General features: G+C 46.3%; 3 protein-coding genes and 1 long non-coding RNA gene across 5 annotated transcripts in view; 2 read left to right on the top strand and 2 right to left on the bottom strand.

Annotated features, from left to right (window-relative positions):
- Positions 1 to 5551, bottom strand: part of LOC141051938 (delta(3,5)-Delta(2,4)-dienoyl-CoA isomerase, mitochondrial-like) — a 131591-nt gene extending 126040 nt beyond the window's left edge. The window contains exon 1 of the mRNA XM_073549083.1: positions 5519 to 5551. The gene's annotated coding sequence lies outside the window, so the exon portion shown is untranslated. The remainder of the gene's footprint in view (positions 1 to 5518) is intronic.
- Positions 5552 to 17139: 11588 nt separating this feature from the next.
- LOC141051934 (endogenous retrovirus group PABLB member 1 Env polyprotein-like) lies at positions 17140 to 22150 on the top strand. The gene is made up of 2 exons (XM_073549074.1): positions 17140 to 19482; positions 20091 to 22150. The coding sequence occupies exon 2, from the start codon at positions 20433 to 20435 to the stop codon at positions 21543 to 21545; it is 1113 nt and encodes a 370-aa protein (XP_073405175.1). The 5' UTR covers positions 17140 to 19482; positions 20091 to 20432; the 3' UTR covers positions 21546 to 22150.
- A 1360-nt stretch (positions 22151 to 23510) lies between these two features.
- HNRNPL (heterogeneous nuclear ribonucleoprotein L) lies at positions 23511 to 42002 on the bottom strand. 2 transcript variants are annotated; one of them, XM_073549073.1, is made up of 12 exons: positions 41844 to 42002; positions 39003 to 39121; positions 38204 to 38444; positions 37414 to 37499; positions 35202 to 35298; positions 34179 to 34251; positions 32510 to 32581; positions 25545 to 25825; positions 25339 to 25460; positions 24987 to 25252; positions 24811 to 24906; positions 23511 to 23793 (listed from the first exon to the last, which is right to left on the bottom strand). In XM_073549073.1, exons 1-12 carry the CDS (start codon positions 41955 to 41957, stop codon positions 23735 to 23737), a joined length of 1626 nt encoding a protein of 541 aa, XP_073405174.1. In that variant the 5' UTR covers positions 41958 to 42002; the 3' UTR covers positions 23511 to 23734. The 2 variants fall into 2 exon arrangements, with proteins under 2 accessions (XP_073405174.1, XP_073405173.1); XM_073549072.1 differs by having other exon boundaries at positions 41838 to 41996.
- Positions 42003 to 62196: 20194 nt separating this feature from the next.
- LOC141051692 (uncharacterized) lies at positions 62197 to 63185 on the top strand. Its single transcript, XR_012220677.1, has 3 exons — positions 62197 to 62231; positions 62325 to 62425; positions 62923 to 63185. It is a non-coding gene; the product is annotated as an uncharacterized lncRNA (long non-coding RNA).
- The last annotated feature ends 8448 nt before the right edge of the window (positions 63186 to 71633 follow it).

Here is a 71633-nt window from a genome sequence, read left to right as displayed (position 1 = left end):
ATCCACCTGTTTCATCCTGGAGACAAGGTCTGGCTGTCATCCAAGTAGGTCAGTCTCACGGTACCTTAATATAAACTGGGTCCTCGCTTTATCATTCCCTTCCAGGTTTTAACAGATTAAACCGGTAGAGTACAAGCTCAAACTCCAGGCCTCTTTACGAATCCCCAATACCTTTCATGTGTCTTTCCTCCAGTCTGTAATCCTCAGTCTTGCTTTTTTGAGCGCTGGATCCACCATTGTTTAAATTGATGGATAGGTACCACCTTTTTATTCAGGTTTCCTGTATTTGATGGGCAGATGTCAGGTGATGTTGTAATGGGAGAGTAAAAAGGAGATTTTTGTGTACTCACCGTAAAATCTTTCTCTTAGCCTCTAATTGGGGGACACAGAACCATGGTGTTATGCTGCTGTCCACTAGGAGGCGACACTATGCATAATCTGAAAAAGATTAACTTTGGCTCCTCCTCTGCAGTATACACCCCTGGACGGCGTCAGCCTTCTCCAGTTTTGTGCAAAAGCATTAGGAGGAACGTAACAGAAATAACATAACCATGCCTGTAAGAAGGCTACGGACGAGCTCAAAGAACATTATGAGAACTCAGCGGTAAACAACGGCCCGTAAGGGCAACAGGGTGGGAGCTGTGTCCCCCAATTAGAGGCTAAGAGAAAGAGATTTTACGGTGAATACACAAAAATCTCCTTTACTCTGTTGCCTCATTGTGGGACACAGAACTATGGGACGTCTGTTATGAGTCACCGAGGAGGAAAAACAAAAACAAGCTAAGCCACAGAAAACCAGAGAGGTTGGTAACTCAGCGGATTGCAGACCCCTGATCCTATCCACACAACTAGCAGTAGCCGTGGAGCGTACCTACAGTGATCCTAGACGCCTCATCACAGCTGGAGAACTAAATAAGCCTAAAGCAAGAAAAGGGGAAATCTAAACTGCCCCAGAGCAGACCCCAAAGCAATAGACAGCCCCCAAACATGTATTGACGGTGAGACAAGATGAAAATACAAACACAGATAGAAAAACAGGCTGAGCAAACAATGGGGCCCACACTAACTAGAAAGGACAGGAAAGGAAAGATGCTTTTTGCAATCACACACAAAACCCTGCCAAAAAATGTCCAACACTTTCTGATAACAAAAACCCTGAAGTCGCTAGACTTCAATTCCCTATATCAGCACTCTGGTATATTCTGAAGACAGAGAAAAAAAAGAGACCAATCTGATCAGGGACAAAAAAGCAAACTGGCATAAACACACATAAGAATGGAAATTCAGCACAGCCCCAGCAGGGGCTGGCTGACCACAAAAACTGACTAAACCAGACCAAATCTCATGTGAAAAAGTAGCAGAGCACACTTAGCTTGAGAAGGCAGGAACAGAACTGGAAACCAGAACCTCAGGGCAGGAAAAATCACCAGCACAAAATTAGGGAGTCGGCTGTCTTAAATCCAGTCAGATACTCCTGACGTTCACTCACAGTCCTCCTCAGGTGTCAGGTCTCTACTAGAGTTGAGCGACTTTGGTCGGATCGGGTTTCATGAAACAAAATTTGTTTCAGATGAAACTCGTCCGACTAGGGCAAAAAAAGTCAGAGTTTCGTCCGAAAGCCGACCCCAATGCAAGTCAATGGGAAATAAAAGTCGGCAGTGAGCGGATGACATTCATCCACTCAATGCCGACTTTTAATCCCCATTGACTTGCATTGGGGTCGGGTTTCGGACAAAACTCCGACTTTTTTTGCCCTAGTCGGACGAGTTTCATCTGAAACAAATTTTGTTTCATGAAACCCGATCCGACCAAAGTCGCTCAACTCTAGTCTCTACCATTTAGATCAGCTTCATTACCTACTGACACCACCAGAGGGAGCCCGGATGGAGAACTCACAACTCCTCTGTCAACACAGCCAGCTCCACCACCCTCACCAGAAGTAAACCAGAAAATGAGTTCACAACAGACGTCCCAAAGCAGTCCCTGGGTGGAAAGCAATGGACGAATATTGTGCTAGCAGGTCCCTAAACTTGGGGCACTGCCGCCTGCAGAACCCGTCTACCCAGGCTCGCATCCGCTGAGGACTGGGTATGAACACTGTAGTGTTTCGTAAACGTGTGTAGGCTAGTCCAAGTGGCCGCCTTACATGTTGTGCCGAAGCCTGGTGCCGAATGGCCCAGGACTCTACTGCCCGCGTAGAGTGCGCCGTGATACCAGCCGGAAAAGGAGAATTGTTAAGTCGGTAAGCCTCTTGTATGGTGGACTTGATCCACCTGGCAAGGGTAGCTTTGGAAGCCGGCAGACCCTTGCGAACGCCCTCCGGAAGAAAAAGGGAATCAGACTTCCGGAAGGGTCCAGTCCTAGACACGTATAAGCCGGATTACTTACCGGTAATGCTCTTTTAATGAGTCCACGACAGCACCCACTTGGAGAGTGGGATCCGCCCATAGGAACAGGAAACCTACAGAGATAAAAGAGGGCGGTCCGCCTCTCCCCCTCAGTTGGATTTCAGAGTACCAGGAGGACCGCCAATTATTAGGCCATTATATTATCCAGTATTCAATTTTTATCAATTTTACCACTAGGAAAGGCGTATATACATTATGTTAACTTCTAGGGAGGGTTAGTGAACGGGTGCTGTCGTGGACTCATTAAAAGAGCATTACCGGTAAGTAATCTGGCTTTTTACTCTTCGCCACGACAGCACCCACTTGGAGAGACTTTCAGAGACCTTCACCTGGGAGGGACCACCGTGCCGAGGACCGCTCTACCAAAGGCTAGGTCAGATGAGCATGATAAATCAAGCCTATAGTGGTTATAAAAGGTAGAGGGTGTAGACCAAGTTGCAGCCTTACATATAGACTCGATTGCGACGTCTCCCCTCTCTGCCCAAGAGGAAGCCATAGCTCTGGCGGAATGTGCTCTGATACCCTCCGGAGGATTTTCATTGCTCTCGGAGTATGCCAGCCCAATCGCGTCTCTGATCCACCGAGACAAAGTACCCCTTGTGACTTCATATCCCTTCTTTTGGCCCTGGAAGGAAACAAATAGAGCCCTACTCTTCCTCCAGCTGCTAGACCTTTCGATGTATTGTTATACAGCTCTTCTAACGTCTAGTGTATGGAACTTTTCTTCCTCTGGAGTAGAAGGGTTTCTAAAAAATGAAGGGAGGTGGATCTCTTGTGATCTATGAAACTTCCCTGCTACCTTTGGTAAGTATGAGGGGTCTGGTTTTAATATTAGCTGATCCTGGAATGTCAACAGAAAAGGGGGTTCTATTGAAAGTCCTTGTATGTCGCTAACTCTTCTGGCTGAGGTTAGTGCAACTAGCAGTACTGTTTTGAAGGATAGGTGTTAAAGGGATATTGAATCTAAAGGTTCAAAAGGAGGACGTGTTAGAGCCTCCAGTACCAGGTTTAAGTCCCAAGGAGGAACTCTAGGTATGTGCACCGGCTCGCTCCGCTCACAGGCCGAGATGAATCTGCCTATCCATCTATTGCCTGCCACGTTATAACTATAGAGGGCCTCTAGAGCCGACACCTGGACTTTTAGTGTGTTAACATAAAGCCCTAATTCCTTTCCTTTCTGTAGGAACTCTAGGATCGCTGTAATCGGAATTTCTCCGGAATCAGGGGTTGTGTGGGACTCTAGGAATTTTCTCCATACCCTGGTGTAAATTTTTGTCGTTGCCACTTTTCGACTTTGTAGGAGTGTATTGACTAATCCCTCTGAGAATCCTCTTGATCTCAACATTTCCCTTTCAAGTTCCAAGCCGTCAAGTGGAGATTGTCCACTTGAGGATGGAAGAATGGCCCCTGTGAGAGGAGCCTGGGGGTTGAAGGAAGAACCCACGGGTCTGTCACGGACATTGCTTGCAGGCACGAAAACCATGGCCTCCTGGGCCAGAATGGTGCTATTAAGATTATTCGTGCTTCCTCTGCTCTGATTTTCCTGATCACCTGCGGTAGTAGTATGATTGGTGGAAAAGCATATGCCATGCAGGGGTGGCATTTATGCACATGTAATCTAATTACATGTATCAAAGTACTTCTGGCAGTTATAACATGGATGAATGTGACACGCATCTCTATTCTCTTCATACAGGTAACCAGCTTTTCCAATCTCTGCTCTGAATCCACTCCTGTGTCTCCATTCAATGTCAGCAAGCAGTTAATCCTGAATGCTATCTATGTGTTTTCAACTCTGCAAGCTTATATCTGGTAACCAGCTTTTCCAATCTCTGCTCTGAATCCACTCCTGTGTCTCCATTCAATGTCAGCAAGCAGTTAATCCTGAATGCTATCTATGTGTTTTCAACTCTGCAAGCTTATATCTGGTAACCAGCTTTTCCAATCTCTGCTCTGAATCCACTCCTGTGTCTCCATTCAATGTCAGCAAGCAGTTAATCCTGAATGCTATCTATGTGTTTTCAACTCTGCAAGCTTATATCTGGTAACCAGCTTTTCCAATCTCTGCTCTGAATCCACTCCTGTGTCTCCATTCAATGTCAGCAAGCAGTTAATTCTGAATGCTATCTATGTGTTTTCAACTCTGCAAGCTTATATCTGGTAACCAGCTTTTCCAATCTCTGCTCTGAATCCACTCCTGTGTCTCCATTCAATGTCAGCAAGCAGTTAATCCTGAATGCTATCTATGTGTTTTCAACTCTGCAAGCTTATATCTGGTAACCAGCTTTTCCAATCTCTGCTCTGAATCCACTCCTGTGTCTCCATTCAATGTCAGCAAGCAGTTAATCCTGAATGCTATCTATGTGTTTTCAACTCTGCAAGCTTATATCTGGTAACCAGCTTTTCCAATCTCTGCTCTGAATCCACTCCTGTGTCTCCATTCAATGTCAGCAAGCAGTTAATTCTGAATGCTATCTATGTGTTTTCAACTCTGCAAGCTTATATCTGGTAACCAGCTTTTCCAATCTCTGCTCTGAATCCACTCCTGTGTCTCCATTCAATGTCAGCAAGCAGTTAATTCTGAATGCTATCTATGTGTTTTCAACTCTGCAAGCTTATATCTGGTAACCAGCTTTTCCAATCTCTGCTCTGAATCCACTCCTGTGTCTCCATTCAATGTCAGCAAGCAGTTAATCCTGAATGCTATCTATGTGTTTTCAACTCTGCAAGCTTATATCTGGTAACCAGCTTTTCCAATCTCTGCTCTGAATCCACTCCTGTGTCTCCATTCAATGTCAGCAAGCAGTTAATCCTGAATGCTATCTATGTGTTTTCAACTCTGCAAGCTTATATCTGGTAACCAGCTTTTCCAATCTCTGCTCTGAATCCACTCCTGTGTCTCCATTCAATGTCAGCAAGCAGTTAATCCTGAATGCTATCTATGTGTTTTCAACTCTGCAAGCTTATATCTGGTAACCAGCTTTTCCAATCTCTGCTCTGAATCCACTCCTGTGTCTCCATTCAATGTCAGCAAGCAGTTAATCCTGAATGCTATCTATGTGTTTTCAACTCTGCAAGCTTATATCTGGTATATAGTTATTTCAACTTACTCTGCTTGTCCCCTTATGTTGTGAGGTCAAGAAACTTTTCAAAGTGCTTTATGATCCATGTAGTGCTGGACATGTGTTTATTTGACCACAACATTTTATTGGGTCCTGGTGTCTCAATTTAGTGTGATTGATTAACGAGAAGAGAGAGCCAAAAAATAAAAAATAAAAAAAAAAAAAACTTAGCCTTAACCTCCTATATATTCAGACCTAGCTAGGGGGAGCATTTATGCAGGGGTGGCATTTATGCACATGTAATCTAATTACATGTATCAAAGTACTTCTGGCAGTTATAACATGGCAGTTAGACAGGGCAAGAGACAGGTAAGACATTTATATACATCTACTCCCTGTACATTTGGAGTACAACAAATATATACCATATGCATTTGTGTAATTTATATCCTGGCCGCTGCATTCACACACATCCACCGCCCTGGCATTAACTCTCCACAATCCATCCATATTGGCCCCTCGCTTCTTTCCTCTCCTATGTATAGCACTCATGCTCTTTTTACATTGTTAAATTGCACAGATCCAGCCAGTCCCACCATTCAACACCAGAGACGCTCTCACAAATCACTTAACCATCTGCTCACTCTTTCTATCCTCCTTCTCCTAGTTGCAGGAGACATTGCTCCCAACCCTGGTCCCCCATGTTATAGAAAGTCAAACCCCCCCACTGCTACACTCAGAAACCCCTCTAATCTTATTAATATTCCCTGCATGCCATCTGTCTCTCTTAATTGTGCACTTTGGAATTCTCGCTCAGTGTGTAACAAACTCTCCTTCATTCATGACTTCTTCCTTTCTAATTCTCTTAACCTTCTGGCTCTTACTGAAACCTGGATCCAGCAGTCAGATACTACCGCTGCTGCTGCTCTTTCATACGGGGGGGCTACACTTCTCTCATACCCCAAGATCAGACAATAGAGCTGGTGGAGGCGTTGGTCTGCTCCTATCACCAAAATGTACCTTTCAGGTTATCCCTCAACTACCCTCACTTGTCTTCCCTTCTTTTGAGGTCCATGCCGTCAGACTCTACACCCCCTTCTCCATGCGAGTGGCGGTGGTATATCGTCCTCCCGGCCCCTCCCATCAGTTCCTGGATCATTTTGCCACTTGGCTTCCACATTTTCTCTCCTGTGACATCCCTACCCTCATCATGGGAGATTTCAACATCCCCATTGCTCTTCCCCTCTCCCCATCTGCTACTCACCTTTTATCTCTAACCTCCTCATTTGGCCTTTCGCAGCTTACTAATTCTCCAACGCATGAAGACGGAAACTCCCTCGACTTGGTCTTCTCTCGGCTTTGTGCAGTGGATGATTTTGCAAACTCCCCTCTCCCGCTCTCTGACCACAATCTTCTTTCATTCTCTATAAAGAACTGCCAGGCTGCTCAGGTCACCCCCACTGTCCAGACTTATAGAAACACACAGGCCATTAACACCCAGAAACTTCTGAAGAACTTGCAGTCTTCATTGGCCCCTATCTCCTCCCTCTCATGTCCTGATTCTGCTTTGAAGCATTACAATGAAACACTTCAAATTGCCCTGGATGAATTTGCACCCCCTATAAATAGAACACCACAACGCAGACGGCGACAACCCTGGCACACGGTGCAAACACGTTTCCTGCAGCGGTGCTCCAGGTGCGCCGAACGTCTGTGGAGAAAATCCAATCTACACGAAGATTTCATCCATTTTAAGTTTATGCTTAGAACATACAACACTGCCCTTCACCTCTCCAAACAAACCTATTTCAACACCCTCATCATCTCACTGTCCAATAACCCGAAACGTCTCTTTGACACTTTTCATTCTCTACTCAATCCAAGAGTACAGGCCCCAACCACTGAGCTCCGAGCTGACGATCTGGCCAATTACTTCAAAGAAAAAATTGACCAGATCCGACAGGAAATTATCTCCAAATCCCCTCATACCATGCACTGTCCTCCCTCCCCCACTGCATCTAACTCACTCTCTGATTTTGAACCAGTCACAGAAGAAGAAGTAAGCAGGCTCCTTGCATCTTCTCGCCCAACTACTTGCACCAGTGACCCATTTCCGTCACATCTCCTCCAGTCCCTTTCCCCTGCTGTCACCCCTCACCTAACTAAAATATTTAACCTCTCTCTCTCTTCTGGTATTTTTCCCTCCTCATTTAAGCATGCCATCATACATCCACTACTTAAAAAACCATCCCTCGACCAAAATTGTGCCGCTAACTATAGACCTGTCTCTAATCTTCCCTTCATCTCTAAACTCCTGGAACGCCTGGTCCACTCCCGTCTTATCCGCTATCTCTCAGAAAACTCTGTTCTCGACCCTCTCCAATCCGGTTTCCGCTCTTTACACTCCACTGAAACTGCCCTCACTAAAGTCTCTAATGATCTGCTAACAGCTAAATCAAATAGTCATTACTCCATGCTAATTCTCTTGGATCTCTCTGCAGCATTCGACACTGTGGATCATCAGCTCCTCCTCACTATGCTCCGTTCCATTGGCCTCAAGGACACCGTTCTCTCCTGGTTCTCCTCCTATCTCTCCGACCGCTCCTTTACTGTTTCTTTTGCCGGTTCCTCCTCCTCTCACCTTCCTCTTACTGTTGGGGTTCCTCAAGGATCGGTTCTAGGCCCCCTCCTCTTCTCCTTGTACACTGCCCCTATTGGTCAAACAATCAGTAGATTTGGTTTCCAGTACCATCTCTATGCTGATGACACCCAATTATACGCTTCTTCTCCTGACATCACGCCAGCCTTTCTAGAAAACACTGGCGATTGTCTAAACGCTGTGTCTAATATCATGTCCTCATTATATCTGAAACTGAACCTATCAAAGACTGAACTCCTTGTGTTTCCTCCCGCTACTAATGTACCTACACCCGACATTGCCATTTCCGTCTGTGGTTCCACTATTACTCCCCAGCAACATGCCCGCTGTCTTGGGGTCATACTTGATTCCGAGCTTTCCTTTGCCCCCCACATTCGATCACTGGCTCGCTCTTGTCATCTGCACCTCAAAAACATTTCTAGAATTCGACCTTTTCTTACTTTTGACTCTGCAAAAACTCTTACTGTTTCTCTTATTCATTCTCGTCTGGACTATTGTAACTCTCTTCTAATCGGTCTCCCTCTTACAAAACTCTCCCCTCTCCAATCTGTCTTGAATGCTGCAGCCAGGATCATATTCCTCACCAATCGTTACACCGATGCCTCTACCTTGTGCCAGTCATTACACTGGCTACCCATCCACTCCAGAATTCAGTATAAACTTATTACCCTCACCCACAAAGCCCTCCATGGCTCAGCACCACCCTACATCTCCTCCCTTGTTTCAGTATACCACCCTACCCGCGCCCTCCGTTCTGCTGATGACCTGAGGTTAGTATCCTCAATAGTCAGAACCTCCCACTCCCGTCTCCAAGACTTTACACGTGCCGCGCCAATTCTTTGGAATGCACTTCCCAGGTCAATACGATTAGTCCCCAGTCCCCACAATTTTAAGCGTGTCCTGAAAACGCATTTATTCAGACTGGCCTATCGCCTCAACACATTAACCTAACCTATCCCTGTGTGGCAGAGCCAAAAATTTTACCATAACCAGGTTCCCAGCATCATGTTCCCACATGCTTTATGCATCCATTAGCCCTCTGTGTCTGTACTGTTACACACTTAACATTATGGCTGGTCCATACAATCAGGGCAACTGTTACCACCCACCTTTCATGTCTACCTCTTTCCTCATAGACTGTAAGCTTGCGAGCAGGGCCCTCACTCCTCTTGGTATTTGTTATAATCTACTGTATGTGATTATTGTTATGCTGTAATGTCTATTGTCTGTACAAATCCCCTCTGAAATGTAAAGTGCTGCGGAATATGTCGGCGCTATAAAAATAAAATTTATTATTATTATTATTATATGCCAGTTTGAATCGCCACGGGGCTTGGAGGGCATCCAGAATTTCTGGATTATCTGTCATATTTAGAGAAGCGAACCTTCGCACCTGCGTGTTTTCTCTGGTAGCGAAGAGATCTATTTGGGGAAGACCCCATAGTGACACGATGTGTGTGAATATCCCCCGGCTTAGACACCACTCTCCTTGTCGCAGTGTATGGCGGCTTAGAAAATCTGCCTCCAAATTGTCTCTTCCCCTTATGTGGAGGGCTGAGAGAGACAAAAAAATGTTTTTCGGCTAGGGATAAAATCCTTCTTGCGGAAGACATTAAGGTGACTGATCAAGTTCCACCTTGTCTGTTCAGATATGCGACTACTGTGGTGTTGTCCGAAAGGATTCTCACGTTTTCCCCTTGTAACTGTGGAAGAAAATGACATAATGCATGATAGACTGCCTTTAGTTCTTTTAAATTTGATGAATCCTTATCTTCGCCTATATCCCATAGGCCTTGGGCAAAAATATTCCCCATATGGGCTCCCCATCCTGTGGGGCTAGCGTCCGTGATAATTATACGGCAGGGGGTTATAACCCAAGGTACTCCTCCCGCTAGGTTATCATCCCTTAGCCACCATGCGAGGGAGGTTAGGACCTCCTGGGATAGCGTGATTTTCTTTGTCAGATTCCCCCCGGTCACGGGATTCCTCTAAGAGAATTTGGTGTTGTAGCTCCCTTGTGTGGAACTGGGCCCACCGAACTGCTGGGATGCAGGCAGTAAGGGATCCCAGGAGGGACATTGCTTCCCTTAAAGATATGTGTGGCCGATCTATTGCTATCCTAACCTTTTTAATTGCTGAAATTTTTACCTGTGACAGCAGACATTTTTGGTATATGGAGTCTAGCTCGAGACCCAGGAAGGACTGAACAGACTGCGGCTCGATTCTGGACTTCTTGAAGTTTATTATCCACCCTAGAGCCTGTAGGGACAAGATTGTATCAGCAACTCGCTCATTACATTGCCGAATTGAATTCCCTACTATTAAAAAATCATCCAGATAGGGTACTATTAGTGTGTCCTTCTGGCGTAAAAAAAAACCATCACTTCCAGCATCACCTTTGTAAATACTCGTGGTGCGATGGAAATGCCGAATGGCATGGCTGTGAACTGGAGATGCTGTATCTTGCCATCGAGGACCGCCACTCTGAGGTATCTCTGATATCTGCAATGGATGGGAATATGATAATAAGCATCCTTCAGATCCAAGCCTGCCATCATACAATTGGGGAAGAGGAGCTTAATCGTGGATCTTATGGATTCCATCTTAAATTTATGATTTATTATAAATGAATTTAATTTCTTCAAGTTGATTATCGTCCAGAATGATCCGTCTGGTTTAGGTATCAGAAAGAGAGGGGAGTAAAATCCTCTCCCTTCCTGTCCTTTAGGCACATGGACCAAAACTTTTTTGTCCTGTAGGTTCCAAATCTCAGCCTCCAGGGCCTGCTGCTGGATTGGTGAGCTGAAAGATGTTATGATTATTGAATTACGGGGTACATGATGGAATTCTATCTTTAACCCTTCTTTAATAATGCCCAGAACCCAAGGGCTAGCCGTAATTTTCTCCCATTCTCGAAAAAAATTTTTTTAGCCTCCCTCCTACTGGAGGGACTGGCTCCTCAGTTCCTGTCCCTGCGGAAGGAGGATCCTCTAAACATGGCACCTTTGCCCTTTCCTTCGTGGCCCAGCGGTTTTGGTTTTCTGCTGGTCTTCCCCGGCCAAATGGTCTTCTCCTAAACGCCCTCCTATAAAATGGAAGAGGAGGGTTAGGGAATCCTTTTTTCCTTTCTTTTGCCTTCGTAAGGATTTCATCTAAGGCTTTCCCAAATAAGAACTCACCCTCGCAAGGAATGGTACAAAGCTTTGCTTTGGATTGGGTGTCATCTCTCCAGCTTTTAAGCCATAGGCTACGTCTGGCGTTATTAGCCAACCCTGCTGTTCTGGCTGCCATGCGTAAGGAATCAGCAGAAGCATCTGCTATATATGCTGCTGCGCCACGGATTAGTGTTATGGTGGCTCGTAGCTTGTCTCTGGAGATCTTCTGGTCTACTTGCTGGTCTAGTTGATCGATCCAGACCAGCATAGAGCGAGCTGTGCATGTACTAGCTGTTGCCGGTTTAAACGTGCCGGTAGCTGCCTCCCATGCCCTCTTTAATGAGGCGTCAGCTTTGCGGTCAAGAGGGTCTTTTAGAACCCGTGTCCTCCACTGGTAAGATAGTTTGCTTTGAGGCGGAGGCCACTGCCGCGTCTACATTCGGGACCTTAACCCATGTCGACAACTCTTCGTCGCTAAAGGGGTACCTTCTCTTTGAGGTTAAGGGAAGATACCCTCTCTGGTCCTGTCTCTCCCATTCCTTCTTAACCAGAGCTTTTATCGCTGGAATAACTGGAAAAACTCTCCTTGTTCTGTCTGTCAGACCTGCAAACATAATTTCTTGTGTCGTTTGCGGCTCCTTTGTGTCTGTGCATCCCATTGTATTCCTCACGGATTTAACTAAATTGTCCATATGATCTAAAGGAAAACAGCAACGGCCCTCCATATCTGAGGAGGATGCTGATGTGGATGCATTGGAACTATCCGAGGCTACTTCGCCCTTATCGGTGTCTACGGCCCCTGCTGGCTTATTAGTTTCGATATTAGTAGGCCTGCTAGACTGGTTTAAGGCCTGTAGTTCTTCCCTAATTATAGCCCTTATATCTGCGGCTGATGTTGATGCCTGTTTTGCCGTTTCGTTAATACATCTTTTGCACAGCCTTTTTGTGTAAGAGTCCGGTAGCGGACGTGTACACAGGGCACATTCTTTATTTTTTGATTTTTCCTTCCTCTTAGTCTGAGATAGAGACCTCATGACGAAGGGGAGAGAGAGACATTTTATCAGCTTGATAGGCAGAGCGTCGTCCACTCACCCAGAGAAGCTGTAGGTACCGGCTCAGGAGGCTGAGAAGGCTTGTTGGCGTGGCCTCTGTGGCTACGATCCGAGGAACCTCGTCTTGCGTGGTCCTTGGCTGCTGCATCGCCTGCCTGGGGATGCGTGTCCTGCCTTGGTGAAGACATGATTGCACGCCATATCCCTGTGCCCCAGGCCTTTTGTAAGCCCCTTCATACCTGGTACCTCCCCCTCCAGGTGCACCTATTTGTAGCTCATTAGTATGCGCTTCAGCGCTGACACTAGCCACCCGCGCTCTGCAGGTTAAATCGCTCGTTTTTTGTTTTTTTTCCTCTTCCCCCTCTGGAGGGGGCAGGGAGCCCCTCTATGCCTGAGGTGCCGCCCAGCCGTGCGCTGAGCCGAGGAACCTCCGGTAACCCGGAAGTTCCTCCTTACCACTTCCTGCTGCGCTGCATGTGCGTCCTCCTGGACACTGAAGCCCTTTAGGAACGCCAGAGGCTGCCGTATTCTCCGTTTCCTGCCCCCCAACATGGACCAGAATGGATCCTCCCGCAATTCCGGTGTCATGTCGTCATCAGAGGAACACCCGGTCGGCACCACCCGGTACCGGTGTTTCTGCCCGGTCTGTCCATACCAGCCGAGGAGGGAGCCGGACTCCAGCACTCCCCCGTCGCTGCCTCTGGACCGGAACCCCTGCCGTTCTCGCAGACACTGCACAGGCGGTTCCTTGGCCCAGGTAAGACTGTAGCGTATCCTGCGGTTACCCTTAGGAACAGGAAACCAACTGAGGGGGTGAGGCGGACCGCCCTCTTTTGTCTCTGTAGGTTTCCTGTTCCTATGGGCGGATCCCTCTCTCCAAGTGGGTGCTGTCGTGGAGAAGAGTAAAATACGCAATGCCCTGACGAGGTCGAGCGTATGCAGAGCCTTCTCCACTCTATGAACCGGAACCGGGCAAAGGGATGGCAGTGAAATTTCTTCATTGAGGTGGAAGGTGGACACAACCTTCGTAAGGATGGTACTGTACGCTAGGAAAGGCCGTCTGCAGGAGAGTGCTGACAATTCAGACACCCTGCGCAGCAAGGTGACTGCCACCAGAAAAACCACTTTCTGTGACAGGATGCAGAGTAGGACTTCCTTAAGGGGTTCGAAAGGTGGTGCTTGTAATGCTGTCAGGACCAGGTTGAGATCCCACGTTTCCAGTGGGCGTCTGTAGGGTGGAACCAATCGGGAAACTCCCTGGAGAAAAGTCCTTACTTGCGGCTTGTTAGCAATACGTCTTTGGAAAAGCACTGAAAGCGCTGACACCTGGCTCTTAAGCGAGCCTAGGGATAGCCCGGGGTCCAGGCCCGATTGAAGAAAACCCAGCACCTTCGGGAGGGAATAAGGGAGTGGGACCTATCCATGGGATTCACACCAGGTAATGAAAGCTCTCCAGGTACGATAAATCTTGGAGGTTGGCTTTCTTGATCTGATCATGGTTGTGATGACGTCTGGCGAGAACCCTGCTTGGGTTAGAACCAAGGTTTCAAGGGCCACGCCATCAAATTGAGAGCCCGAGTTCAGATGGTAGAACGGACCTTGTGACAGAAGGTCGTAACGGTTGGGGAGACGCCAGGGGGCGTCTGCTGTAAGTTGCACGACGTTGGCGTACCATGTACGTCTGGGCAAGTCCGGCGCGATCAGGATGGCTGGAACTCACGACTCTGGAGATCAGGGGGATGGGTGGAAAAATGTACAGCTGGAACTGGGTCCAGTCCTGCACCAGGGCATCCGCTCCAAGCAACCGCGGGTCCTGGCCATGAAATTTGAGACCTTAGCATTGAAATGGGATGCCATTAGGTCCATGTCCAGGGTCCCCCAGCGATGGCAGATCTGGTAAAAAATTTCGGGATGGAGAGACCACTCCCCAGCGTCCATTCCTTGTCTGCTGAGGAAGTCGGCTTCCCAGTTGTCCACACCCGGAATGTGGACCGCTGAGAGTACCGACCTAGTCTCTTCCACCCAGTGGAGGATATGTGCCACTTCTCATTGCCTGGGCACTGCGGGTCCCACTTTGGTGATTCACATGCCACCGCCGTGGCATTGTCCGACTGTATCCTTATGTGAGAGGCTGCCAGCAAGTGATGAAAGGCTCAGTGCCAGGAAGATGGCCCAAATTTCCAGAATATTGATGGGCAAAGTAATTTCCGCTGGTGACAACTTGCCTTTGTCAAGGTGAAAATATATTTTCTTATATAACTTTTATATTTTTATACTGTGAAACAATAAGTTTTTCCTAATTGCTTGCTAATGCAAATGTAACTGTATTAAAGATGGCTGCCAGTGTTCACTTTCACTTAAATTCAGTGTCTAAAGAGTTAAGTTTCATTTCTCCTAAAAAAGATAACTCAGGAATGTGAAGAAGGAGTAACCATCGGGAGACGTTTTGACGAATCAGAGAGAGACTGGACACTAGATGTATACTGCATAAACCCCGCCTAATGCACGCCTTCCCCTAACACTCAATATAGTATTGTGTATTTGTAAATAAAAGCCAGTTGTTGTTGTACTGCTCCTGACAGGTGTGGATGCAGGACATTAGCTAAGACTGAATCAGCTGCGTGTCTGAGTCATTCTTAATCGGTACCAGATGTTTTGCGCTCGCACAATGATTTGGAATGACTGGTGAATGAGGATTCATTGTCGTTTACGACCCCGACAATTTGGAGCCCAACGGGGGGCGTGGACAGTGATCCGAGGCTCCTCTGGACCCATGCCTGGATGTCTGTGGATGATACCTGTAGTGGCTGACCTCGAGGACTGATCACCCTCCAAAACACGGTAAGTGAGATCATATACACTGTATGTGTCACACTTGCTAGTGTCTCAGCCGTTATTGGTTTGTCTGTGGTCTCCTTGGGTCTGAGGGGTGACCGGTCGAGTGGTGAGACTGAGTGCGATCCTGTGCCATGCTCTGAACCAGCAACTGAGAGACGTCGCATTCTGCGCGTCCTCGTGTACACCACACCTCCTCCACCGGTCATTGTACTCCATTCAACCACCCTACCCGTGACTATTGTCTAGTAGTGAAGTGGAGTGATAAATTGAGCTAGTTGCAGATTGTGGGGCAACCTAGAGGAAGGGATAGGAGACGCAGCCTCTGTGATATTGTACCAGCTAGGTAATTAAGACGTCCCGAGAAGGGACCACCTGTATTTCTGTGGAGGGCTCTCACTAGGAGACCGCCTCCCGACTGTTGGAATATCGTGGCAGGATAATCTGTTAATCACTGCTGTTCAAGGTTAGGGAAAGGAAATATTGAGCGCGAGGCTCTTTTCCTAGTACGTCGAACGTGAGGCTCCGTACTGTGGAACATCAGTGTTGATATCGCTACCAGTGGTTTTTCTGCAGAGAACCATAGTATTCTGTAAGAGTCATGCTGCGTATCTTAAAGCAGAAGAAGTCTGTGCCCCACAAGTTAGATGAGGATGCTGTGGAGGTCAAGGCAATAGTAGCGTCACGGGAAGGCAAGAAGGCAGTCAAGAATGTTGAGAGATTGTATAAGCATGTAGGATTGCCCTCGTCAGGGAGATTACAGCCGGCTATGTGGCATAATCTCATAGAGAACAAACGAGGCATGTTGAAAGATAAAGGATTGTTAGAACAAGCACAAGCTCATCTGCGAGTTGCGCGAGGCTTGAAGAATGAAGGATGGAAAGAGATTGATGGGGAACAGTCAGGGAAAGATACCTGAAGAAGGAGACCGGTTATGTGATATAATTGAGGATAGATATGGAAGTAGTGCAGCAAAGAACCTGGAAAAAGTATTAATCAAATCCAAAGTGCAAGATAGGCAGGCTGTGTGAATCCTTGTATATATGTCTATGAGAACCTCTGAATAAGATGAGAGATGAGTAAAAAAAAAAAAAAAAAAAAAAATCAGTGAATGAGCACGTATGAATGAATCATCACACATCGTTTTTGTGTCAAGAGATTTGTGACCTTTCTAGTTGTGGTGGAATCCCGGACAGATGCGTTATAGATATTTCAAATCTACATCTGAGACTGAATGAATTGAGTAATGATATAGTTCGTGTTATATGTGGCATTACATTGTAAAGTTTCCTGAATGCATTTGGCCAGAAAAAGGGCAAGGCATGGTTAATCTCATTATACAGTTATCTGCTCTTACAGTGAAATCCCGTGATTTTGAGTTTCTTTGTAGAAATTGATTTTGATAAGTCTAAAGAACTACAGAATTCTGTGAAGGACGACGCTGCATTCTGACGGGAGGGGTGAAGGATGGCGCTGCGTAGTTTTTCTTCTCCCTTCGCTCTTATCTCTGCTGAGTGTGAGCTGTGCTCAAAATTCTCTGTAATTCTATCCGTAAGGTACAAGCTGAAAGATTTGTGCATTTTAAAGCAACAGTACTTAATTGAAGATTGGAAGTTAAAAGTAAGATATGGTGCCTAATTTAGAAGGGAATTGTAAGTGATTGCTTGGTCATTAATGTGTTTGAACCTGCTTCTAGTTGTGTGATTGATTTGTATAGCAAATTGTGTCAAATTACAAGAGACAGAGAAGGAAGGAAGCAGTAAAACAAGTGGGACAAATATTGAAAAAGGCAAAAATACCAGAGTGTGAATGTTTGGATGTACAAAAAGGCACAGACAAGGGAAGAAAATAGCAAGTGAATAAATGATGCTTGAGAATGTGCAGCAGTGTGGAAGGTGTATTATGAATGTTTGATTGACAAAGTGTAACCAGAGACCCAGACAAAACAGATGGACTTGTAAACACTGTGGTCAGACTCAGACAAATCCAGACTGAATAGCTACTTGTGTGACCTGTGCTACTGACCTAAGAGAATTGCACTAAATCCTATCCAGACAAGATCATAAGAAGCTGACATAATAGTGTGGATAGTGGGTAGTGGGGACATTGGCCCTTGAGGAGTAAGCTGACAGTAGACATCAGACGGCCAACCCCATCAGGACCTAGAAGTGTGACTAGAATAAGAAAGATACAGGTGTATTATCCCTGGAGCCCCTCTGACCAGCTAGCTTTGCTGAAGCAGCTGCCTGCCCCTGAAGACCAACCATTCCCGTTTTACAGACACATAAAGGAAGTACAGCAGACATATAAGTGTACCTGGGCAGACCTAGAGAGGTTGGTGAGTTTAAAGGCAGGTGACGCACTAGATCATATAATTAAGACACACAGATGTGACAAAGAATCAGGCTTGGGGCATGGATGATAAATCTGCACGATCTGGGGAGACGTACTGTGAGTCACTAAGACAATGGGCTGCAGTGGAACAATCAGAGCAGTCTGTACTCCTGACTAATGTGACACAGCAAAGAGGAGAGAGAGTAGAGATTTACCTTGGACGGTTACAGCTGAAATGGGCAGACATGGGGTACATTTGCATAAACCCACTTGATGTTAGAATACCGGTGGATGCATTCATTGACGGTATGAACAAAGACTTACGGGACGCAGTACAGACAGCCAGACCTGAATGGAGACATGTAGATCCGAAAGACCTCCTTAAGGTAGCTAAAGAAATTGAGCAAACAAGGACAATAAAACGACCTGTCATGTATGCTGGAGCACAAGGAAAAAAGTGGAGACGTAATAGGAAAGGCATGTGAGATGACACTGACGTTTCTTTTGACAATCTATTCCCCACATGACATCCATGCCATACTCCTACAAGTTCAACCAAAACATCTGTCTATGGCCAGACAGCACCGACTTGAGTGTGCTCTACTAATTCCTGAGTATGTCACTCCTCAAAAGATGTAACGTTCTGAATCCAGCCACCCTCCTGCCTGTGGATTCAGAAAAGGGGGAATTGGTGACCGTATTGGCAAGTGAGGAAGGATACTTTGACATGACGCATGAACATGTCTGCATAGGACTGATGAGTCAGGAGACAGTTGGGTTTGCACACATTCATGAAAAACCTGTTCCTAATGCAGACTTTGAGTTTCTTTTTTGTAGATGGCCCCAGATACCACCAGGATGGACGATTCTACACTGGATATGCAGTAGTATCCTCACATGAGGTAATCCGAGCGGAACCACTCTCTCCTCACATGTCGGCGCAGGAGGCAGAGTTGAAGGCACTCACTGAGGCGTGTAGAGCCGCTGCAGGTAAAGTCGCTAATATTTTCACAGATTCGAAGCCCATTAAAAATGCAGAGCTGGTGAAACAATTGATGGAGGCATTGATGTTACCAGTCCAGGTTGGCATTGTCAAGGTAAAAGCACACACAAAGGTGACTCCGTGGAGGTAGAGGGCAATAGAAGGGCGAACGAGGCTGCTAAAATAGCACAAGGCGGCCTAGAGAGAGCAGTGGACGGTGGCGGGGAGTCAGCGTATTCCAGCCACATTGGGTCTAGATGTCCTGAAATCCCTCCAGCAAAAGGCTGCCCAAACAGAGAAGGTACACCGAGGGAGACTGGGAGCTGAGCTGAACTCAAATGGAGTATGGGAGAATAAGGATAAAATGTGCCCACCAAAGTCCCTGTTCCCAATCATGGCGCAAGCAGCACATGGCCCCAATCACACCTCAAAAAGTCACATGTGTGCCATGGTAGATGCCTTCTGGATCGCTCCTGGCTTCAGTTGCGCAGCCGCGAAACTTGTACAATCATGCCTCATCTGTGCACAGCACAACCCAGGTAAAACAGTAAAAGTCCCTAAGAAAGCGACACCTAGGCCTCTCTACCCGTTTCAGAGACGGCAGATTGACGACATACAGCTACCAAGGTAGGAGTGTATGCAAATATCCTAGTATGTGTAGATCTCTTCTCTGGATGGCCAGAGGCCTACCCGGTGAAAACGGCTACAGCTCGAGCTACTGCAAAGAAACTGGTGATGGAACTAGTACCACGATTCGGTGTCCCTGAAACAATTGAATCAGACAGAGATCCAGATAGTGTGGAAGGAACTCACTGTCTACAACCTGGTGATTACGTATATGTCAAGAAACACTCCAGAAAGACCCTTGAACCCCGATATCAAGGACCTTACCAAGTACTCCTGACAACGCCTACTGCTGTTAAGTTGGAAGGACGACCAACCTGGATCCACGCATCGCATTGCAAACTAGCCACAGGAATTAACAAAGCATAAGAGTGCATAATGTTTTGGTTTGGTTTTGTTGCATTATCTGTAATAATGGTAGCTGCGTGGGACAATCTAAATTCTCCAATGTCCTTGAATAATAAGTTTATACAACATCATGAAAAATTACTAAATGATTGGTCAAAAGACACTCAGTCTCCAGCAGATTGCTGGATCTGCACACATTCACCAATATCGGCCACTAGTATTCCGTTCCTTGTTATTCCTGTGCCACCCGAGGAATTATTTGCCTGGACCAGTTGTTCTGATACACTCGCTAATAATGCCACAAATAATGTGAAGTTATGGAACACAACTGTTGGAATACCTATTGTGGGATGGGTAGGATACCCTTGGTGGCAGGGTAATCTTTCAGGAAGTAACACATACCTTCAATATCTGGCATATAAAGGGGGGGCTTGGGTACCCAGGAATAGAACTCGGTTAACCTACCTGGGGCAAATTCCAATGTATGGCCTACAAGTTAGTTTTAATGTAACTTCCCACTCTACTGATGCCTTCAAACCAATACTGCTAGAAAGAAGGTTGCATAACACGTCCTGGAAGTATTCCAATTTATTTCCCCAGGGCAATAATGAAACTTGTTTTAATATTTCAGGTAATATACCTTGCAACGAGTCATCTGGATATGAGAAAGGAACTCCCACCTGTAGAAATCCCGATGTAGGGTATTGTAGCCCTTTAGGACAACTTCCAAATTGGTGTATGCTTCAGAATGTATCTGCGTTCATAGATTTAGTTCATAGACTGGTATTACAACATTCAGCCCTATGGGACCTACCTAGTGACATGTTCTGGGTATGTGGAGACAATGCATATAAATGGTTGCCAGTAGGGGTAAAAGGTGCTTGTACTCTGGGTCGTTTGACTCCAGCTACCTTTGTTATTCCGAATGACCAGTTGAATACTCAGAGCATACCTAAACACCACTGCCTGTGTCATGAATTTGTTGAAAGGTTTGAAGCCCACTGATTGCCCAGATTACGTCCCACTAATTCATAAGGAACCCAAACTAAAGGTCCCAGGAGAAGTAACTGTATTAGCTGACAATTACACCTGCTATAATTCCCACGACACCACAGGTACACCAGTAGGGATCTTCGAGACAGGTTTCTGCAAAGAGAATAGTTCTCTAGATACTGACTTGTTAATCAAACATACACAATATATGTATGACATTTATTGGTTATGTGGAGATGGTAAGCTCCGTCCTAGGTTGCCAAATGCCTGGACAGGCCAATGCACCCTTGTTAAACTAGCTATGCAGTTCAAGATTCTACCCTGGGATCCAAAGATACCTGATGAACCTACCAGGAAAAGGAGAAGCCTCGATCAGCTCCATATGAGTTATGAAGAAGATCCACTAGTATATATTGATGCTATTGGAGTGCCAAGGGGGGTGCCTGACCAATTTAAAGCCCAGAACCAGATCTATGCTGGCTTTGCTTCTATAATCCCACAGGTGCAGATTAATAAAAATGTTGAATGGATCAATTACATATATTACAGTGAACAAAGGTTTGTCAATTTCAGCCAAGATGCCTTCCAAGGTATAGTTGAAGAATTGGGCCCTAACACTAGAATGACACTCCAAAATCGACTAGCCCTTGATATGATATTAGCTGAGAAAGGAGGAGTTTGTGGGATGGTGGGAGAGGAGTGTTGTACCTATATCCCTCAGAACTCTGGAGTGAATGGAAAAACCATGATAGCCCTTAAAAAGATAACTGGGTTAGCAGCAGAATTGAAAACTAATGCTGGAGTAGACACATCTTTCTTTTCCGGCTGGTTGGGTGGACTCAAGGGATTCCTTCAACAAGCTTGTATAGTACTGATTGCCCTCCTTGTAATTGGATCAATAACTCTTTGTTGTGTTATTCCCTTGTATAAAAAGGTTATTGCCAAAGCAACTCCGACTGGCACCTTCCTCAATCAAGAAGTAGACCCACCAGAGTACGATGGTACTGATCTAGGGAAGATCCCTAAGTATATTCCCCTCAAGAGAGTAGACAAAACCCCCCATTCTCAGATGATGTTAAGAGACTTAGTTTAGGGACAGCGGGAGAACTCCATGTGAGGTTAGTGAAGGGTTCAGCTGCCTGGAGGCCTCTCGCTAGGGGAGAGCTTCTGAGGTGTCTGGATGAAGAAATCCACCTCCCCTTTTCCCATCACATGGACAGTCTCGAAGGATCTTTCATTAAGGGAAAAACTTAGTGTTTAGGGGGGGATTGTCAAGGTGAAAATATATTTTCTTATATAACTTTTATATTTTTATACTGTGAAACAATAAGTTTTTCCTAATTGCTTGCTAATGCAAACGTAACTGTATTAAAGATGGCTGCCAGTGTTCACTTTCACTTAAATTCAGTGTCTAAAGAGTTAAGTTTCATTTCTCCTAAAAAAGATAACTCAGGAATGTGAAGAAGGAGTAACCATCGGGAGACGTTTTGACGAATCAGAGAGAGACTGGACACTAGATGTATACTGCATAAACCCCGCCTAATGCACGCCTTCCCCTAACACTCAATATAGTATTGTGTATTTGTAAATAAAAGCCACTTGTTGTTGTACTGCTCCTGACAGGTGTGGATGCAGGACATTAGCTAAGACTGAATCAGCTGCGTGTCTGAGTCATTCTTAATCGGTACCAGATGTTTTGCGCTCGCACAATGATTTGGAATGACTGGTGAATGAGGATTCATTGTCGTTTACGACCCCGACACCTTGTGCCCTGTAATGTAGGTGCACCGCACCCCAACCTGTCAGGCTTGCATCAGTGGTCAGGACCTTCCAGTGACCTGAGAGATTTTCCTCTGGCAAAGTTGGCTTGAGCCACCAGTGTAGGGACCTCCTGGTTGACGATGTCAACCGGAATTCCCTCTCAAGGGAGAAATGATAAATCCAAAGGGAGTTCGTAGCTATATTCCGCGCTGCAGCTTTAGACAAATTCCAGGAGAATGCTGTATGATCGCAGTGGTTTTATTCTATGCGTTTCAGGGGTCTCATGCCCCCTTCATCAGGAAATACCCCTGAAACGCGTAGAATAAAACCACTGCAATCATACAGCATTCTCCTGGAATTTGTCTAAAGCGGCAGCGCGGAATATAGCTACGAACTCCCTTTGGATTTATCATTTCTTCTGCTGCAGATCCACAGGTCTTCAGTGACCTACCTACACGCTCTTATCTCATCCTAACCAGGTGAGCATATTTCAAGATATACTGTCCTTTGTAACGTGGATAAGACCCTATTGCGCTTTTGTCTCCCCACTTTTTTTTGCAACTGTCAAGGGAGAAGGGATTCCTGTCCCAAGACTTGAGGATGGCAAGTTGAAGAGGCCTGAGGTGAAACTGGGCAAATGGTACCACCTCTATTTCTGCTGCCATCCTGCCGGGGACTCTCATGGCAAACCGGAGGGATCGAGGATTGCGGAGGAGTATGCGAACTCCCAGATGGAGAGCCAGTGTCTTGTCCCTGGGTAGGAGCACCAGACCCCTGGAAGTGTTGAATAGCATCACCAGGAAGGTCAGGGCCTGACTCGGGGTAGTCGAAGACTTTTGTAGGTTGACTAACCAGCCCAGGCGACTCCGTGTCAATTGTGATTGAGACACTGTCCTCGCAGTCCTTGAAGGTGGAAGCCTTGATGAGAAGGTCATCCAGGTATGGAACAACTGCAATACCTCTGGAGCGTAGAACATCCATGGTAGCTGCCATGACCTTGGTAAACGTTCTTGGAGCCGTGGCAAGCCCGAACAGGAGAGCCTCCTAGTGGACAGCAGCATAACACCATGGTTCTGTGTCCCCCAATGAGGCGACAGAGTAAAAATACATCTGTCAACCAAAGCGAGCAACGAAGCAGTGGTCACAAACATGGGACTTGGAGCCGCTACTTATCCTGAAGTAGGGTCTCCATTCATTTGGCCTACCCTGCAAGTAAATTACAGATTAGAGAAACATGCATTTAGTAAAATCTAAGTGTTCAGATCTCCTAAATACAGAAGTAGTCAGACACGAGCAGTTACCAATGAAAGTGTCAGGCTTTATTAAACATGGGAAAGACTAGCAAACGCTCATTCACAGACGCAACACAAGTATCTCCCCAAACAGTTTATTAACATGTGCTAAACACTGGCACAACCATACAAAAAATTAAGAAAAATTATATAATAAACCAGAAATAAAAACTGGCTCAAGGAGCCCAGCGGCGGGGAATAAAGTAGCGATGGGATCGTGTCCTGGAGGTTATGACGCATGCTGGGCGGTGGAGAAGCACAGCTTCAAGGTGTACGGGTATGGGCCATCTGCAAGAAGAGGATTGCAATGAATGATCAGATTATACACAGTAAACCTGGCACAGCCAAAAACAACCTATGTTAGAGGAGTTAACCTTATTATAATTCTGTATTTTAGGAATTTCGCTTCAGGCACAAATTAAGCTATTATACTATGGGAGAGTGCCTGTGTTGTTTTTAGGCATTTTATACATTGTGGTTTACTTTACTGAAAGTGAAAATAACCTTTAATAGGGTGGTCCAGCACAAAAAAAAACAAAACACATCTAAATAAAAGAGGTATCAAGTTGTTGATGAGGCACTTTTCACTGCTGAAAAGAGCTGCAGTTCAAGTGAGCAAAATTCAGCCCCAAGAGAATGGAGCAGTAATCGGCATCTGATCTGCTGCTGTAATGGTGATGTAAATTGCTTGCTCCACGAACTGTTGTGGTTCCCAGAAGCCAAACCCCTAAAGATTAACTACAGGATAAGTTGCTAATTTGTAATACTTGTCTGTAGACTCAGCATTTCTATATTCATTAATAAAGGGGTTGTCTATTAGTTTTAATGTAGAAAGAAAAAAAAAAAAAAAAAAAAAAAAAAACACCCTCTGTAAAATGGAATGAGGGGGATTACTTGCCAACTGCTGCCAATGTCCAACCCCCACTGTTCCAAGATGCCGCTGCAGACCACTTATCAGTGGATCAAAAGCTACAGCCATCAGCACTGACTTCACTGGAATCCAGGACTGTCTCCATATTATGCAGGTCTTATATATTAAGTGGCAAACAGTGACAGATTCCCTTTAAACACATTGTGAAATCCCAGGTTGAGGTACAGTACGATGCTAGTGAATGACGCCTAAAAATCCCCATTCACTCGCATCATACAACATACGCTGCAGATTGTAGACATGCGCTACAGACTACCACATGTGCTTTGCTGCAAGTTTCGGTCAAATGTCCAGTGACTGAATCATACATCTAAATTCTGCATGTTTCACATAATTTAGTTTATATGTAAACATTCACATATACAAGAACTCACTGGGATTCTTCATCTGGTAATGATTCAGAAGACCAAGTGTTTCCAGGGCATCACTCTTAGACTCCCACTCCAACAGCCCTGAAGAGCTCCGCTCACCTAAAGAGAGAAAAAAAAAAAAGTTATGGGAGATGAAGCCCACCTCTGAAATTATAGGTAAAACAGGCAAGGGTCCGTACTTTTACTTTTTCCAGAAAACACTTTGATAGATGTTGGTTTCTTCACACCCAGCTCATCATTGATCTCAAAGAAGTTTTGCTCAGTTACATCTGGTGGGGCATTGAAGAAATGTAGCACATTGCTTGGCTGCTGGATCCGGTTCTTTGCTGCCTGCTCGGGGGAGGTGAAGCGATTGTTTCTGGAGCCGCTGAACACCTTGAAGCTGCATGAACCATCCTCCAGGCCGTACGACTGACCGGGCACAATTGACTGCTGCTTAGATACACTGGAAAAGTAGAAAAGTAGCTAGAGAACTACCAGAGAAAAAAGGAAAGTTTTGCAACTCTGTCCCATACTGACAAGTGAACTCACCAGACACTGAGCTTCTGCCCAAACATGAAGTTATTGTTCAGATGTGTCACTGCTCGGTCCACAGCATACCCATCAGCCATCTCCACCATGGCAGCACCAGGCTTGCTCTTCATAAATTTCACCTAATAGTCAAAGTTGGAGAAGATCAGCGCAGTCCAATATAGCAAGCACTAATAGTGAGATGCCATGGGTTCAGGTCGCCTTACCTTCTCCACATTGCCATACAGACAGAAGATATTGAACACCCGATCGCAATTCATCTTGTTTGGATCAAGTCCGTACACCATGAGCACCGGGCTGTCAGCATGGGGGCCGTATTCTGGGGGCGGGGGTGGTGGGTGACCATACTGAGGACCATAACGATTTGGTCCCCTGCGTGGGGCTCCAACGGGAGGTGGTCCCATCCTACGACTTTCATAGTGTGGGGGTGGGGGGCCGTAACCCTCGTCGTGATAGGGGCCATGGTATCCACCATGTGGGCCTCCACCTGTCGGGAGAAAAAAAAAAAAAAAAAAAAAAAAAAAAAAATGTATGAAGGTGGGGAGGATTCACACTAAGGTGCTCATACACTGGTACATAGAGGGCAAGTACACTTCTGCAAGAAATTCTAAGTATTTTTTTGCTCTTTATTTTCATTTCAGAGGGAGCCTGGAATTCAAGACCCACACCCCTGCATCAATCACTCAAAAGCCAAGTGAATTACAGTGAATCTGTTAGCAGACTTACGCCCAGTAAATTACATGCATTGTCATACTGATTAAAATTATACCGGGGTGAAAAAATCCATCTTGTGGAAAGACCTGCCCACAGGCAACGCTGAAGCACAAACATGTTCAACAGAGTGCTTCGGTGAGATCATTCCTTGGTTTCAATAGCTTCGAGCAGGAAGATAAGACTACCTACAGTCCCGCCCCAGAGCACAAGCGTATCAGTAACTGAAAACGTCTAAACGTGGATTTCTTCACCCCAGGTGTCATTTTAATCAGTTTAACATTGCCAACCTGACAATGCCTGTAGTTTACATAGCAAAATCCTGCTGACAGGTTTGCTTTAAGGGGAATTTGTCAGCAGTTAATTCAAGAGCAGGATGAAGTAATGGCAGAGACTCAGATCCAGCAATGTATCATTTACCAGACTGAGTTTTATGGTTCAATAAAAGTGTCTTCTCAACAGATTACCACTACAGGCAGTGCTGTGGAGTTGGTATAAAATGGACAGACTCACTCCTAAAATACAATTTTTCATGCTACAGAAGTGTTTCATCATGAAAGTAGGGCACATAAGTAGAAGCAGCAATGTAGATTTCCTCATCTCAAACATTTATTAAAACTGAAGCCAAGAATGGTGGGTATAGACCCCTAAAAAGGTCTCAACTTCTCATGTACAGTGGCATTGCAGCCATTTTGTAAATTCAAAAAAGTTTCTCATTAATGTACACAGCATCCAATCTTGACTGATAACAAATGTAGAAATCATTGCAACTTATAAAAGAAAAACTGAAATATCACATGGTCATAAATATTCAGACCCTTTGCACAGACACTCCTATTTAAGTCGCATGCTGTCCATTTCCTTGTGATACTCCTTGAGATGGTTCTACTCCTTCATTGGAGTCCAGTTGTGTTTAATTAAACTTAGGACTTGATTTATAAAGGCACACACCTGTCTATGCAAGACCTCACAGCTCACAGTGCATGTCACACCAAATGAGAATCATGAGGTCAAAGAACTGGCCAAGGAGCTCAGACAGAATTGTGGCAAGGCACAGATCTGGCCAAGGATACAAAAGAATTTCTGCAGTACTCAAGGTTTTTAAGAGCACAGTGGCCTCCATAATCGTTAAATGGGAGAAGATTGGGACCACCAGAAGTCTTTATAGACCTGACCGTTCAGTCAAACTGAGCAATTGTGGGATTAGAGCCTTGAAGAGAGGTAAAGGAGAACCCAAAGATCACGGTGGCTCAGTGCCACAGATGCAGTAGGGAGAAAGTTCCACTAGTCAGGCCTTTATGGCAGAGTGGCCAGACAGAAGCCTCTCCTCAGTGTCAGACATATGAAAGCCTGCATAGTTTGCCAAATTTAAAAAAAAAAAAAAACACCCACCAAGGACTCCCAGACTGATAAGATTCTCTGATCTGATAAGACAAACATAGAACTTTTGGTGATAATTCTCTAAGCGGTATGTGTGGAGAAAACCAGGCACTGCTCATCACCTGCCCGATACAATCCCAACAGTGAAACATGGTGGTGGCATCATGCTATGGGGGCGTTTTTCAGCTGCAGGGACAGGACTTGTTGCAATTGGAAGGAAACATGAATGCGGTCAAGTACAGAGATATCCTGGATGAAAACCTATTCCAGAGTGCTCTGGACCTCAGACATGGCCAAAAGTTCACACAGCTAAATCAAAGGAGTGGCTTCAGAACAACTCTGACCATTCTTAAAGGGGTTGTCTGGGCTTTTCACATAATCTCAGTACATATCTGGGCTGCAGAATTATGACAATAAGTAATTTACTGTGTCACTAGTTTGCACGGTTTTCTAGATATTCTGAACAGAACGTTCAAGGGGGAGGGGGGGGGTGTTATGGCATTGAAGTGAGAACTAGTCGTAACACTTCACACTGTTACAGCTGCTGATTGGACAGGCTGCTCCCATCAGTATTTGTGTCATTAGAGACACAGTGCTCACACATACACTGCACCAAATCTGCTGCTGTGTGAAGACATCAGTGACACAGAGCTGTCTCATTCACACAGCAGAGGCTTTGTCACACAACAGATTACATCAGTGACTGCCATCCCCTGTGCACATTAGAAGCTGCAGACCCCCCCCATCACTGGCCATCACACAGTCTGTCCTCACTGCTGCCAGCAGCCTGGGACAGTGAGGGAAGGAATTACTGATAATGAGTTATGTATTGTAATCATGGAGTGGCCCAGAATACAGGATGATTTTCACTCCTCACTAAGTTTCACTTCCCATAGAAAACTGTTCAGCGTGTGTCTGGGGGAGGAGCAGCTCTCTGCACGGAGGCTGCTGGAGGGGAAGAATTCATTACTGTGTGATGATGGCTGCTTCATGTGGACAGGGAGGGCCTGTAGCTATGGAGGGCGGGGTTGTTGCTATAGAGGGCATGTTTGGAGTAGAGTAGGAGGTTATGACTAGTTCTCATTTCAATGCCATAACACCCCCCCCCCCGTTGGACGTTCTGTTCAGAATATCTAGAAAACCGTGCAAACTAGTGACAGAAAGTAAATTACTTATTGTCATAATTCTGCAGCCCAGATATGTACTGAGATTATGTGAAAAGCCCGAACAACCCCTTTAACTGGCCCAGCCAGAGCCCCGACCTAAAACAAATTGAGCATCTCTGGAGAGACCTGAAAAATGGCTGTCCACCAATGTTCACCATCCAGTCTGAAGGAACTGGAGAGGAACTGCAAGAAGAATGGCAGAGGATTCCCAAATCCAGCTGTGAAAAACTTGTTGCATCATTCCCAAGAAGCCTCATGGCTGTACTAGCTCAAAAGGATGCTTCTACTCAATACTGAGCAAAGGGTCTGAATACTTGTGACCATGTGATATTGCAGTCTCTAACAAATTTGCAAAAATTTTGCACATTTCTGTTTTTCTTTCCAGTCAAGATGGGGTGCAGGGTGTACATTAATGAGAAAAGAAAATTTTTGAATTTACCAAATGGCTACAATGAAACTTTCTGGACCCACTGTATCCTTGAGCACCAATTACAGCTTGACAACAATGTATACTGCTGTTCACAAGAAGCATTGTCTGCTGAGGAATGGCATCCCACTCCTACTGAACAGCAGTCCTCAGGTCATTGAGGTTCTGGGGTGCAGTTACCAGCCTCTACATGGCAACTCAGGTTTTCTATGGGATTCAGGTCTGGAGAAAGTGCAGGCCATTCCCTAATAATGTGACTTCAATGAGCTGGAGCATTGTCATCCATGAAGTTGAAATTAGGCCTCTGTTTTTGTAGAGGCACATTGACTGGATTAATGATAGTTGAGTAGTAGGTGCTTGTCATTGTATCATTCAATGTGTAGGGCAGTTCTGTACTAGACACTATACCACACTATACCAAAGGTTTGTCTGGTGACCAGTGTGATGCATAGCGCTCTCCTAGGCCAACATTGCTGGCGATCATTTCTGGTCAGTGTGAAGAGACTCTGAACAGCACTCCAGCCCCGTGGCCGTTCGCACAGAGTAGACGTTGATGCCCATGCCTGGTGGTGTGGTCAGGTACCCACCCTTAAACCCCAAGGGTGGTTTGCATGTTCATGACCGGGCCAATTTTTACAATTCTGACCACTGTCCCTTTATGAGGTAATAACTCTGGAACGCTTCCATGGATCCTGGTGATTCTGACATGGTTTTCTCGTGACATATTGTACTTCATGTTAGTGGTAAAATTTCATTCAAATAACTGGCGTTTATTTGTGAAAAAAACGGAAATTTGGCAAAAAATTTTTAAAATTTCGCAATTTTCCAACTTTTAATTTTTATACCCTTAAATCAGAGATATGGCACAAAAAACTTAAGCAACATTTCCCACGTTTACTTTACATCAGCACAATTTTGGAACCAAAATTTTTGTTTGTTAGGAAGTTAAGGGTTAAAAGTGGACCAGCGATTTCTCATTTTTGCAACACCATTTTATTTTTACGGGCCACATCACATTTAAAGCCACTTTGAGGTGTCTATATGATAGAAAATACCCAAAAGTGACACCATTCTAAAAACTGCACCCCTTAAGGTGCTCAAAACCACATTCAAGAAGTTTATTAACCCTATAGGTGCATTACAGGAATTCTTTGAATATAAAAAAAAAAAAAAAAAACATTTAACTTTCACAAAAAAAAAAAAAGTGAGGTCTTATTTTTTTGCGGGACAAGTTGACGTTTTTATTGGTATCATTTTCAGGCACGTGACATCTTTTGATCACTTTTTATTCCGATTTTTGGGACGCAGAATTAACAAAAACCAGCGTTTCATGAATTTCTTTTGGGGGGGTGTGTTTACACCATTCCGCCTGCAGTAAAATTGATAAAGCGGTTTTATTCGGGTCAGTACGGTTACAGCGATACCTCATTTATGTCTTTTTTTATGTTTTGGCGCTTTTATGCAATGAAAACAATTTTATATAAAAAATTATTTTTGCATCGCTTTATTCTGCGAGCTACAGCTTATTTTTTTGCTGATGCTGTATGGCAGCTCGTTTTTTGCGAGACAAGATGACGTTTTCAGCGGTACCATGGATATTTATATGCATCCTTTTGATCGCGCGTTATTGCACTTTGTTCGGCGGTATGATAAATTATTTTTTTGCTTAGTTTTTTTCATTTTTTAAGGGGTTATCTAATGGGACAGTTTTATAGGGCGGGTCGTTACGGATGCGGTGATACCAAATGTGTACTTTTGTTGTTTGTTTTTTTTATTTCCAAAAAATGAATTAGGGAATATTTTGTTTAATTTATCTATTTTAAAATTTACACTTTTTTAACTTTATTACATTGTCCCAGGGGGGACATAACTGTCATGTGACAGATCGCTGATCTGTCACATGACAGATCACTGTGACAGATCAGCGATCTGTCACAGGCACTGCACTTGGCTTCCTCGTGCTTGTGCTTTGCAGGCACTGAGGAAGCCAGGTCCCTGCAGGCCCCCGTCGCCATCTTGGGTTCGGGGGACCTGCAGGGATGGAGCCCCCTGCAGCAGCGCTGCACATTGCGCTGCTGTGGGGGGGGCTCACGGAAGCACGGAGGGAGCCCCCTCCCTGCCGAGGCTTCCCTTTAGTCCCCGGTACACCACGATCGTGTTTGATCGCGGTGTGCAAGGGGTTAACATGTCAGGGGCGGTCACAGACCGCCCCTGACACATTGACACCTGGCCGCGATCAGCGGCGCTCACCACGTGGTCGCCGCTGATCAATGTGACGTACTATCCCGTCCTTGAAATTAAGTCCCAGGGCACATGGATGGGATAGTTCATCACATGGCAGAAAGGGGTTAAAAACCAAAGGAAAAAAACAGTGTGTGCATATACCCTAATGAAAAGTAAAAAAGCAAGTGCATTAAACATAGGGTACTTGGTAAACACTGTTTTGATCGAAAAAGTATAAAGCTGTCCCTCCACGGCAAGGTGTACCCATTTGAGACAGTAACTACACTAACGGTTAAAACCTACCTAGTGGGTGTAGTGGCAGAGACTCTGGGTCCCAAACGGACACTCCGCTTCAGAGGGCCTATAAGTGAACTACACAGCTCAGTAGAAAGGAGGCCACACCCTATGTACTTGGTAAACCAAGTACCCCATGTTATTTAATGCACTTGCTTTTTTTTACTTATTTTAATTAGGGTATATACACACTTTTTTCCCCTTTGGTTTTGCTTGCTTTTATGGCCAGTGTGAACATGCTTTTACATGATGCATGTCATTCAATTCTACTCCAGTTCAGTTTTTTTTTTCGTTTTTCTTCAGCATTTTTGTATTCAGTACAAATAGGGTGTGGCCTCCTTTCTACTGAGCTGTGTAGTTCACTTATAGTCCCTCTGAATCTGGGTGTCCGTTTAGGACCCAGAGACTCTGCCACTATTCACACTACGTAGGTTTTAACCATTAGTGTAGTTAGTCTCAAATGGGTACACCTTGCCGCAGTGGGACAGCTTTATACTTTTTTTGATCAAAACAGTGTTTACCAAGTACCCTATGTTATTTAATGCACTTGCTTTTTAACTTATTTATTTTCATTAGGGTATATACACACACTTTTTCCTTTGGTTTTGCTTGCTTTTATGGCCAGTGTGAACATGCTTTTACATCATGCATGTCATTCAATTCTACTTCAGGTACCCACCCTTGCAGGTAGTGAGCATGCAGACCACATGCAGCTAAACGCTCAGGATCAGTGTGCCGGGTATTGACACTACGAGACTCGCCCTGAGTTTATTGCAAGTGTGACCCCGGCCTAAGGGTTCCTCTGGGGAAATTCATTAAACATAGAAAGACAACTGTTGCAGATGACGTCCTGTGGACAGGTGCCAATCAGGACCATCACCTCCTGATCAGACTATGGAGTCGGAGCAACTTTTTTTTTTTTTATTTGGTGCATCCTTTGGGCTGTCGGTAGCGTGATGCGGCATCTTACCATACTCTGCGGGGTGGTCTCCTAGTAAGGGTGGATTTCGCTGCCGTTTGTTAGGAGTTCCTGCAGTATCTCCTATAATTTAAGCATAGAGACCAATCAGCATTTTGTGTCATCCTGGCATTGTAAACCCCCACCATTTAATCAAGAATTGGGGTCCACATCCTTGCTGACTGCTCCCAATTTAAATAAACTGTGTATCAAGGCTTTGAAGCAAATAAAACATACAATTACTACAAAGCACCCTCTATAATGGCATTGAAAAAGTCCGACATCCCTTATCACCTCCCAAACCCAGGACTGCTCGGCAACAAAGTGACCTTGATACACAGCCACCCTTGTTCCTCCCCCATCAGCCACCAGCCCTTATAGCAAAAAAAAACAAAAAAAAAAAACAAAAAACTAAAATATATATCTGACAGAGCACAAGACATTTCATTTGGGAAGATTGAGAAAAGACTTACTTACAGCAGTGTCCCAGTGACAACAACTTATCTGTATTTCTCTTACCATTGGATACCTCATGTGTGCGTAAGCAGAGCTCTGAAAGGTGCCGCCCCGCCATACACACGTTGCGACCCTGCATCACATGGTTTCAGTAATGAGTTACAAACGAAGGTCAAAACACAACTCAACAAATTCTGAAAAGAGTTGCTAAAAGAAAAAAAAAAAAAATGGTTTCTCCGTGTTTCTGTGTGCTCCAATGTGCATGTTTCACTTGTGATGCTGCTAGCGGGTGTCTGGGCGCACGTCCTGTATCTTGAAGAGGTGTTTAAAAAAACAAGGTTGTGTTTCAGGCTCTTCTGGACTTGTCTGTGAGAAATGGAGGTTCGCATTGGAGCTAATGTTGTAGCATGTCCCGTCTCTGGCCTGCCGTGGCATGTGCCGACCCACTTCTGTGCCCATTGTGAATGCTCTGCTATGGCATGTGTCCGTCAGTTTCACTGTACTTGTAACATGTCTGCTGTAGTGTGGAGCTCGGTCTCTGTACTGGAAGCAGCACTGCACTTGTTACATGCCTGTTGGAGCCCCCGTTTCAGCGTCTTTCTCTTGGTTCACCGTGTGATGTTCTCCGTGTGTAGAAGGGCCTGGTCTCTGCGATGCGTGTCTCCATGCTTTCTCACTACACTGTGTGTTTTTAATAACAGACAATGTGCAGACGAGGGCCTGTCAGTCCTGGACCGCAAGAGGGAGTCGGGGAAATTCCCACTAGTGGGACACCCCTGAAAACCAAATACTGCCGCCTCAAGGGTCAATGCCTTCATCTCAGGCAGCACTGAGCTGGCCCCTGCACATGGATTCTAGTTATGTACCTTGGAAAAGAAATGTGTTAGGTTTGGACATGTAATGCCATTGCTTGCTCTAGGGAGAAACGGTCAGGAGCCAAACGGCTCAGAAATAGTTTAGGGAAGGGGGTACATGCCAGAGGGTTCATGTAAAATTTGCAAAGTGAAACAAGTTTGAGAAACCCTAACTTACATTTCTATCCAGATCTTACACTGTTAAAATAGGGTTCGTTGTAGGGGGAAAAAAAATAAATAAAACGGGACCATGTTTCTTGGTAGCCAAGAGTAAAGCAATGGCATTGTAGTGTGACGTGCCAGTCTGGTGCATTTGATCAAACTAATGAATAGAGAATGTATACATAAAACACGCCAAGGGAAATTTTTACCTTGTCCACTCAGAGTCGGGTTGGTGTAGTCCCAAGTGTCCTGGTCGTTTTTGAAGACGTTCAGTCTTGTGGGCTGTGGAAAGATGAAAAACATGAATTGTAATGTGAAACCCAGAGACAGGACACTTTAATGCAGGGGTGGGAAACTGCTGCAGGCCCCAAAAAAAACACCTTTCATCTGGCCCTGGGTAGATTCCCAGGGACTGAAGTGGCTAGGGTTGATAGCTTTAATTTCACAGTCACCAGCCTTTCAGTTTGTTCTTGCTCTGTGAGCATGTGCACACTATGTTCACCATTGAACGCTGAGGCTCATGCAATGAAAGATTATATCCTGTTACCAGTGTCAGGACAGACTTTGTAGGCAGAATTAGTGAAATTTGTACGGCTCCCGAAGGATGGCATAAATATCCAAATAGCCCAAGGCAGAAAACAAAATCCCTGCCCCTGCTTTAACCCGTTCATGACCAGAGCTTTTTGGTTTTGCGTTTCATTTTTCACTCCTTCCCAGAGCCATAACTTTTTTTTTTTTTCTTTAACTTTTGGCATGCTTCAATAGCCTCCATGGGAGGCTAGAAGCTGCCACAACTTGATTGGCTCAGCTACATACAAGCGATGCTCAGATCGCCTTTACGAAGCAGAATTACTGGTTTGCAATAAACGCCGACCACCAGGTGGCGCTCATAGCAATCCGGCATCAACAACCATAGAGGTGTCAAAGGTTTCAAGGAGACCTTTGGTTGTCATGCTGACACCGGTGACCCGCAATCACGTGACAACGGTGAGAGCATTTCCAGCCAGATGTGCTTCTTAAATGCCGCTGTCAGAGTTTGATCGCTATTCTGCCCATGGCTATTTCAGACACATCAGCTGTCGTGTCATGCTTTGAGGTGGGCTCAATTACCGGAGCCCACATCAAAGTGGGGGATATCGACATGGGATGTACTATACAATCCTATATCAGTTAATGCCTAGTGCTGCTCTGCCCACAATACCCAGTGGCCATGTTCACCATCTCAGACTTACCTTAGCATATTCAATCTTTAGAGTGCAACATCCTGAGTAAATGTCTGCTCCATTCAAAGAAGCCTTGGCACGTTGAGCGCTTTGTACAGAGTCAAATGTAGGAAAGGTTAAGGAAAAATATATAAAAGACATTTTGCAAATCCAGTTAAATAATCAAAGCATATGTTTGATTTGATAAAACAAGTTATCTAGTCAAATGAACATAGTTTACACTGTACATATACGTTCCTGTATATAGGAACATTACCTACTTTCAGAAAGCTTTCTGCTACAAGTCACGGTATTTATATAGCACCATTGATTCCATGGTGCTGTATATAACAAGGGATTACATACAAATTACAGATATCACTTACAGTAAACAAACTTACAATGACAGACTGATACAGAGGGGAGAGGACCCTGCCCTTTCGGGCTTACATGCTACAGGATGGTGGGGAAGGAGACAAAAGGTTGGTGGGTTGCAGCAGTTCCGGTGTTGGTTGAGGGGATATCTTCAGTAGTAGTGAGGAGGCAGCAGGGTCATTGCAGGCTTTCTTGAAGAGGTTTTCAGGTTCCGTCTGAAGGATCCGAATGTGGTTGATAGTCGGACATGTTGGGGCAATGAATTCCAGAGGATGGGGGCTATTCGGGAGAAGTTTTGGAGGCGGTTGGGTGAGGAGCGAATAAGTGTGGAGGAGAGAAGGAGGTCTTGGGATGACCGGAGATTACAAGAGGGAAGGTATCGGGAGATTAGTTCAGAGACATATGGGGGGGGAGACAGGTTATAGATGGCCTTGTATGTCAGTATTAGTAATTTGAACTGGATACGCTGAGGGAATGGAAGCCAGTGAAGAGATTTGCAGAGGGGAGAAGTAGCGAGGAGAGCGATGAATTAGTCAGGTAGCAGAGTTAAGGATGGACTGGAGAGGTGCGAGGGTGTTAGCAGGGAGGCCACCTAAAATGTTGTTGCAGTAGTTGAGGCAGGAGAGGAGGGCGTACACAAGCATTTTAGTAGATTGAGGGTTGAGGAATGGACGGATTCTGGAAATATTTTTGAGCTGGAGGCGACAGGAGGTAGAAAGGGCTTGGATGTGCGGTTTGAAGGACAGGGTAGAGTCAAGGGTTACTCTAAGGCAAGAGACTTCCGGTACTGGGGAAAGTGTGATGTCATTAATTGTGATAGATTGGTCAGGTAAGGAAGATCTGTGAGATGGAGGAAAGATGATGAGTTCAGATTTGTCCACAATGAGCTTGAGGAAGCGAGAGGAGAAGGAGGATATGGCTGATAGAACACGCCAGGATTCTGGGCAGCAGAGGTGACATCTGGGCCAGAGAGGAAGATCTGAGTGTCGTCAGCATAAAGGTGGTACTGGAATCCATGGGACTTTATGAGTTGACCCAGGCCAAGGGTATAAATTGAACAAAGCTCACACAACCCGAGTATGTGCTGTAGACTAGTCAGAGGCAGGTGTGCCTGGCAGCTTCTCACAGCCCACTGGAGATGACTCACAGCAGGATGAAGAACCTGAGGCCCGCAGGCCATTTATGGCCCTCGATTAACTTTTATCCAGATTCCTGGAGACCGTAGTTTTGGGCCAGCAGTTGGCTCTTTAATTTCTTCTTACTCTGTGAGCAAGCAGTGTACAACGCTAAATACTGAATGCAACGAAAGATTACGTCCTAACACCAGTGCCAGCATCAGGACATACTTTAAGTGAGCTGTTAGTGCAGGATTTGTACGGCCATTGAAGAATTATATAAGTGTCCAAGAAGCCCAGGATTAAGGCATTTCCCCAAAATGCACGTCGGGGTGTGCCACTGCATCAGCAGGAGGTAATGTCCGCTCTATACAGGTTTCAGATCTGTTCTACGTCTTCTGTATTTTTTTTTATTTTAGCTATTGGCTACAATATAACATGTAGTGTAAACCAATAGGCTGTCTTTACATATCTTGATCTGCATATACTTTAACACCTAAATTTTTTTTTTTTTTTTTTTTGTATAGTTTGTATGGTAGTGTCAGATCCATAACAAGGCTCTACTGCCACCGCTCCTGTTTCTTCCCTGCACAACAGCCCTGAATGGGCCGTAGTGACGGTGGACCACTGCTCCACCACCCATCAGATGATCACAAAGTGGTGGTATATTCTAGAAATACACAACAGTGTTAGGCTGGAATAGCTCTTCAGAGTGTGTTAGATTAGAAAAATTTAATTTCTTAAAAGGATATTCAACCATGGCCTGGACGCCATTCTTCCTAAAGATAACAATCCGTTGGACAGGCCCACATGGATTACAAATGGTGTACAAGACATCCTAAATGATATTAAAAACAACAATGAGCTCTAATAGTGCATGGATTTCTACAATTAAAGTCTTAGCATATATTTCAAGTAAAACAGAAAAGTCACATCAGTGGAAGCAAGTACTTGCAAACTGTCCCCTTCAAATAGAGTGTAAAATATGGGGGTGGGATTCATGATGGGAACCTTAGGTCTGCAGGGCATTTACAGCCCTCGATGATCTTTTATCTGGCCCCCAGGCAGATTCCAGTGACCTCAGCGCTTGGGACGGTAGCTGAAGTTTGACAGCTGACCGGCTCATTGATTTCTTAGTGCTTGGTTGGCATGGGCCTCACAGGACATACTTTGAGGGCAGAGTTACCATGCAATTTGTACAGCCCCCCCTGAGAAATGGTATAAATATCTAAGTGGAGAGATAGATAGATAGATAGATAGATAGATAGATAGATATATATCTACATAAAGAATGCCACACCCCTATCCTAACAGATTAGCAGAACAGGGTCAGCTCCCAGAGACTGCATTCAGAGCCAGCCAAAAAATGAATGGTGAGTAACAAGTGCAATCAGATCTAGACAGGCACAAGACTGCCACCCATGGTGATTGCCAAGTCCATAGTGATCAGTGGTAGAGAAGTAACCAGGCCCTTCATATCGTGTCTGGGAAGTACAGATCAAAATGTGACTTACTGTGGAAGCTTTCGGCACTACACCTTACCGTAGTGATTGAATAAATGGGGTTGAGGATGGTGAAGAGTAACACATTGTTGACACCCCTCGAGTCATCTCCAGTGTCAACAGGGCGAGAGATCTTCTGACTTGTGGAGTAGTTGACAAAAGCTGGGTGACCAGCAACGTATATCTGGTTGTCGGCAGCATAGTTAACAGCATTACAGGCTCCCAGAACGTCCTCAAACTCCACCAGGGCTTGTCGCTTCTTGGGCATTACAACTACATAACTGTGGATAGAAGGGACCCAACAGGTCAGCATCACCGGACTGCACACAGAAAGTTACAAGATATGAATATAGATTCACAACATATACAAGTCACAGCGGAGAGAGAATGTACTGCCTCTAAAACTGAAGACATGTCTGGATGCAGCCTAGAGGCTGCCCATGGTACACACAGCACATATTAGACACCAGATCTGCAATCTCAGCCAGGTATGATTTACTCCTATATGCTGTGGCGTTTCAGAAAGAAAACTACATTTAACAAGCCAACCAGGAACATGCCTCTCAAGTGACTAAAGGCTGCTCATCTGCAGCTTCTCTGTCCCACTCCTTGGAGAGACGGCTGTTCGATGGTGCAGGGCACAGAGGATTAGGCAGTCACTGGCCTCTTAGACAATGCACACAGGCAGGTTTAAAATGTATGTTTCATCTCAAAGAAAAAACAAACCTGGCTGTAAGGACAGAGCCGGGATGCATTTATGCCACCTGTGGTTCGACTGTATGAATCAGGTTCACTTTAAGAAAAAATAAATAAATCACAAATGCTACTTTTCGTCTTACCTGATGGTACCAAACTCCTGAAGGGCCTCCGCAAGATCAGCCTCCACAACACCATCAATTAACCCCCTCACGTGGACCACCGGAGAAGCCGGGGTCTTGTGAGGGTCTTCGTATCCCTCCTAAAAAAGATTATATGTAATTGTGATAAACCAAACCATTATGCAGCCTGCACAGCTGGAAGCAGCTTGACAGAGAAGATTCAGAACCTCATCGTACATAAGGTGAACCGGGATTATTCCTATTACAGGACCACAAGGGACTTCCATAGGCCAAAAAGATAAATACATGTAAGGGTTAGTTTTGATGCCTATTTTGGAGGGGGGGGGGGGGGGGGGGGGGTTTATCTTGCTATTTTTTGCAACAAATTCCTTATACTGCTTCTTGACCATCAAGGGGGCACAATTTATTCTGCACTGAAATGTCAATGCAGTAGACTGTAGCTGCAAGGAGGCGGCTGTGAGACAAGCAGACCCCTCCCCCCCACAGAAGTAAAGGGCCCGTCTCACTAAGCGATCTCTGTAGCGAGATCGCTGCTGAGTCACAACTTTTGTGACGTAACAGCGATCTCACCAGCGAGATCGCTATGTGTGACAGCGATCAGCGAGCGGCCCCCCTACCGGTATCGCTGAAAGAAACCTCTGGACATTTCTTTGGTCGCTGGTCTCCCGCTGGCCAGCACGCATCGCTGCGTGTGACAGGCGGGAGAAAAGCGATCAGGTGTAAAAAAAAAAAAAAAAAAAAAAAAAAAAATTAAAAATAGAGTTATTCTCACCTTCCGACGTCCCGTTCAGCCATCCTGCCTCTCTCCACGCTCCCATCCCAGTGATCCTTTGCACGAATGACCGCGAGACTTTGTGATCCCTCGAGACCGTGACATCTCGGCGGTCATTCGTGCAAAGGATCACTGGGACCGGAGCGTGGAGAGAGGCAGGATGGCTGAACAGGACGTCGGAAGGTGAGAATAACTTTTTTATTTTGATTCTATTTTTTACAGCGATGCCGGGCGCTCAGCATAGCTGTGCTGATCGATGGTGAAGCTGTCTGTGTGACAGCTCACCAGCGATCACATAGCGATCCTGACACCTTGATATCGGTGTCGGGATCGCTGGTAAGGCCTCTTTCACACTTCAGTTTTTTACAATCAGTCACAATCCGCCAGGTTTTGAAAAAAACAGATCCTCAATTTTCTTTTGAGGATCCGTTTTTTATCTCCATTGACTTTCATTAATGGCGGATTGTGACAGATTGCTGTCCGTTGCATCCGTTTTTTTGAGGATCCGCCAAAAGTTGCTGTCCGTCACCATCCTCAAAGATTTCAAAACGGAGCTTGCAACGTTTTTTTCTGGCGGATCCTCCAGACACTCATTTAACCCGAAATTCTTTCTGGGTGCCGGACAAAAAATTCTCTCTCATTATATATGAGAAAACAAAAAAATCTAAAACTTGAAAATGTAAAAATTTAGCAAGAATATAAACATGGAACCACGTGTTGTGAAAGCAAAATAAAAAAAATCCCACACTTGAATAGTCAGACAAGATTAAAAATGGGCTTGGTCAGGATCAGCAGCTGCCGTGGTTCCAATATTTGCCAGTGTTCTCTCTTTATGGTCATAGTTGCAGAGTCTTGCTTTCTAGATGTCACCATTGATTTTATCTGAACACATTTTGCACCAATGTATCAGCCAGGAGTGATTTTTATAAGAGGTCTGGAATTTTTGCAATATTTTAGTGAAAAATAGGACACTTGGCTATTAAAATGCACAAAAGATAGGTTAAAAGACAAAAAATGCAATTGATTTCACAATTAAATGAACCAGCTGTGCTGCTTTGGAGAATTTGTCAAAAGAAAAAAAAAAAAAAAAAAACGTGTAGAAAGATCTGGGCCTGGAGTTTTGAGAGAAGCCTGCACCATCTCCTGCAGTTCACACCCTAGGTCCCCCAGTATCATCACAATTGATCTAGGAGGGCGCCCTACTCAGTTAGCCCACCTTATAGGACCACTAATAAAAATTTTATTTCTATAGCGTCAACATTCCACAGCACTTTACATTATAGAGAGGGCTTGTACAGACAATACACATAGAAAAAAAAACAAAAAAAAACAGATCCCAAGAGGAATGAGGGCCCTGCTCGCAAGCTTACAATCTATGACGAAAAAGGGAGACACGAAAGGTGGGTGGTAACAGTTGCTACTAGTCTATATATAAGGTTATAGCAGAAACCAGATCTACTGGTCTAGGACTACAACTACCAGCATGCCCCACAACTGGTGGTCTGCAGGCAGCTGCCACAGCCATTCCTCGGGGAACTATGTCTACCAGCAACTCCATCCAACAAGATGAGGCCTGTGCCGCCAGGGTTTATCTTTGTCAGCTGTGGTGGTCGGCTCAGAAATCAAGCTCCCACCCACACAGCAGGCCTAGGTCATCGCTTTATAACATAGGACTACCCCTTCAAGGCACCATCTTAACGTGGCTTAAAAAGGTTTTAAGGGGACCCGGCTGCGGCTCATTGCCTTTAAACTAAAATCCCTTTAAAAAGAAGCCGCAAACAACCACTCTTGTACACATCTATAGACCTGTAAGGCCAGCAGGCAACATAGGTAGCCAGCCCCGGGGACCTCGTGTAGGACCCTCCGGGCACCCTTTGAGTATAGGACCCCAGGCAGACAGACGTTATATTCGTCAATGACAAAAAAAAGTTACTGAAAATGAGCTTCCCTTTTAAATGATGGTGAAGGCGGCACAACAGCGGAGGGATCCTGAGCATCCTGCTAACAGCGCCACGCCGCCCGCACTGTACAAAGCGACATAAAACATGACGGAAATGCCTTACTCTTACCGCCGTGGCCGCCACGCTGTCGTCTGTTCCGTCCGTCTTCTGCCTCTTAGGGGCACGGCCACCCTCGGTCCCGTAATATGCTGACCTTCCTCCCACCGCTGCAGTTGCCGCCATCTTCAGAGATCCGCCGGGACTGAGAGGTCCTTAACATGGCGCCGGGGCTAAACCAAAACCGCCCTGCCTACTTACTGAAGCGCTATTGGTGAAACTGAATGCCAATCTTCCATCTAGTCCATTCATTGGTTGAAAGTCCACGCCAATCAAGGAAAATAGCGGCTTATTGGCTACAATGAGAAAGGCGGGAATTTAACGTCTGCTTTTTTCATTGGTCATAAACCTTGTTAATCAAATCCTTTGTGCCATTTTTTTCGGCGTTCTTATTGGCTGTTGTCAGTGAGGCGAGGAGAATTATCTGAGGAGCGTTGAGCCGCCATCTTGTGCGTCCTCATCTTACTGTGTAATGGCGTCTCATTCATTAGAAAGGCGCTACATACATTTGGTGTAATAGCGCTGTGACCATGTTTGTGACTGAAAAATTCTATAATAAACTAAAAACTAATTTTTAGCACTGGTGTTCATTGCAACGTATTCACATGTCTGAATGATAGTTGTTGGTTGAGTGTTACATTTGATGTGGCTTTTGAAAATAATCTGCTTCAAAAGATACCTCAAAGACTATGGTCACATAATTTTTAGGGAGTGGATCTGCTTCAAAATCTTCCTCAAAAACCATTCAGGAAACTTCTTGCTCTGTGGAAAATCCACTTTGCGGAGGAATTTTTCAGGGTTTTTTATATTTCTGAAGAGGTTTTGAAAAATGGTAGTAAAGAAAGTAGCTAAACGTTTTCAAAAACACTTCAGGAAAATAAATAACTCCTCCAAAATCAGCGTTCCCTGAAACAATTCCTGCTTTAAAAATGCATTAGGCCACATTCACACATTCAGTATTTGGTCAGTATTTTCTATATTTTTCACCCACTCCTGGTTTTGGTTTACAAACACTGAGGTAAAAAAAACACACAAAATAGTCAAAGTGTAAATGTGACCTTTGTTTTGAACACAAAATCATCAAGATCAGCTGCTGGCAGCTCCCTGTAACTAATGACATCCCAGATGTGCTCTATAGGATACAAGAGTGGAGACGCTGCAGCTATGGTTGCACGTTAAGGCCAAGCAGGCTGCTCACAGTAGAAAGAGCAACATGTGACCTGATGTCATGTTCTAAAATAACAGGAGTTATCACTCATGCGCTCCTAAGATAGAATTGTGGCGCCCCTGAGGCTCAGTCGCCACAGAGGTACTGCACCTTCTCCTAAGGTGTAGTGCCCCACCAACTAGGTAAGTTGGGAACTCCTTTCCACACTCCAAGACCTGCACCCACACACAGGATAGTTCAGTAGGTCCGCCTAGCAGCTTCAGACTGGGGGTAGCAGAGCACCCTTCATGGAACCCTGCTTCGTAACACGAGATGTGCTGGGAGGTGGGTGGAGTTAGTATAAAAGAGGGGGAAGGTTTAGAATTGTAGGTCAGTCTGGGGTGAGTCCCAGAGAAGGAGGTCAGTCTGACGGGAGGTCAGGCGAGAGGAGTTCAGTTCTGAAGTTAGTTTTGAGTTCAGTTTAGAAAGAGTGCTGCAGCTGCCTCAGTGATCTGAGCCAGCTGGCACGAGGAAGAGAAGGAGAAAGACGTAGACCTGCAACCTAAGCTTCCATAAGAGGGAGAAGGAACAGCGCGGAACGAAGGAGTAGGAGAACAGAGAGGAGTTGTGGGTTGGAAGAGGAACCCTGCCTGTAGGTTTTCAGTGCAAGGCCGGGGCCCGGTCCCCGAGGTTGTATGGACACATGGTTCTGCAGCAGACACCGGTGGAGTAGTTGGCTGTAAATGCACTACTCCCATCCAAGACTTGGGACACAACAGCAACCGATTTGCGAGCCAGGACTCTGAGAGCAGTCCCCGATAGAGGCTACAGCTGTCTGTCATACAAGTAAGGTTCTAGGAACATCTGACAGGAGGAATTCCAGAGAACTACGGTACTGGATCTCTTCACGTTAAAAGGCGCAATAGAGGAGTCGTTCAGGAAAGGCACATGTTGGCGTAGTGTTGGAGAGGAGAACCCTGACTTGCCCGGGAGGTTGAGTCTCTACCCCGAAGGACATGGCACGGAGGCGGGCACCAGTGGGTACCACGAACTGTGAGTAAAGCTTTGAAACTGCAAGCCCTGGTGTCCTCCATTCATTCGTCGCTAACACCTTCAGCACCGCTACATCTCGGTACCAGCATCTATACCATTCTGCTCCTCTCCTCATCCATTGCACCTACACTGCCCTGGGACTACAGCACCACCTGTGGGGAGCTATACCATCTTTGCTGCACCACACCATCAGTCCCAGCGGATCTGCATGCAGCGTTGGCTTACCATCTACTTTGCCAAACACCAAGGGTGGCGTCACGAACCATTAAATTAAACCTTAACACCATTTACATCACCGCCATTGATATTGGGCGCCCAGGGCCATGGACCGGGTCGCCGCAGCTGTGACACATCCCCCTGACACCGGCCCGGTACCGAGTACCCCGCTGCCCTGGGTGTGAGGGGCGATCCAGAATCCTTAAAGGTATGTGCATACGTTGCGGTTTTTGATGCGTTTCCGCGGCGTTTTTGGACGCGAGGAAATTGCATCAAATCCGCAGTGCAGAGTGCACACAATGTTAGTGAATGGGACATCCAAAAATGCTGTGCACACGCTGCACTAAAAAAAAGAGCGGATTCGCAGCGTTTTATTTTCTGCAACATTTCAATTCTTTGTGCGGAACTGCGGCGTTTCTGCACCCATTGACTTGCATTGAGTTGGGCACTTCTGCAGCAAAACCGCAGGTGTAAAAAAGATCTGCGGTTTTGCAGCGGATGAAACGCTGCAGATTGGGAGGAGGGAAGTGTGTCGGCGGTGACTGTGTGCGGTGTCAGGGTCTGGGTGTCTGAGTGCGGGGTCGGCGGTGGTCTGCGGGGCTTTGTGTGTGTCTGTGCAGGCATCCGTCCGATGGGACTACAAGTCCCATCCGGCTATGCCCGCTACAGTGACAGTGACTGACACATTAGCCAATGATGGGACAGTAGTAGTCCCCATCATGCGGCTAATGTGTTGAATAAAAAAAAAAACATACAGTACACATATAGTTCATACTTACCATAATCAGCTAATCCCCGAAGCCCTTGCTCCCGTGAAAAAAAATTAAAATAATAAACACTATACTCCCTCTGTGAGACGTAGTCCTATTAATATGATTGTCCCACGACGATCTCCCATGGAGAGCTGTCACATCAGCTGATGCGTCCGCTCTCCAGCGGCTCCAGTGATATAATGATGGAGATAATCCTCCACATTGTATCACTCCGCCGCCGACAGGTCACCGGAGTTCATCCTGTCACTTTGCGGCACTACAGCGAGAGAATTTTCTCACTCTGTAGTGCCGTAAAGCGAGAGGCTTATCTCCGATGACACACTGCCGGAGGGTTATTTACGGACAGTGTGTCATCGGAGGCCTGTAGGTCACATCTGCTGATGTGACAGCTCTATAGGGGAGATCGTCGTGGGACAATCGTTATTAAAGAGGGACTGCGTCGGATCAGGGAGTATACTGTTGGTTTGCTTTTTAAAAATTTTTTGCAGGTGATCGAGGGCTTCGAATGGATTTAAGCGTTTAATAAAAATTATGAAAAAATGTATAGTGTTTTATTTCTTTAAAATACTTTATTCTGAATGTGTGTTTTTAACCCTTTATTACTTAGATTAATAATGGATAGGTGTCTTATTGACGCCTCTCCATTATTAACCGGGCTTAATGTCACTTCACAATAGCAAAGTGACATTAACCCCATATGCCACCGCTACACGGCAGTGGGAAGAGAGGGGCTAAGTGCCAGAATTGGCACATCTTAGAGATGCGCCATCTCTGGGGCGGCTGTGGACTGGTATTTGTAGCCCGGGGAGGGGCAATATCCATGGCCCCTTCCTAGGCTATGAATATCAGTCTGCAGCTGTCTGCGTAGCCTTTCTGGCTATAAAATATAGGGGGACTCCACGTCATTTTTGGGGGGGTCCCCCTATTTTAATAGCCAGTAAAGGCTGATTTTCATAGCCTGGGAAGATCCATGGGTATTACCCTCTTCCCAGGCTACAAATATTGGCCCCCGGCTTTCCCTTTCTGGCGCAGAAAATTGCACGGGAGCTCACCCCATTTTTTTTCCCGCTTTTTTTTTCAAAATTAAACATTGTTCATCAATAAACATTGGCCTTGCTATTATTTATCTATCTATCTATCTATCCATAGATATATCAAAATATATTCTTTATATATGTATGGATATATCTATAGATATAGCTATGGATATATCTATAGATATATGGATATATCTATAGATATATCCATAGATATAACTATCTATCTATCTATCTATCTATCTATCTATCTATCTATCTATCTGTCTGTCTGTCTGTCTGTTTAATGCAGTGTGGGTTGGACAAATGTAAAAGGCGGTTGGACAGAAATGACATCACAAATCTTTTTTTTTTTCTGTTAAATAACATATCTTTATTTAGCTTACAAAAATGCATACAATCCGCATGAGAATCCGCATAAAAAACACACGGATGTTTACCTGCGTTTTCTGCCAAGAGGTGCAGATTCTGTGCAGAAAATTCTGCAGGCAAATCTGCAACGTGTGTACACATACCCTAAAATAAAAACGTTTATTAGAACAGGTTTACAAGTCAACGAGTTTCGAGATCACGCCGGACCTCTTCATCAGGACTAACCTGGTGAGACTGTATGGAATAGCTATCTTTTATACTGTGCTTCTTGAAAATCTGAAAATATGTCATATTTGAACTTTGACATGACATGTGGCCAATTTGGCGGTCTTTTCAAGGGTCCTTTTAAGGATTCTATCTCAGTAGCACATGAGTGACACCTCCTGCTGTTTTCCTTTAACCTGTGGTCGTCCTTTCAACCGGTATCTGTGCAGCAGCTGTTACGTGCCGTTCATGTGTTGCCATTGAGCAACTCAGTAAGGTGAGTGTATCTCACTTTTTCACCGACACCCTATTGTCATTGGATAAGACCCTATCATGCTTTTTTCTTCCCAGTTATTTTCTTGTCATGTTCTAAAATGGCTCCTGGGACACTGTGAAGAAATGTGCGGCACCATTGGCTCCAAGACCAAATCAATTTAACTCCGAGCTGGAATGGAGACTAGAGAGGGGACATTATGCCACCATACACCATAATCCCAGGAGTAGGACTGGTGTGACATCTTCATTGATCTCAAGCCACCAATCTCAAAGGCTATCATGGTGCCAAGCAGGCCGGCAATGGAGGTTGGAATGGAGGGCTATCCGCTTCAGGGATGAGTACTGCATTTGTCTTTCTTGCAATGATTGTCATAGATTGGTTTGGAAACCACGTGGGCAACACCATGAAATGGCCTTCATGGAGGAACGTGAAAGTGTCTCAGGAGATGTTTATTCAACACAACACGAGGCCGCATGTTGCTTGTGCTACTGTGAACAGCTTGTGTGGCCTAGATGTGCTACCATTTTGTTTCCATATTCTCATCATTAGCAAATCCGTAACATGTCTACCATTTGAAAAGTAGGATTTTAATCAATATAACTCAGATGAGTATCTCAACACAATCCTCGGACTGGCCGCAGCTCTCCTGACAAATGCGTGACAGCTATATAGAAATGCATGAAGCTGTCACAATCGGGTCAGGAGAGACGCCAGCCAGTCTCGGCATTGCATTGCGATCCAGGTCTGAGTTACACAGTCGTCTAACTTTTCCGTTAGCACACATATGTAAAAACTCTGGCCCGCAGAATGAGTATATCTGTCCCACACCGCCGGGCACTTCTCCGGAGTATATGTGGCTGGCCCCATGCCCGGCATTGCACTTTCAACTGTATCAGCATTAGTGATGAGCGATATCATATTATCCAAGCATGCTCGAGTGTTATCCGAATATCTTGGGCGTGCTCGAGTTGGGTGCCATTGATACCCAACCCCCTGTTCCCTCTCTCGGGAGCACTTTGGAATGCCCGCTCCATCTGCAATAAGCTCGATGTGATTCATGACCTCTTTCTCTCTCGCAATCTTGCCTTCCTCGGCCTCTCAGAAACATGACTGACACCCTCTGACACTGCCTCCCCTGCTGCGCTGTGTTACAGCGGCCCCCACTTCACCTAGACTCCTCGACCCTGGCAATAGACATGGTGGAGGAGTGGGACTTCTCCTTTCTTCCAACTGCACCTTCAACTCAATCCCACCTCTTCCCTCCCTAATCCTCCCGTCTTTTGAAGTCCACTCTGTCCGCATCTACTCTCCCTCCAACCTCCAAGTGGCCGTCATATACCGACCTCCAGGCCCGACCACTGCCTTCATTGACCAATTCTCTACCTGGCTTCTTCATTTTCTTGCAACCGACACCCCCACTATCATCATGGGTGACTTCAACATCCCCACTGATACCCTTCAGTCAGCAGCCTCCAAACTCCTGTCCCTTACTTCATCCTTTGGACTTACTCAGTGGTCCTCCTCAGCCACCCACACAGACGGACACACATTAGACCTGGTCTTTACCCATCTCAGCGCTCTTTCTAACTTCACCACTTCCCCTCTCCCTCTGACCACCATCTACTCACTTTCTCATCCCTGTCCTCCTCACCTGGCACCCATGTCCAGCAACACGCGCACCCCCACAGAAACCTTGCACACCTAGACACCCACGCACCCTCTGACTCTATTTATTCTACCACCGGCATCCATATCCTCACTCCATGACACAGACGCTGCCACTGCTTTCTACAATGCCACTCTCGCATCAGCTATTGACGCGGTTGCCCCTCTCGTTCATGGCAGAATGCGACGTATCAACAAACAACCCTGGCACAATAACACCACTAAAAAGCTCCGTCAAGTGTCCAGGATTGCAGAGCGGCGCTGGAAGAAAACAAATTCTCAAGATGACTTCACCACATTCAAACAGGCAACACTCGATTTCAAATCTGCCCTCACCTCTGCTAAACAGGCCTACTTCAGAACCCTCGTATCTTCCCTATCTTACAACCCCAAACAGTTATTCAAAACTTTTACCCACCACTGCCTCCTCCAACCTCCCTCATCTCTGCCGAGGACTTTGCCACACACTTCAAAAATACGATTGACCAAACAAGGCAAGTCTTCATCACTCAACCACCACAACCCCTTTGTATACCAGACCAATGCCCAAACCCCATAACCTCACTCTCCAACATCACTGAAAGGGAGCTTAATCGTCTCTTCTCCAAATCGCACCTCACAACCTGTGCACTCGACCCCATCCCATCCCACCTCCTCTCCAACCTCACCACCACACTTATCCCATCTCTAACCCACCTATTCAACCTATCACTAATGTCCGGTACCTTCCCTTCTGCTTTCAAACATGCCACAATCACTCCTATCCTTAAAAAGCCAACCCTCGACCCAACCGCTATGTCCAGCTATCGCCCAATATCGTTGCTCCCATTCGCTTCCAAACTCCTGGAACAGCACGTCCACGCTGAACTTTCCTCCCACCTTTCATTTAACTTGCTCTTTGACAATCTACAATCTGGTTTCCACCCCCTTCACTCTACTGAGACAGCCCTGACCAAAATTACTAACGACCTACTTACAGCCAAGTCAAATAGACAATACTCTATACTCCTGCTTCTAGACCTGTCCTCTGCATTCAACACAGTTGACCACTGCCTCCTACTACAGATCCTCTCCTCCTTCGGCATCAAAGGCCTTGCCCTATCCTGGATCTCCTCATACCTTTCTAAAGGCACATTCAGCGTCTCCCACACCACCTCCTCATCCCACCCTCTCTCTGTTGGAGTCCCCCAAGGCTCTGTTTTAGGACCCCTCCTCTTCTCAATCTATACACTTGGTCTGGGGCAACTCAAAGTCCCACGGATTCCAGTACCACCTTTATGCTGATGACACTCAGATCTACCTCTCTGGCCCAGACATCACCTCTCTGCTGTCCAGAATCCCAGAGTGTCTATCAGTCATATCCTCCTTCTTCTCCTCTTGCTTCCTCAAGCTCAATGTGGACAAATCTGAACTCATCATCTTTCCTCTATCTCACAGATCTTCCTTACCCGACCTAGCTATAACAATTAATGACATCACACTTTCCCCAGTACCGGAAGTCCGCTGCCTCGAAGTAACCTTTGACTCTGCCCTGTCCTTCAAACCGCACATCCAAGCGCTTTCTACCTCCTGTCGCCTCCAGCTAAAAAATATTTCCGGAATCCGTCCTTTCCTCAACCCTCAATCTGCTAAAATGCTTGTGCATACCCGCATCATCTCCCGCCTCGACTATTGCAACATCCTTTTCTGTGGTCTCCCTGCTAACACCCTCGCACCTCTCCAGTCCATCCTTAACTCTGCTGCCCGACTAATTCATCTCTCTCCTCGCTATTCCTCTGCTTCTCCCCTCTGCAAATCTCTTCACTTGATCCCATTCCCTCAGCGTATCCAGTTCAAATTACTAATACTGACCTACAAGGCCATCTATAACCTGTCTCCCCATGTGTCTCTGAACTAATCTCCCGATACCTTCCCTCACGTAATCTCCGGTCCTCACAAGACCTCCTTCTCTCCTGCACATCTATTCGCTCCTCACCCAACCGCCTCCAAGACTTCTCCCGAACTGACCCTATTCTCTGGAATTCTTTGACCCAACAAGTTCGACTATCAACCACATTTGGATCCTTCAGACGGAATCTGAAAACCCACCTCTTCAAGAAAGCCTACAGCCTGCAATGACCCCGCTACCTTCTTCTCTCTCACCACTACCGGTGATATCACCTCAACCAACACCGGAAACTGCTGCAATCCACCAACCTACTGTTTCCTTCCCCACCATCCTGTAGCATGTAAGCCTGAAAGGGCAGGGTCCTCTCTCCCCTCTGTACAGTCTGTCATTGTTAGTTTGTTTACTGTAAGTGATATCTGTAATTTGTATGTAACACCTTCTCATGTACAGCACCATGGAATCAATGGTGCTATATAAATAAATAATAATAATAATATGTTCAAGTCCCCAAGGCTAATAATAATAATAATAATAATCTTTATTTTTATATAGCGCTAACATATTCCGCAGCGCTTTACAGTTTGCACACATTTTCATCACTGTCCCCGATGGGGCTCACAATCTAAATTCCCTATCAGTATGTCTTTAGAATGTGGGAGGAAACCGGAGTGCCCGGAGGAAACCCACGCAAACACGGGGAGAACATACAAACTCCTTGCAGATGTTGTCCTTGGTGGGATTCGAACCCAGGACTCCAGCGCTGCAAGGCTGCAGCGCTAACCACTGAGCCACCGTGCTGCCCTAAGGCTGCATGTTTCACAACACATGCAGGCATTGCTTGTCTGTTAGGCATTCCTTGTATGTGTTGCAGGTGTCTCACAGCCGCAAGACATGTAGCCGTGAGGACTTGAGCATTCTTCTCGCGCACACCCAAGATACTCGGAAAACACTCGAGCATGCTTAGATAACACGATATCTAAGCATGCTCACTCACCACTAATCGGCATCCTAGATGCCGATACAGTTGAAAGCAATGATGGAGGAGCAAGCATCAGGCTCCCTCTCCCATCATTTCCCCTCTGAATCTGAGGTCATTACAACACGCCCGCTGTACTGAGGTGTACATACAGAAGATCTGAAGACACCATGAAGAGACCGGAGCAGTTGGGGAATGGGCAGAGGCGAGTTAATTTATTTTAATGTGGGGCCTATTGTACTGTATAGAGCACTATGTGGGGCCATTATACTGTATGGAGCACTATGTGGGGCATAATATACTGTATGAAGCACTATGTGGGGTATATTATACCGTATGGAGAACTTTTTGTGGCCATTATACTGTATGATGCACTATGTTGAGCCATTGTACTGTATGGAAGGCAATGCAGGCCTTGTTATACTGTATGGAGGACTATGTGGGGCCCATTATACTGTATGTAGCACTTTTTGTAGGCATTATATTGTATGGAGCACTATGTGGGGCTATTACACTGTAAGGAGCGCTATGTGGCCCATTAAACTGTTCGGACTACTATGTGGAGCCATTCTACAGTATGGAGCCATTATACTGTATGGAACACTATGTGGAGTCACTGTACTGTACAGAGCATTAGGGGGGGTTATTATACTATCTGGATCACTATGTGGGGCCATTTTAGTGTATGGAGTACTTTTTGTGGCCATTATGCTGTATGGAGCACTATATGGGGGCATTATACTTTATGGAGCACTGTTTGTGGCCATTGTACTATATGAAGAACTATGTAGGGCCATTGTACTGTGTGGCAAGCAATTCAGGGCCCCATTATACTGTATGGAGCACTATGTGGGGCCATTATACTGTATGGAGCACTTTTTGTGGCTATTATACTATATGGAGGGCTGTGTGGGGATTATATTTGGAGAATCATACTGTGATGAGTAACAATTCTTTGATGGGGGAATGAGGGAGGGGTGTACAGTAGGGTCATCATACCATACTTGTGGAGTGCACTGTGGAGAAATTCACTGTGGAGGTATTATACAGTGTTTGGGGGCACTTTTGCTGGCTTCATACTTTATTATATGTATTATTCAAGTTATTTTTATCCTTTGTTATTATATCCAATAGCCTGATTTAAATATATATTTAAATCAGGCTTTTTACTGCTCTTACATATTATATTATTCCTATATTCTATTATAAGCTCTATTAATTAAGATGTATGTACCACAAGGGTTTCACGTCCCCTTGGAAGACCTGTAGTTAGACGGTCACGTCGGGTAATGAACCACAGATCTTCTTGAGAGGTGTGATTCATGTCCTATTTTAAATGGATTTCCTTTCCTTCGGTGCTGAGAGGGTTAAGGACTTTAAAACGCATTTATTCAGAATGGCCTACCGCCTCAACACATTAACCTAATCTATCTCTGGGTGGCACAGTCAAAAGTTTTACCATAACCAGGTTCCCCGCATCATGTTCCCACATGCTTTATGCATCCATTAGCCCTCTGTGTCTGTACTGTTACACACTTAACATTATGGCTGGTCCAAACAATCAGGGCAATTGTTACCACCCACCCACAGAGAATGACTGTTATCTGGGTGATTTGTGATAGATTTTCGAAGATGGTCCATCTTGTACCACTCCCAAAGTTGCCATCTTCCGCTGATTTGGTGCCCTTGTTGTTTTTACAACAGGTGGTTCGGTTACATGGGATTCCTGAGAACATTGTGTCGGACAGAGGAGTCCAGTTTGTTTCCAGATTCTGGAAAGCCTTTTGTTCCAATCTGGGAATTCAGTTATCCTTCTCCTCCGCGTTTCATCCCCAGACCAATGGGCAGACTGAGAGAACAAACCAGACCTTGGAGTCTTATTTAAGAAGTTTTATATCTGCTGATCAGGATGATTGGGTCTCATTTTTGCCCTTGGCCGAATTCCCGCTGAACAATAGATCTAGTTCTGCCACTTTGATGTCACCCTTTTTCTGTAATTTTGGGTGTCATCCTCGATTCTCTTCAGGGCAAGTGGAATCTTCATCCTGCCCAGGTGTGGACACTGTGGTTGAGAGAATGCAGCAGATATGGGACCAAGTGGTGGATAAGTTGTCACTCTCTCAGGAAAAGGCCCAGCGATTTTCCAACCGGCATAGGACCATTGGTCCCCGGTTTAAAGTGGGTGATGTGGTTTGGTTGTCGTCTAAGAATATTCCTATGAAGGTTGCATCTCCAAAATTTAAGCCAAGATTTATTGGACCTTATAAGATTTTGGAGATTCTTAATCCTGTTTCTTTTCGATTGGCTCTTTCAGTTACGTTCAAGATCCATAACGTATTTCACAAATCACTGTTGAAGAGGTTTGTTGAGCCAGTAGTTCCTGTGGCAGCACCTCCTGACCCTGTATTGGTTAAAGGCAATGTGGAATATGAGGTAGAGAAAACAGGGATTTTTGTGAGTACTCACCGTAAAATCCTTTTCTCCGAGATGCTCATTGGGGGACACAGAGACTGTGGGTGTGTGCTACTGTCGTCTGGAGGCCGACACTAAGTATACAAAAAAACAAGTTAGCTCCTCCTCCGCATACACCCTCGCCCAGATAGCGGGCGGAAACCAGTTTAGTGCCAAAGCAGTCGGAAAAGCTGACAGCAATTTAGCTCTACCACAAAAAATCATATGTCTGAAAAAAAGGACCACCCTACAAATAAGGGTTTATACCCATCAAAAAATAAACAAAAGCCAACTGGCTATTAGGGTGGGTGCTGTGTCCCCCAATGAGCGTCTCGGAGAAAAGGATTTTACGGTGAGTACTCACAAAAATCCCTGTTTCTCTTTCGCCTCATTGGGGGACACAGAGACTGTGGGACGTCCCAAAGCAGTCCCTGGGTGGGAGCAACTCATCAATCTACACCGCATGCCTACCTGTTCAAAGGTGTGCCACTGCTGCCTGGAGAATCCTCCTACCCAGGCTCGCATCCGACGACGCCTGCGTATGTTCGTTGTAATGTTTAGCGAACGTGTGCAGGCTTGACCACGTTGCCGCCTTGCATACCTGCTCTGCCGAAGCCTGATGCCGAAGCGCCCAAGAGGCGCCCACTGCCCGAGTCGAGTGCGCCCTGATTCCAGGTGGAACCGGCGTGCCTCTAATACGGTAAGCCTCTTGAATAGTAAGGCGAATCCATCTGGCTATGGTCGACCGTGAGGCCGCGAGCCCCTTCCTGCGCCCTTCAGGAATCACAAACAACGAATCTGTTTGGCGAAAAGGCGCTGTCCTCGACACATACCTCCTGAGGGCCCTCACCAGGTCCAGCGTGTGGAGCGCTTTCTCAACTCTATGTACTGGAGCTGGACAAAATGAAGGCAAAACGATGTCCTCATTAATATGGAACGAGGACACCACCTTCGGCAGGAATGGCGGAGGTGGTCTCAAGACTACTTTATCCTTAAAAAAGCTCAGAAACGGGGCTCTACAGGATAGGGCTGCCAGCTCCGAGACCCGCCTAATAGAGGTTATTGCTACCAAAAACACGACCTTCCTGGTAAGGTATGGCAATCCGACCTCCTGCAATGGCTCAAAAGGAGCTTCCTGCAGGGCCCCCAGCACCAGATTAAGGTCCCATGCGTCTACGGGAGCTCTAAAGGGGGGCACTAGATGCGAGACTCCCTGAATGAAAGTCTTGACCTGCATAATACTAGCGATCTTTCGCTGGAACAAAACAGACAAGGCCGAGATCTGTCTCCTCAGGGAACTCGGAGCCAAACCTGCCTCCAGGCCTGACTGCAGAAAGGCCAGAATGTTGGGAACCGAGAAGGCCAAAGGCGCAACCCTGTGCTCTCGACACCAGAGAAAGAAAACTTTCCAAGTACCATGATAGATTCTCGCCGAGGCCGGCTTCCTGGCGTTATTAATCATCGTGGCTACCACCTCACGCCCAAACCCCGCCTGGGTCAGGACCCAGGACTCAACGGCCATGCCGTCAAACACAGGGCCCCTAAGTTCGGATGGTAGATCGGCCCCTGGGACAGTAAGTCTGGCCGTTCCGGTAGACGCCATGGCACGTCTGCGAGGAGCTGTACTAGATCCGCGTACCAGGCTCGACGGGGCCAGTCTGGGGCCAGCAGAATTGCCGGAACCCTCTCCCTCTTGATCTTCCTGATTACCCTCGGGAGAAGAGGCAGAGGGGGAAAAAGGTATGGGAGCCGAAACTGGCTCCATGGAAGAACCAATGCATCCGCTGCAATCGCTCGCGGGTCCTGAGACCGGGCAACAAACCTGTCTAACTTGGCGTTCTCTCTGGAAGCCATCAGTTCCACGTCCGGAGTTCCCCACCGCTGGCAAATCTGCCGGAAAACCTCGGGGTGCAGGGACCATTCTCCGGCCGCGACCCCCTGCCGACTCAGGAAATCTGCTGCCCAATTTTCCACGCCTGGTATATGGACCGCTGAAATTACTGAGTGGTGCCACTCGGCCCAACGAAGTACGTGTTCTATCTCGCGCATGGCTGCCCTGCTGCGCGTGCCTCCCTGGTGATTCACATACGCCACTGCCGTGGCGTTGTCTGACTGGACCCGGACTGGGCGACCCACTAGCCAGTGCTGAAAATGCTGCAACGCCAACCGCACTGCTCGAATCTCCAACAAGTTGATCGGCAGAAGGGCCTCCTGGGGAGACCACTGCCCCTGTGCTGTGTGATGACGAAACACTGCTCCCCAACCGAGAAGACTCGCGTCGGTTGTGACCACCAACCACTGATCTGGAGGAAAGGGTTTCCCCTGAAGGAGAGAGGAGTCGCGCGTCCACCATTGCAGTGCCTGCCGGACATGAAAGGACAACCTGCACTGATGATCCAGGGAGAAAGGACTCCTGTCCCATGCTGCCAAAAGAGCATGCTGCAGGGGGCGAAGATGAAACTGCGCAAACGGGATTGCTTCTATTGCTGCTACCATCCTTCCTAGCACCCTCATCCCAAATCGAATCGTGTGAGGGCCTGGCCGCTGAAGAATCCGAACCCCTCGCCAGAGCGCCTGGGCCTTGTCTCGAGGGAGAATCACCAACCCTTGAGAAGTGTCGAAAATCATCCCCAGGAATGGAATCCTCTGAGCCGGGGTAAGACATGACTTCTTCCCATTGACTAACCATCCCAGGCGGGATAGGGTATCCAGCGTAATGCCGACATTCTCCTCGCACGCCTGAAAAGACGCTCCTTTCACTAACAGGTCGTCCAAGTATGGCAGCACTACTATGCCCCGAGAATGAAGAATGGCCATAACGACCGCCATCACTTTCGTGAAAACCCTGGGTGCCGTGGCCAACCCGAACGGCAGAGCCACAAACTGGAAATGCCGGCCATTTATCGCAAAATGAAGGAACTTCTGATGTGGAGGAAAAATAGGGATGTGCAGGTAGGCATCCTGGACATCGATTGAGGCCAAATACTCTCCCTGCTCCATGGCCGATATCACTGACCGGAGGGATTCCATCCGAAAGTGCCTGACCTTGATGAACCTGTTTAGGAGCTTTAGGTCCAAAACCGGTCTTACTGTTCCGTCCTTCTTGGGGACTGCGAACAGGTTGGAATAAAATCCCTGGGCCTCTTCGCCCTCTGGTACCGGGATAATGACCCTGTTGTGCAGAAGAATCCTGATGGCCCCTAGCAATGCCTCTGCCTGGGATTGCAATTTGGGAAGACGGGATTGAAAAAATCTCCTTGGAGGGTGTCCGATAAACTCTATTTTGTACCCGAATGACACCAATTCCGCCACCCATGCGTCGTGTGCCACCTTGACCCAGACGTGGCGGAACCTGAGCAGACGACCGCCTACTCTGGTGTCCTCGGGTACCTGATGCCTCAAGTCATTTTGTAGAGGGCCTCTGAGACTTAGCTCCCCTTGACCTGGGTGGACGGCCCCGCATCCTCCCCAGCGGGTTGGCTCTATACGTGACCTGGCGCTCTCTGTCTTGGTTGTAACGAGCCGGGGCAGTAGAACCGGGCGCTGATGCCCATCCTGGGGCGCAAAATGCCCGAAATCGCGCCTGTGGTTGACGAAAGGGCGGCCTGCTCTTCTGCTGTGGGAGAAAGCTACTCTTTCCCCCCCGTGGCATCTGAAATAAGCTTGTCAAGCTTCTCCCCAAAAAGCCGATTACCCTGATAAGGCAGAGATGTTAACGACTTTTTAGAAATCGAATCGGCCCGCCATAGCCTTAGCCACAAGGCTCTCCTAATGGCGATAGCGTTTGCTGCGGCTAGCGCCGCGCAATTAGCCGCATCCAAGGATGCATTAATTAGATAGTCTCCTGCCATCGAGATCTGATTTGCTATCTCAGACACCTCTACCGGCAAATCTCTGTCCTGCAGGACTTTGTTCAAAGACTCCGACCACGACATCATGGCCTTGGCCACCCATGTAGCTGCGAAGGAAGGCAAAAGCGCTGACCCCGATGCCTCATACACCGAGCGGGCTAGACCCTCTATGAGCCGATCCGTGGGGTCCTTAATGGAAGACCCACTAGGCACCGACAACAATGATCTTGAAGCCAGGCGCGACACTGGGGGATCCACAATCGGAGATTCCGCCCACTCTTTACAGAACTCTGGTGCAAACGGGTACCTTGTCTCTAGCGTTTTCTGCCCTGAAAAACGCTTGACTGGGCGTTCCCTGTGCCGCTGTACCGTGTCCTCGAATTCAGGATGGGTGCTAAACATCCAATGTGGGCGCCTGGCCTTTTTAAAAGATATCTTATGCCCTGCGGCCAGGGAGACGTCCTCCTCGATACCAAGAGTCTGATTGACGGCCTCAATGAGACTGTCCACTGTCTCCCGACACCCGGGAATATCCAGATCCAAGGCTTCCTGCCTATCCTCATCCGAACTCTGCTCGCTCTCAGACAATGGTGATGGAGAGCGAGATGCCGAACTCACAGATGCCGAAGCACCGGAGGGGCCCGGAGACGCCATATGGGTTCTTTCCCTGTACGTCTCTTTAGAGAGGGTACGGCCCCTGCAGGCCGGCGGCTCAAGTGGGGTGGATGAACCTTCCCAAACCGGAGAGCCATTGTCTCTACCCCTATTCGGGGCCTAAAGGGTCTCGATCGCCTTCGTAAGTGAAGCCATAGACCGAGATAGCGATAACGCCCATTCCGGGGGCTCCGACCCCCTGGGCTCCATTGGCGGGGAGGGCTCCTGGGCGCGTTCGGAACTACAGGCCTCACATATCTTAATGGTCTGCGCTCGCGTGAACACAGCCCCACAGGAAATGCATGCGGTATAAAGGAAGGTGTGCTTCTTCCCTTTTCCAGACATATATAGGAAAAGGTTTTTTCCGCAGTATTATGTCTTTTTTTTTTTTTATGGCATCCAGGGGTATGAGGAGAAGGAGGACAACCTGCCCTAGTGTGGCCAAGACGGGGTCGCACTTACCCGAGCTCCGGCTGCCTCCCCGTGCTCCTGTGCTGCTGCTGGCGCTCGACTGCCGTCTGGAGGCTCCCAGCTGCTGTCTCCCTGGGTAGGCTGCGATGCTTTCTGACCGCGGCCTACCCCATTCTGACGCCGGGGCCTCCATTTTGTCCAGCGCCCGCCCAGTATCCAGGGGCGGCGCTGAATCTGACGTCGTTGGGGGGCGGGCGCTGGACCCGATGTCACGCTGGGGGGCGGACCTTCCCCCTGCGTCCTAGGCCAACGCCGCGGCCCAAATTTCGGCCCTGCCCGCCCGCCGCACCGGGGGGCGGGCCCTCTACTCAGCCCGGCGTGCTCCTTCCCCCGCCCGGCCACCGAGCGCCGTGGCGAGGGAGAAGGGGAACATGCCGCTGCCCCTGCTGCGCCGAAGAAGCCCTCCTGCTCTGCCTGCAGGCAGGAGAGGGGAGCCGCTCCAGTCCCTGGAAAGTACGCTGCAGCCCTGACCTCCCGCTGCCCAGGAGCCCTGCTTACCCTGAGGTAAACCGCATGTTCGGACTGGGTGAGGAGAGGGACCGTCCGCCACCACGCAGTACCCGATTGGCGTAGCCGTGGGGCCGCACAGACTAGTCTTGTGCCTCTGTGCAAGCCCATGGTTTCGCTACCTAGGGGTGGATAGGGCTAAGTCTGGCATACTGTCCCACGTCGCGGGAGAGGGAACGTGGAGGGACACTCGCACGTGGTCGCCCGTTGATGGTTTGGGGAAATTGGATCCTTTCAATAGGATGCGTTGCCCCTGTCATATCATCTTTAAAATAAAAAAGAAAAATAGATGTCTGGGGAAAAGTCAGAGATGTCCCTCGGTGCGGGAAAGGATACGCGGAGGGATACTCGCGCATGCTCGCCCGTTGATGTTTGGGGGAGATCGGACCCTTTCAATAGGGTCCGTCGCCCCAGTCTCCTCTTCACAGCAAGAAAATGTTAAAAAAAAAAAAAAAAAAAAAAATAGTCTGGAGAGACCCAGACTGCGTGTGCCTCCATCAGACACTAAGCAAAAAACTGGTTTCCGCCTGCTATCGGGGCGAGGGTGTATGCGGCGGAGGAGGAGCTAACTTGTTTTTTCTGTATACTCAGTGTCGGCCTCCAGACGGCAGTAGCACACACCCACAGTCTCTGTGTCCCCCAATGAGGCGAAGGAGAAATATTGGATTCTCGATTGATTAGACGGAGACTCCAGTATTTGGTCAAATGGAAGGGTTATGGCCAGGAGGATAATTCTTGGGTCTCTGCCTCTGATATTCATGCCAATAGATTGGTTTGTGCTTTTCACCGGGCCCATCCTGATCGGCCTGGTGGCGTGGATGAGGGTTCGGTGACCCCTCCTCAATGGGGGGTACTGTTGGGAACTCATTTTCTTGTCTAACAGTTGTGAGTTCTCCTTCCGGGCTCCCTCTGGTGGTAACAGGAGGTAGTGAGGTTGATTTAATTAGTAGAGATCTGCCACCTGATGATGAGGATAACGATTGGATCTCTGGAATCTCAGACTGGATTTAAGACAGCCGACGCCCTATTCTGGTGCTGGTGATTCCTTCTGGCTTTTCAGGTCTTGGTTTTCAGCTCTGTTCCAGTCATCTCAAGCTAAGTGTTTCTGCTAATGTTCACATTTGATTTTGTTGGTCTATTCAGTTTTTTGTGTGGTCAGCCAGCCCCGGCTGGAGCTGTGCTGAATTTCCACTCTTATTTATCTGTACTTTCCAATTTGCTTTTTGTCCCTTATTAGATTGGCCTCTTTTTGCTCTGTCTCAGAATATTTCAGAGTGCTGATATAGTGGGAGAAGTCTAGTGACTTCAGGGTTAATTTTGTTACCAGAAGTGTTGGACATTATTTTTGTAGGGTTTTTTGGGCAGATTGCAGACAGTGTCTTTCCTTTCCTGTCCTTTCTAGTTAGTTTGAGCGCCATTGTTTGCTCAGCCTATTTTCCTGCCTGTGTTTGTGTTTTCATCTTGTTTCACCATCAATACATGTGTGGGGGCTGTCTATTCCTTTGGGGTCTGCTCTGGGGCAGTTTTCCCCTTTTCTTGCTTTAGGCTTATTTAGTCCTCTGGCTGTGACGAGGCATCTAGATTCATCGTAGGAACGCTCCACGGCTGCTGCTAGTTGTGTGGTTTTGATCAGGGGTCTGCAATCTGCATAGTTACCAACCTCTCTGGTTTTCTGTGACTTAGCTTGTTTAGTTTCCTCCTCGGTGACCCATTCATAACAGGACCCCTTTAGATGGAACGCCTGGTGTTTGAGGTGGGCCACTGCAGTCATGTTGTCTGAATAAATTCTGACATGACATCCGGAGACTAGATTGCTTGCGGCCAGAAGAGCCACCTCCACTGCTTTCAGTTCCCTGAAGTTGGAGGACTTGTTGCTTATTCTTTGATCCCAGAGACCCTGGCTCCCCAGCCTCGTTTGCTGGCGTCGGATGTTATTGTAACCAGGGGAGATTGTGACCAACACCTCTGCGAAGATTTCTGGGGCTCAACCACCATGCTAGGGCAGGGCCGGATTATAGGAGGGGCAGGCGGGGCTTCAGCCCCGGGGCCCCCACCACAAGAGCTTCTAAGGGGGCCCGGGCCCCCACCACTGGGCAGCGACCGCCATTTTATTAACGCAGCGCGATGATAAATATTAGACGCCGTCACGCTGAGATGAACTAGGCATACCGGTACCGCCTCATCCTCTCCTGTCACGCCTCCTCTCCTGTCACGCCTCCTGTCCTGTGGATCTGCTCTGCCTGCTCGCCGCGTTCACGAGCATCGTGCGCCCGCCGCCTGCTGTGTACGGTCCCGCCAATCAACTGCAGCGCCACGGTGATTAACCCCCTTGCCTCCAGGCTCCAGCTAGCTATATATTTATATATAGCTCCTGTCTGTGCCGGCCGCGGCTGTGTGTGGAGACTAGTGGTGCGCACAGAGATGACGTCATCGTGTACACGGCTGTTAGAGGACAGCAAATCTACCATTCAAGTATTGTAGGTCATTCAAGTCCTGCTTATGGTGATGAAGAAGCTCATCTATCATCTGAAGCAGTAGATTGTGCCTGTGATTCTATAAATGCTGGAGTATGTAATGACATCGGTCTTTGGCCTCAAACTTTTAGCTCAGAATTTATAGATTTTTGTGCCACTGAAGGATCAAAAAAGCTTCAGAACTGCACATCAACGCTATTAGAAAAGTCAGTCTCGCAACTGTGTAAAACAGGAAAAGAAATATTTGAGAGAAAATGTAGCAAAAATATTTTCAGTCGAAGAAATAAGAATGGGTGTTCTGTTCGTGGCATCAAATCTGTTATCATACATCTTGGATTACCTGGATATGTACATCTTAAATTATACATGGAGAATAACTGTTAGGTAAGCAAAGCTGCAAAGTTCTAGTCTGCTCATATATCCATTCCATTCTAATGATGATTATTTTAACTTTTTATAATTTTCATTTCCTTATAGCATACAAGTTGTGTTTTGAGGTTACTACAAGAATCATTGGATGTTTGATGGATAGAGTTCATATGATCCTTCTCAACGTACTCTATTTCATTATATGATGGGTAAGTGAAATTTTTAAGGCACATATAAAATTTCTTGCATTTAATGCTGGTACTAATGTTGACATTTTACTTATTCTTTGTGTTAATTTTCCCCTGGAGCTCTGCAATCTGATGACAGACATGTGTTGGATACAGAGATTTGACAGGGGGAGTGGTAAAACTTAGTTGTCAATTTATTCACGACTTTCTAAGAGGTATTACAGAAAAAGTACAATTCAGAGTTATGGGAAAAGATGCTTTGAAATTGTTATATTATGTGGAAAGCAAGAGAGCCAGACAAAATCATACATCATTGTGGGGAAAAATACAGTAAAGCTTGTAATGTATACATTTATGCTTTTATCTGTACACACTTTTATATAAAGCATGTTTTCGATCGCTAACACCTCCCCCTTGTACTTGGAGATGCTCACAGGCACATTAAGACAGGTGATATATCCTCCTTCAGCCAACAGACCTGTATTCAAAGAATGCTACTTTTTCTTCTCTTACTATAGGAGAGCAAGCCACTACTCCGGAGATAATACAATAGAGAGCATATTGTTATACAGTAGTTAGCAACAATTGCTGCCGGTGAAAACTTTCCCTTTCTGCATTTTTATTATTCCTTGGCTGTCTTAACATTGGGTTCAATAAAAAAAATGTGAGTAACTCTTTCTGTCTATAATTGGACTGCTTTGAGTTATCCTGGACTGTATCTCTATTGTAGTACTGTAAATCTGAATGTGGCAGAACAAGAGGATAAGATTAGATTGTACATCTAAGTGCTACAGTTTGCGCTCTACTGTTATGGCTAAAATGTTAATGATATGGGGGCCCCCACCAGATTTTCTGCCAAGGGGCCCCCACCAACCTTAATCCGGCCCTGTGCTAGGGGGAGGCTCTTACATGCCCTCGAGTGCGTACTCTCCTATTTAGAGAGCTGGGATTCACGTTCCAACTCTTGAGGATGTGGGCCTGGATAACTCTGGAGTGAGCCTGTGCCAAGGACTGAATACAGGCCGTGATGGAGCCTAGTACTGACATGGCTTCCCGAAGGGTAGGAGATCTTTGTTTTCTGAAGTTTGCGATGTTTGCCATTGTAGTCATGCGATGGTCTTCTGGAAGAAACGACATTTGCTTCCCAGAGCCAAAAAAAGGACCCACAGAAACTTCCTTGTTTTGGAGGGCTGAAGCTGGGACTTTTTCAGATTTGGCAGCTACCCCAGAGATCGCAGGATATCGAGAGTTCTTGATACTTGGGGTTTCTGAGAATCTGAGCAGAGGAACCTACAACTAGCAAATTGTCCAGATAAGGAACTGTGCAGACTCCTTGTCTCCGGATATATGAAATGGCTTCTGCCATTATTTTGGAAAAAAACTCTCGGCGCTAAAGAGATGCCAAAGGGGAGCACAATGAACTGGAAGTGCTTCACTTTCTGGTTCTGCTGTACCGCAAACCTCAGGTATTTCCTGTGCGGAGGATGAACTGGTACATGGAAGTAGGCATCTTTGAGATCTATGGTTGCCATGAAGAAATGTGGGCCTATCAGGGGAATGGCCGATTTCACTAATTCCATCTTGAATCTGCGATAGATGTGCTGATGAGATTTTTAAGGTTATGATAATGTGTGCCTCCCTTGAAGGTTTCTTCACTAAGAAAAGACGGGAGTAGTGGCCTGTTCCCCATTGCTCCGGAGGCAGTGGGGAGATTGCGTTTGACCTTAGGAGATCTTGGACGCCTGTCATCAGAATTGTTTGGGCTCCCTGAGATAGAAGGGAGGTGACTCTCAGACCCAGAGGGGGGAGGACTCGAACTCTATTAGAAGGCCCTCCTTGATGATATTGAAGATCCACTGGGAGTTGGAAATGGCCAGCCAGTGGTGAAAAAATCTTGCGAGCCTCCCCCCCACCAGGTCGGAGTCATGGTTTATCCTGCTGAGGCTGCAGCTGGGGAACAAGGATGTTCATCCCCCTTCCCTTAACATAACTCCATCTTCCAGTTTTACCTTTTCCCTTTGTCTAGGGGATCTGGGACTGGGAGGCACGAAAAAAACGTTTCTTGGGAGGTTTTTGCTCAGGAAGTGCTTTTTTTCTGTCAGTGGCCTTCTCTAAAATTTCATCAAGAGCAGGGCCAAACACATATTCACCTTTAAAGGGGATTGAGCATAATTTAACTTTTGAGGCGACATCCCCGCTCCACATCTTGAGCCATAGAGCTCTTCTGGCTGAGTTAGCCTGAACTAGGGATCTGGAGGCAATCCTGATTGATTCCATAGATGCATCAGCTAGAAAGCCTGTGGCCCTTTGGAGAATAGGTAGAGTCTAATAGCTCCCCCCTTGAGGTACCCTGGGATATATGATGCTCCAACTCGTCCAGCCATCGGAAGAGCGCTCTGGCTACACAGGTGGAGGGTATATTAGAATTTAATGCAGAGGTGGACATTTCCCAATATTTCTTCAGCAGACTTTCTATTTTTCTATCCATTGGATCTTTTAGCTGTGAAGAATCCTCAAAGGGGAGTGCGGTCTTTTCCGCTACTCTAGCCACCTGAATGTCCACCTTAGGAACTTCCCAAGTAGGGGAATCACCCTCCAAAGGAAACCTATGTTTCAACTATGATGGGGTGGAAAGGTGTTTTTCTGGAAGCTCCCATTCCTGAGCTATCAGATCCAGGATGCTTTTATGTACAGGAAAGCCAATCTGTTTCCCTGTCTTTAAGCCCCAAACATTTCATACTGAATGGACTGCGGAACTGACTCCTCCTCCAATCCCATAGTAGTACGGACAGCGCTCACCAGCTCTTCAATATACTCTGAGGAGAAAAAATATTTTCTAGCCTCCGAAATTCTGGGGGATGTAGATTCTTCCCATTTTTCAGAGGATGAGGGATGAGAGTGTTCGGACTCAGAGTCAGAGTCCACCGCCTCAATTTTTCGTTTTTTTTTTTTTTTTTTTTTTAAGGTAGATGGCCTTCGAAAGGATGCTGGTGGCGGAGGAGTGGTAAAGGCGGCTAAGGAGGACTGAACCTCCTGCTTAACCAGGGTATGGATTTCCTCGATGAGAGAGGGCGGTTCTGCTCTGACCACCTTGTCCGTGCATGCTTTGACACAGCTTCTTCTCCCATAGTGAAGGGAGCTTCCTATTGCAAATAGCACATTTGGGAAGCTTTTGGCAGGGGTATCATGGGCAGACTTGTCTCCCTAAAAGAGAGGGACAGTAGTGTAAGTAGAGGGACCATCTATACTGCTCAGGACCCTAGCCTAGGACCCACCCCATACCCGACTTACAGGAGCAGGGGCAGCGCTGGGCTCTGCAGGCGCAGGGCAGGAAACACCATCCATACTGAGGGAATCAGTCTTACCTGGAGGTGTCTTCAGGCAGGTTTATATAGTCATAAACCCTGTGTTAGGAACAGCGGAATGCACTAAATAAAAATAAATAATAAAGTGCGTTCGCCGCTCGGGGTCCACACAGAGGTGCCGCAACAAAAACATACAAAATGCTGAACTTGTTAGTGACACAGGCCTCAGGTAAATGCACAAACGGTATCTGGTCACAGGAGCAGGACCCAAGACAGAGGAGCTGCGTCCCTCTAGACCTACCCTGTGTGCGGCGTCGCTTCTGCGAGCGCCAACAAGGGCTGCAACTGCAGCGTGGCGTAGGACACTGCCGCTCGACGACAAAGCCAGAAAGTAAGCGCAATGTCGGATGCTAGCGTAGCGGTGAGGTGTGCAAAGTGGCTTAAGGCTTGCCACTGACTGGTGCTGACTGCTAAACTAATTCCCTATCCACATGCGTAATATCAGAGGGAAGGGGTTTTATAATGAGTCAGTCACCAGAAACATACATCCGACACCATTCACACATAGCAAGTATAATCTATACTAGCGCGTGGCCGAACGGACATGCACGCTTTTTATAGCCGTGCGGGACCTTCCGGATTTCCGAGATGGACCAATGAGATCTGGAGCAGGACCTGGGCACATGACTCCCGATCTCCAATGGGAGATCGTCTCGTGAGCATGCCCAGTAGGAGCACAGAGGAACTTAGTCTCTGGAGCGGTCTGCTGCAAAGTAATTTTCTCTGCAGTAGATAGACAGCAGGAGACCGCGGAATGTGAGGCTCTGGATTCCTGCAGAGCAGACGCAGAAACCTGACGCCTAACATCCTGCCCTCAGTGCGTTTGAACATTCCCCTCCTCCTCCCCGGGTTCAGGAGCAGGCTTCCATGTACTTCCGCATGCCGTTCGGCAGTCCGGGGCCGCAGGAGGCTGGAGCCAGAAGTGCATGCGTTCCAGCGTGCAACGTAAGGCCCGGAAGTGACATGCGCCCATAATGAAGTCACTTCTGGGACGCCAAACAGCACGCAAGGGAGGAGGAAAGACCGGAGAGAACAGGGAGGCCTCCGGTCGGGGATCGCTGGCCTGCTATACCCCCATGTGGGGACGCAGGTGGGCCAGGAAGGTCCCGAGGCCAACGCTGGCGATGGGAGCAGAACGGTTGAGGAGGGCTGAAACCACAACCACCACGGCCCGGGTTTAAGTAAAAAGGTATGCTCTAGTCACCGGCCCCACAGCATACGTCAACCTCTCCATGTCCCGTGGGGGACAGGAAAGACACTGGCGAGTAGGAGGTGGGAGGGGCTTTTAACCTCTTTGTGCTTCCTGTCCCCCATTAAGGTGTGGAGACAACCTCCTATGCTGTTGAGGAAGGTGACTAGAGAAAATATATATATCGTAATTGCCATTTTTCCATTGTTGCACCACTGTAAAAAAAAAAAAAATGCACTTACCGCAAACGTGGTCAATGTTTTGAAGCTGCATGTAGATTAGTCTGGATGTGCATTGGGGGGAGCGTCGGAGTCCATCAATGCACCCATCCAACTCACCCAACGCACTTTTAGATTTATCACAAATTTCATCCACAGGCTTTCATTGTGGAATTCAGCATCCGTTCACAAATCTGCAGCTTAAAGTGGCAACCTGCAAAAACTTTTTTTTTCTTTTTTTGCGGACCGTTTAGTTTTTATATTTATTTTTTTTTACCAACAAAAAGTAGGTCAAAGTGGGGGGTGGGGGGACCAAAAGCAAAACTACCATTTTATCAACAAGGAGCGGATGCGATGTTATTGTTTTTTTTTCAGGTTTTGCAGTTATAAAAAACCACTATTACAGGACCAGCAAAGGAAACAAGATTATCAGATTTAAAATCTGCAGCATATCAATTTATGTTGCATGTTTTAATACGTGCACCATATTACACTTTTTTTTTTATAGGCGGTAAGAAAAGACAGGTTTCAAGCAGAAAACGCTCCCTGGGGAGTTTTTTCTGAAGTGTTTTTTGAAGAATTTTTGAAGAGTTTTTCTTCCTCAAGTGTTTTGCAGCCTACAGATTGCTCCATACTAGGCTCTGACCATATTCTACTGTAGTAGAATCAGCTGATAAAAGTGATATGTACTAATTCTGTACCCTGCCTCCCCCTACAGTTCAGGTTTTAAAAACATATCTGGCGGGGATAACAAAATAAAAAAATGAAAAACACTGAATTATTTACAGCAATGTACATTTTAGAAATAAGTAGTAAGAGTCTTACAAGCATTTTTAAAATGATTTTAAGGTTTTTTTTTTTTTAAGCGCGTTACAAACTGTATATACCCTTACACATGCAGATTTTGCTGCAAAAAAACTAGATTACTTACCGGTAATCGCGTTTTATGGAGTCCACGACAGCACCCACGTGACGGGATCCGCCCATAGGAAAAGGAAACCAACAGATAAAAAGGGGCGGTCCCCCTCGCCTCCTCAGTTGGATTACACTATTATAGAACATGAGGAACCGCAAAAAATTTAGACAATCTTCATCATAATAATACATAAATATATACACCCATATATTTGTTGTTTTTTATATATGTAACTAAGGGAGGGAAGTGAGTGGGTGCTGTCTTGGACTCCATAAAACACAATTACCGGTACATAATCCAGTTTTTTCTTCTCGCCACGACAGCACCCACTTGAGAGACTTTCAGAGAACCATCACCTGGGAGGGTCCACCATATTGAGGACAGATCACCCAAAAACCAAGTCAGAGGATGATGATAAATCAAGTCTATAGTGGTTGTAAAAGGTAGATGATGAAGACCATGTTGCTGTCCACCTTCTCAGACCAGGAGGATCCATAGCCCATGATAAATGGGCCCTTACTCGGTCTGGGGGATTTTCACCTTTCGCTGAGTAGGCCACACAGATTGCATCTCTGATCCATCGTTATAAAGTGCTCTTTGTGACTCCAAACCCCTTCCTGTGGCCCTGAAAGGACACAAACAGAGCCCTACTCTGCCTCAAAGGATGAGCTCTGTCTATATAATGTAGGACAGTTCTCACATCTAAAGTGTGGAATCTCACTTCCTCAGGAGTAAAAGGGATAGCAAAAAAGGAGGGAATAAAAATCTGACTTCTGTGAAATTTGGCAGCTACCTTAGGGAGGTAGGAAGGGTCTGGTTTCAGCACTATCCTATCAGAAAACACAAAGAAATGGAGGATCAATAGACAGGGCCTGTATGTCACTAACTCTTCTAGCTGATGTTAATGCGACTAACAGAGCAGTCTTTAACAATATGTATTTTAAAGAAAAAGACTCTAAAGGTTCAAAAGGAGGACCTGTCAGGGCATCAAGTACCAGGTTCAGGTCACAAGGAGGTAAATGAGCAATGTATACAGGGTCGCTACGCTCACATGCTGTAATAAACCATGAAACCCATCTATCACATGCAATATTTTAACAGTATAGGGCTCCCAAAGCTGATATCAATGTGCTAACCGTAAGGCCTAGCTCTTGACCCCTCCTGAGAAACTCAAGGATTACAGAAATTGGTACCTCATTAGAGAAGAGCCTGGTATGGAACTCAAGGAATTTTCTCCACACCCTACTGTATATCTTGGTTAAAAAAAAAAAAAAAAGAAAAAAGAAAAAAAAAAAAAAAAAAAATCTGAACTGAGAAAGTAAGTTAATGTGTATGCACAATGTAAGTGCATATTAACACATGACCATTAACTAGAGAAAACAAAAAGCAAAAAACACAAATATCCTGAACTAAAAAGTAAAAAATATACTGCAAATAATGCATAAAGGTAGTAATAATAATAAGGATATTTAGTAAACATAATTTTGATCAAAATAATGCACAAGCCATCCCGCCACGTCACGGCAACCCTTGTGGGACAGTCCCTACTCTAGTATTTAAAACCTTTTCACTTGCCAAGTGACGTGAATGTGAATAAGAATCGAGTGGCTGAACCACTAGTAACAGCATTATTTGCAGTATATTTTTTACTTTTTAGTTCAGGATATTTGTGTTTTTTGCTTTTTGTTTTCTCTGGTTAATGGTCATGTGTTAATATGCACTTACATTGTGCATACACATTAACTTACTTTCTCAGTTCAGATTTGTTTTTTTATTCATTTCATTGTGCATTCAGTGCATATATGGGTGTGACCGCCCCTTTTTCTGAGCTGGGAAAGCCATCCAGTCTGGCCTAAGCTGTTACTAGTGGTTCAGCCGCTCGATCCTTATTCACATTCACGTCACTTGGCAAGTGAAAAGGTTTTAAATACTAGAGTAGGGACTGTCCCACAAGGGTTGCCGTGACGTGGCGGGATGGCTTGTGCATTATTTTGATCAAAATTATGTTTACTAAATACCCTTATTATTATTACTACCTTTATGCATTATTTGCAGTATATTTTTTACTTTTTAGTTCAGGATATTTGTGTTTTTTGCTTTTTGTATATCTTGGTTGTGGATTCCTTTCTACTTTGAAGAAGAGTGTTAATCAGGCTGTCAGAAATCCCCCTTAACTTCAGCTGCTTCAAGTTCCACGCCGTCAAGTGGAGACCCCTCACCTGAGGATGACGGAATGGACCCTGAAAAGGGAGACCCGGATCTGATGGGAGGATCCAGGGGTCAGATATGTACATGGCTCTGAGCCATGAAAACCAAGGTCTCTTGGGCCAGAAGGGAGTGATGAGGATCACCTTCGCTTCTTCCTCCCTGATAACTAATGGAACTACAATCATTGGAGGAAGCGCATAGGCCAGACTGAACTGCCAAGGGGCCTGGAGGGAGTCTACCATCTCTGGCTGGTCTGCCCTGTTCAGGGAGGCAAACCTCCGGACCTGTCTGTTGGCTTGGGTGGCGAACAGGTCTATCTCTGGAAGACCCCACAAGTCCACTATCTTCCAGAAGATTCGGTGACTGAGAACCCATTCTCCTTGATGCACTGTATGGCAACCGAGGAAGTCCGCTTTGAGATTGTCCACTCCCCCAATGTGAAGGGTTGTAAGGGACAGGAGATGGGCTTCGGCCAGTTCAAGAATTTCCACTGCGGTAGACAGAGCCTTTGATCGAGTTCCGCCTTGCCAATTTATATATGCGACTGACGCGGTATGGTCCGATAGAATCCTTACATGAGACCCTCCTCTCAGCAGCAGTGGGAGAAAGTGATGTATCACATGACTGACTGCCTTTATCTCCCTTAACTTTGAGGAGTCATTCGCTTCTTCTATGGACCACTGCCCCTGGGCCAGGTTATCACTCAGATGAGCCCCCCCCATCCATCGGGACTAACATCAGTAGTAACTATCCTAGAAGGTCTCACTACCAATGGAACCCCCCTAGAAAGATGATCCCGATCTAACCACCAGGACAGGGGAGTTTAATACTTCTATCGACAGACGTTCTTCCGCACAGAGGATTTCTTGCTGCAGACACCTATTTTGAAATTGGGCCCATAGAGCAGCCGGAATGCAGGACGTAAGGGACTCCAGGAGGGACACAGCATCTCTCAGGGACATATGAGGGTTATAAATTACCGTCCTAACCCTATCCATTATAACCAGCATCTTTACCTCCTGGAGGAGACACATTTGACTTACTGAATCTAGGTGTAGACACAGGAAGGACTGAAGAGTTACCGGGACCAGTCTAGATTTGTCCAGATTGTTTATCCAGCCCAACGCCTGTAAAGGATGAAATTGTGTCAGCAAGGCGACCCCTTTATTGGGAGGCGGACTTCCCTACAATTAAGAAATCATCCAAGTATGGAACAATAAGTGTGTTCCGCAGTCGCAAAAAGGCCATCACCTCCAATATCAGCTTTGTGAAGTTACGAGGAGCCATGGAAAGACAAAATGGCATCGCTGCAAATTGGAAATGTCTGATATGA

Source organism: Dendrobates tinctorius, unplaced genomic scaffold (genome assembly GCF_039654945.1).
Source record: "Dendrobates tinctorius isolate UK_male_01 unplaced genomic scaffold, ASM3965494v1 ptg000158l, whole genome shotgun sequence".
Taxonomy (NCBI): Eukaryota; Metazoa; Chordata; class Amphibia; order Anura; family Dendrobatidae; genus Dendrobates; species Dendrobates tinctorius.
The sequence above is the reverse complement of the archived record's forward strand: the minus strand, read 5'-3'. Positions and strand labels throughout refer to the sequence as shown.

Excerpts from the sequence above, each read along its gene's own strand:
- HNRNPL (XM_073549072.1), bottom strand. The coding sequence starts at position 41,957 with ATGGCGGCAACTGCAGCGGTGGGAGGAAGGTCAGCATATTACGGGACC. Across the intron at positions 32,582-34,178 it reads CCCGACTCTGAGTGGACAAG|GAGATACTGCAGGAACTCCT; the intron begins GTAAAAATTTCC and ends CTTAAATTATAG. Across the intron at positions 24,907-24,986 it reads GTTTTCTGGAAAAAGTAAAA|GTGAGCGGAGCTCTTCAGGG; the intron begins GTACGGACCCTT and ends TTCTCTCTTTAG.
- LOC141051934 (XM_073549074.1), top strand. The coding sequence starts at position 20,433 with ATGAATTTGTTGAAAGGTTTGAAGCCCACTGATTGCCCAGATTACGTC.